The 70937-nt window shown below is 44.3% G+C and overlaps 4 protein-coding genes across 6 annotated transcripts; 3 read left to right on the top strand and 1 right to left on the bottom strand.

The window, feature by feature from the left end:
* Positions 1-3417: 3417 nt before the first annotated feature.
* rsf1a (remodeling and spacing factor 1a) lies at positions 3418-21370 on the top strand. The gene is made up of 17 exons (XM_042296561.1): positions 3418-3655; positions 4768-4859; positions 4972-5064; positions 9568-9773; positions 10645-10831; positions 10932-12505; positions 12828-12954; positions 15068-15280; positions 15498-15602; positions 15677-15756; positions 15877-15925; positions 16021-16127; positions 17895-17962; positions 18441-18615; positions 18777-19006; positions 19186-19359; positions 19743-21370. Exons 1-17 carry the CDS (start codon positions 3502-3504, stop codon positions 20264-20266), a joined length of 4158 nt encoding a protein of 1385 aa, XP_042152495.1. The 5' UTR covers positions 3418-3501; the 3' UTR covers positions 20267-21370.
* A 7576-nt stretch (positions 21371-28946) lies between these two features.
* On the top strand, positions 28947-39883 carry LOC112267002 (methylosome subunit pICln). Of its 3 annotated transcripts, XM_024444991.2 has the most exons (8): positions 28949-29603; positions 32339-32475; positions 32581-32676; positions 32957-33067; positions 33203-33208; positions 33315-33488; positions 39441-39507; positions 39672-39883. In XM_024444991.2, coding segments are annotated over exons 1-8 (711 nt in total). In that variant the 5' UTR covers positions 28949-29484; the 3' UTR covers positions 39673-39883. The 3 variants fall into 3 exon arrangements, with proteins under 3 accessions (XP_042153280.1, XP_042153279.1, XP_024300759.1); XM_042297346.1 differs by lacking the exon at positions 33203-33208 and having other exon boundaries at positions 28947-29603; XM_042297345.1 differs by lacking the exon at positions 39672-39883 and having other exon boundaries at positions 28948-29603; positions 39441-39508.
* A 4558-nt stretch (positions 39884-44441) lies between these two features.
* On the bottom strand, positions 44442-47789 carry LOC112267415 (aquaporin-11-like). Its single transcript, XM_024445684.2, has 4 exons — positions 47223-47789; positions 45439-45749; positions 45230-45346; positions 44442-45113 (listed from the first exon to the last, which is right to left on the bottom strand). The coding sequence occupies exons 1-4, from the start codon at positions 47543-47545 to the stop codon at positions 45025-45027; spliced, it is 840 nt and encodes a 279-aa protein (XP_024301452.2). The 5' UTR covers positions 47546-47789; the 3' UTR covers positions 44442-45024.
* A 668-nt stretch (positions 47790-48457) lies between these two features.
* Positions 48458-67125, top strand: LOC112267001 (serine/threonine-protein kinase PAK 1-like). Its single transcript, XM_042297344.1, is given in 15 exon segments — positions 48458-48642; positions 57763-57975; positions 58140-58234; positions 61482-61629; positions 61908-61945; positions 62716-62826; positions 63518-63584; positions 63587-63733; positions 64625-64688; positions 64800-64961; positions 65233-65350; positions 65473-65572; positions 65761-65957; positions 66051-66188; positions 66340-67125. Coding segments are annotated over 14 exon segments (1659 nt in total). The 5' UTR covers positions 48458-48642; positions 57763-57788; the 3' UTR covers positions 66427-67125.
* The last annotated feature ends 3812 nt before the right edge of the window (positions 67126-70937 follow it).

Below are 70937 nucleotides of genomic sequence, written 5' to 3'. Positions count from 1 at the left end.
CAATTGGTGGCTGACTAAATACTTTTTTTGCCCCACTGTATATAAAAAAGTGCAAATTAATTGTTTTAGAAGCTGCTACTACTAAGCTGCTCTAAACTATTTGAAATACTGTATGAAGGCTTCTTTTAGGCTTTTTAAATGTAATTTAATTTATTTTGGAACAGTGGGTTAACTGCCTTGTTCAAGGCAGAATGACAGATTTGTATCTTGTCAGCTCGGGATTCAATCTAGCAACCTTTTAGTTACTGGCCCAACACTAATCACAAGGCTACCTGCCACCCCAAGTAAAACCAAGCCTTCCAGTCTCCTCAAAATTATTTTCAATGTCTGTTATAAATGTTTATACTGTAGATGTTTTTTTTCTAGCCTATGATATATTGATTGATTTGAGTCAGAATCTATTTGTTTTGAAATGTTTTATTAAATGTTTTTAATGTAGAAGTGTCTGGTAGCAAACATTGTAGCTTACAGTGCCTTCAGAAAGTATTCACACCCTTTGACCTTTTCCACATTTTGTTGTGTTACAGCCTGAATTTAAAATGTATTACATTTCGATTAAATATCCCATCATCTCAAAATGGAATTATGTTTTTTGAAATGTTTACAAATTAATTCAAAATGAAAAGCTGAAATATCTTGAGTCAATAAGTATTCAACCCCTTTGTTACGCCTTACCTAAATAATTTCAGGAGTAACAATTTGCTTAACAAGTCACATACATAGTTGCATGGACTAATAGTGTTTAACATGACCTTGTAATGACTACCTCATCTCTGTACCCCACACATGCAATTATGTGTAAGGTCCCTCAATCGAGGAGTGAATTTCACACACAGATTCAACCACAAAGACCAGGGAGGTTTTCCAATGCCTCGCAAAGAAGGGCACCCATTGGTAGGTAGGTAAAAAAAATTAAAAGCAGACATTGAATATCACTTTGAGCATGGTGAAGTTATGAATTACACTTTGGATGGTATGAATACACCCAGTCACTACAAAGACACAGGCGTCCTTCCTAACTCAGTTGCCGGAGGAAGGAAACCACTCCGGGATTTCACCATGAGGCCAATGGTGACTTTAAAACAGTTAAAGTTTAATGGCTGTGAAATTGACAGAGTAAAATGAAGGATACCTGTACAGAATTAAAAATATTCCAAAACATGCATCCTGTTTGCAACAAGGCACTAAAGTAATACTGCAAAAATGTGGCAATTCACTTTTTTTGTCCTGAATACAAAGTGCAAATCCAATACAACACATTACTGAGTACCACGCTCCATATTTTCAAGCATAGTGGTGGTTGCTTCATGTTATGGGTATGCTTGTCATCGTTAAGGATTGGGGAGTTTTTCGTGATTAAAAATAAATGGAGCTAAGCACAGGCAAAATCCTAGAGGAAAACCTGGTTCTATCTGCTTTGTTCGTTTATAGATGGATCGGACCAAGGTGCAGCGTGGTAGGCGTACATTTTACTTTTATTAAATGACACCGAAAAAACAACAAAATACAAAAATAAACGTAAAGCTACATGCAGTGCAGAAAGCAACTACACACAAATAAGATCCCACAAACTAAAGGTGGAAAAAAGGCTGCCTAAGTATGATCCCCAATCAGAGACAACGCGAGACAGCTGCCTCTGATTGGGAACCATACACCGCCAACAAAGAAATAGAAAAACTAGAATCCAAATCACACCCCGACCTAATGATTAACAATCAATTTGACAGAGCTTGAATAATTTTGAAAAGAATAATAGGCAAATGTTTCACAATCTAGGTGTGGAAAGCTCTTAGAGATGTAATCGCTGCCAAAGCTTCTTCAACAAAGTATTGACTCAGGGTTGTGAATACTTATGTAAATTAGATATTTCTGTATTTGATTTTCAATACATTTGCAAGAATATCTAAAACCATGTTTTCATTCTGTCATTATTGTGTATTGTGTGTAGATGGTCAAGATTTTGTATTTATTAAATACATTTTTTATTCAGGCTAATGTAACAGTATAGCTTCTGTCCCTCTCCTCGCCCCTACCTGGGCTGCACACATAGACAACAGCCACCCTCGAAGCATCGTTATCCATCGCTCCAGAAAAGCGGCGGCCCTTGCAGAGGGGAACAACTTTTCCTTTTTTCCCATTTATTAATCAAAATACAAATCAACAATTTACATTGTTACATCATACAAAATAGAACACAGGTATTAACGAGAAAATACTAAAACATACAAAAAATATCAAGTAATAAGAAAATAAACAATTCTAGTGCAATTCTAATAACTCTTAATATATTGACACGGGGAAATGTTATTCTTATTTAGTTATATTCAAAAAAATTTAAAGTAATTTTGGTATAGAATTTTGGAATTTTTGTTTGTGTATAAAGTATTTGGCCACAAGAATAAAATAATTCACAATCATTTCAATGGTCTTATTATTATTGCAATAGTAACATATTATATCCTTCATTTCAAAAACATGGGCAGTGTTCATAATGGTAAATAAGTATTTTGCAAGGTTTTCTCAAAATACTGACACAAATTTACATTCAAAGAACAAGTGAGACAGATTCTCACATTCTCACTCTAATTTGTGGAACGTTCTAACAGGAATCTGTTCCAAAAACTGCGTAAAGTACAAGGTTGCCAACAAACAACGCATACAAAGTAGCATGTTGACGAATAGGCATCAACTCACCGCGTAGCTTATTCTCAATGTTAGTCCATTGGCCACCAGAGTGAGGACAGACATTTTCCGGAATAAACGTGGTGAGTAAAAACGAAATTAAATATCCCACTCCCTACCTGGTATCTTAATCTGCCGCTATACAACTTTGTATGCGTTGTTTGTTGACATCCTTGTTATTTACGAAGTTTTGGAACAGATTCCTGTTGGATCGTTCCACAAATTATACCCACCCGTATTGACTTGTTGAAGGCACTGTATGTAGAGTTGCCTTCCCTCTAGCGTCTGTACACGCCCCCCTCCGTCAAATATTCTATCCAATCACACGCCGCATTAACACCGGTGGGGTGCGCAAGATCCGCATCCAACCAGTGCTGGTCCTCCTGTCTTTTCCCACAAATAACATGTGTATTTTACATAAACGGGTGACGTTACAGTGTGGACATTGTTGTGAATATTGTATCCACTGACGTAATTCGCCAACTACCGTAGCTATGTGAAATAAAAGGACTAGCTATAATTATGCACGATGGCCGCAACGTTATGACATATAGACTGTAGAGCACCTAAAATATGCCTGCTAGCTATATGACAAATTGTCCTACTAGGTCATGAAATGTTTAATACTCGTATGGGCCTAGATAATAAACCACAACAAGAACATTCTTGATGTTTGAAACTTGCAACCCTGGGGGGGTAGTGGTGGGGGGGACTACCTGGTCACAGAGCCACCCACGATGCGATGTTGGCGCGCTGAATTCTGGGCTCTTTTCTGTCCTCCCTACTCCGTTCATTCTCATCCTACTCCCCGGCTGAAAAATGGCTGCTTTAGCGGCAGCGCAGGGCTCAAACCCCGGTCTCTGCCCCAGTTTCGCAGTGGTCTGCTCGTTCCTGGAGCGCTACGGACAAGCCCTGGACCTCCCCGAACTCACGTTTCCGCAGATGGAGAGGTATCTCCGGGACACATCGACAGGTGGGAAGGGAGAGGAAGAGGGTCTCAGCATCCTCATCACTGACTTGCTAGCTAGCTGGGTGGTCAGGGGGGAGCCAGTACAGCTAGCTGGCTGGGGGGTTCCACACACGCACTGTGACATGTGCCTGGGTATAACTGGCTAACGTTACTGATTGATGTAGTTAGCTAGATGTACCGTTACTTAGCTATTTGATAAGTAGCTAACTTGCCATTCCTGCTTGAATTACCAAACCAGCTAGTTAGCTAGCATAATTTTGTTAGCTAGCTAGCGATCAGGTGTACTTTTCCATGCTTGCCTGCCCATACTAGTGCAAGAAAAGTATCAAACTTAGCCCCAGTGTGTATGAGTAAATAACGTTTGAATAGAATCGATCTCGTATTGTGGAAAATCGTGTCGTAAACAGTTGTCAAAATAGTCCGATAAAAACACGAACGTTACTTGGTACAGGGTGGCTGACTGTCAATTTCGCGCAAGCGCAATGCATGATGTAGCCGAGCTAGCCAACTTCATGCTAAACCAAGCTAACATTAGTTTTGCTGGTGGCTATCAATTCATTCAAATAAAATACCGCTGATTTCAAATTCCTCAGACTGTACATTTGCCACTGTTTCTAACTATTTAAATCCTCTTTAGAGGCAATTGTAGCTACTGAGACTTTCTTGTCACGATTTAGCCAGCTAGCTATCTGGCTAGCAGTGTGTGGCGTACCTAGCTAGCCACTAACGTTACTGTATCTGTGGGAAATGTGTTGTTACTAGCTAGCTAGTTAGTTAACTGTATGTAGACTTCTGTGATAACGTTGTTAGCTTTTTCCACATTTCCTCCCTTGTTCACCAAACACATCGTCGTGTTTTTTATATTCATGCAAAAAATGACAATGAATCACAGTTGTTATTGATCTTACCTCCACCCGTGCCACTGTTAGCTAGATCTTTGAGAATAAGAAAATGTGAATCAATCCGAATAAATGAAGGAGAATGTGGATTTTTTTTGTATTCCCACATCACATTGGGTGTTGTAATAGGTGTTTAGTGTTATACAAGCTGGTGTTATGACAGTGTGTTTAGTTTTATAACAAAATGTATTATCTCTCTGTGTGTATGTCTCTCAGTTCCCAAGCCACTGGTGGAGCTGCATGTCAAGCTCCTGAGGAAGCTTGGCAAGTCTGTGTCTGCAGACAAGTGGGAGAGGTACCTGGCTAAGGTGAGCTGTGCTTGGTGGGTGTGTGTGTGTGTGTGTGTGTGTGTGTGTGTGTGTGTGTGTGTGTGTGTGTGTGTGTGTGCGCACTTGTAATGACTGTATATTTATCACACAGGTATGCCAGGACATCAACAGTAGCTGGGCTTGGGAGCTGGAACACAAGGGCTACCAGGATTTGAGCATGGAGTGCAAAACCAGCATCCTCAAAGTAAGACACACACACCTTGTGCAGACTATCACACTAGTCTACCTCTTTATGTCTGCTGTGACATCTACTCTCTGTATGAACAGTATATTGATAATATACAGTGCCTTCAAAAAGTATTCACACCCCAAAATTTGTTGTGTTACCGCCTGAATTTAAAATGTATTAAATGTAGACTTTGTGTCACTGATCTACACACAATACCCCATAATGTCAAAGTGGAATAATGTTTTTAGAAATATTTGCATATTTAATACAAAATTAAAAGCTGAGTCAATAAGTATTTAACCCCTTTGTATGGCAAGCCTAAATAACTTCAGTAGTACAAATGTGCTTAACAAGTCAGATAATAAGTTGCATGGACTCACTCTGTGTTGAATAATAGTGTTTAACATTATTTTTGAATGACTCATCTCTATACCCCACACATACAATAACCCGTAAGATCCCTCAGCCGAGCAGTGAATTTCAAGCACAGATACAACAACGAAACTGCAAAGAAGATAGGTTAAAAAAAAATAAAAAACAGACATTAAATATCCCTTTGAGCATGGTGAAGTGATTAATTACACTTTGGATGGTGTATAAATACACCCAGTCACTACAAAGCTACATGCGTCCTTCCTAACTCAGTTGACGGAGAGTACGGATACTGCTCAGGGATTTCACCATGAGACCAATGGTGATTTTAAACCAGTTACAGAATTGCTGTGATAGGAGAGAACTGAGGATGGATCAACAACATAGTAAACTCAGCAAAAAATGACACTGCCCTTTTTCAGGACCTCGTCTTTCAAAGGATAATTCGTAAAAATCCAAATAACTTCACAGATCTTCATTGTAAATGGTTTAAACGCGGTTTCCCATGCTTGTTCAATGAACCATAAACAATTAATGAACATGCACCTGTGGAACGGCCTTTAAGACACTAACTAACAGCTTACAGACGGTAGGCAATTAAGGTCACGGTTATGAAAATTTAGGACACTAAAGAGGCCTTTCTACTGACTCTGAAAAACACCAAATGAAAGATGTCCAGGGTCCCTGCTCATCTGCGTGAATGTGTCTTAGGCATGCTGCAAGGAGGCATGAGGACTGCAGATGTGGCCAGGGCAATAAATTGCAATGTCTGTATTGTGAGACGCCTAAGACAGCGCTACAGGGAGACAGGACGGACAGCTGATGGTCCTCGCAGTGGCAGACCACGTGTAATAACACCTGCACAGGATCGGTACATCTGAAAATCACACCTACGGGACAGGTACAGGATAGCAACAACAACTGTCCTCAATAAGTTGAGAGAGGCTGGACTGAGGGCTTGTAGGCCTGTTGTAAGGCAGGTCCTTACCAGACATCACCGGCAACAACGTCGCCTATGGGCACAAACCCACCGTCGCTGGACCAGACAGGACTGTTAAAAAGTGCTCTTCACTGACGAGTCGCGGTTTTGTCTCACCAGGGGTGATGGTCGGATTTGCGTTTATCGTCGAAAGAATGAGCGATACACTGAGGCCTGTACTCTGGAGCGGGATCAATTTGGAGGTGGAGGGTCCGTCATGGTCTGGGGCGGTGTGTCACAGAATCATCAGACTGAGCTTGTTGTTATTGCAGGCAATCTCAATGCTGTGCGTTACAGGGAAGACATCTTCCTCCCTCATGTGGTACCCTGCTCATCCTGACATGACCCTCCAGCGTGACAATGCCACCAGCCATACTGCTCGTTCTGTGCGTGATTTCCTGCAAGACAGGAATGTCAGTGTTCTGCCATGGCCAGCGAAGAGCCCGGATCTCAATCCCATTGAGCACATCTGGGACCTGTTGTATCAGGGGGTGGGGGCTAGGGCCATTCCCCCCAGAAATGTCCAGGAACTTGCAGGTGCCTTGGTGGAAGAGTGGGGTAACATCTCACAGCAAGAACTGGCAAATCTGGTGCAGTCCATGAGGAGGAGATGCACTGCAGTACTTAATACAGGTCGACCGATTATGATTTCTCAACACCAATATCGATTATTGGAGGACCAAAAAAAGCAGATATCGATTAATCTGACGATTTATATATATTTATATAAAAATGGTCATTATTACATATATATATTTGTAATAATGACAATTACAACAATACTGAATGAACAACTATTTTAACTTAATATAATACATCAAAAATCAATTTAGTCTCAAATAAATAATGAAACATGTTCAATTTGGTTTAAATAATGCAAAAACAAAGTGTTGGAGAAGAAAGTAAAAGTGCAATATGTGCCATGTAAAAAAGCTAACGTTTATGTTCCTTGCTCAGAACATATGAAAGCTGGTGGTTCCTTTTAACATGAGTCTTCAATATTCCCAGGTAAGAAGTTTTAGGTTGTAGTTATTATAGGACTATTTCTCTCTATACCATTTTGTATTTCATATACCTTTGACTATTGGATGTTCCAATAGGTACTTTAGTATTGCCAGCCTAATCTCGGGAGTTGATAGGCTTGAAGTCATAAACAGCGCAATGCTTGGAGCAGAGCGAAAAGCTGATGGCAAATGCAGGAAAGTGCTGTTTGAATGAATGCTTACGAGCCTGCTGCTGCCGACCACCGCTCACTCAGACTGCTCTACCAAATCCTAAACATAATTGTAGTATAATCACACACAGAAATACGAGCCTTAGGTCATTAATATGGTCAAATCTGGAAACTATCATTTTGAAAACAAAACGTTTATTCTTTCAGTGAAATATGGAACCGTTCTGTATTTTATCTAACGGGTGGCATCCCTAAGTCTAAATATTGCTGTTACATTGCACAACCATCAATGTTATGTCATAATTATGTACAATTCTGGAAAATTAATTACGGTTTTTGTTAGGAAGAAATGGTCTTCACACAGTTCGCAACGAGCCAGGCGGCCCAAACTGCTGCATATACCCGGACTCTGCTTGCACAGAACACAAGAGAAGTGACACAATTTCTCTAGTTAAAATAAATTCATGTTAGCAGGCAATATTAACTAAATATGCAGGTTTAAAAATATATACTTGTGTATTGATTTTCAGAAAGGCATTGATGTTTATGGTTAGGAACACATTGGTGCAACGGCAGTGCTTTTTTTTCACGAATGCCCCTTTGGCGAAGTAGGCTGTGATTCAATGGTAAATTAACAGGCGCCGCATCGATTATATGCAACACAGGACAAGCTAGATAAACTAGTATATCATCAACCATGTGTAGTTAACTAGTGATTATGTTAAGATAGGTTTAATGCTAGCTAGCACCTTACCGTGGCTCCTTGCTGCACTCGCATAACAGGTAGTCAGCCTGCCACGCAGTCTCCTCGTGGAGTGCAATGTAATCGGCCAAAATCGGTGCACAAAAATGCTGATTACCGATTGTTATGAAAACTTGAAATCGGCCCCGATTAATCGGCCGACCTCTAGTACTTAATGCAGCTGGTGGCCACACCAGATACTGGCTGTTACTTTGGATTTTGACACCCCCCCCCCCTTTGTTCAGGGACACATTATTCCATTTCTGTTAGTCACATGTCTGTGGAACTTGTTCAGTTTATGTCTCAGTTGTTGAATCTTGTTAGGTTCATACAAATATTTACACATGGTAAGTCTGCTGAAAATAAACACAGATGACAGAGAGAGGACGTTTCTTTTTTTGCTGAGTTTAGTTACTCCACAATACTAACCTAAATTACAAATTGAAAAGAAGGAAGCCTGTACAGAATAAAAAAATATTACAAAACATGCATCCTGTTTGCAATAAGGCACTAAAGTAATTCTGAAAAAATATATATTTTTCTCCAGAATACAAAGCATTATGTTTGGGGCAAATCTAACACATCACTGTGTACACCTCTTCATATTTTCAAGCATGGTGGTGGCTGCATCATGTTATGGGTATTCTTGTCACCGGCAAGGACGAGGGAGTTTTCTTTTTAAATAAAAAGAAACGGAATAGGGATAAGCACAGGCAAAATCCTAGAGGGAAATCTGGTTCAGTCTGCTTTCCAACAGACACTAGGAGAGAAATCCACCTTTCAGCAGAACAATAACCTAAAACACAAGGCCAATTATACACTGGAGTTACTTACCAAGATGACATTGAATATTCCTGAGTGGCCTATTAACAGTTGTTACTTAAATCCAGCTTAAAATCTATGGCAAGACTAGAAAATGGCTGTCTAGCAATGATTAACAACCAACTTGACAGAGCTTGGAGAATTTAAAAAAGAAAAAAAATATTATACAATCCAGTTTTACAAAGCTCTTAGAGACTAACCCAGAAAGACCCACAACTGTAATTGCTGCTGAAGGTGATTCTTAACATATATTTGTTTTCCATTAATCATTTTTTTTCCCACTTTGAAATTAGAGTATTTTGTGTAGATCGTTGACAAGAAATGACAATGAAATGTGGAAAAAGTAAAGGGGTGTGAATACTTTCTGAAGGCACTGTACTGTTTTCTTCTCTCTGTCTAACCCTAACCCCCTCGTCTCTCTGACCCCAGTACCTGTGTGAGATCCAGTTTGATGACAACCTGAAGTTCAAGACGTTGGTGAACGAGGAGGAGGCGGAGGCAATGAGGTTGCAGCCCTTGGGCAGAGACAGACAGGGTCTGATGTACTGGCTGCAGACTGACGCCCAACACAACATTCGCCTGTATACAGAGGAACAGGACGACTGGGACGGATCCACCTGGAGATGTATCGTCAGGTAATGATGGATGGATGCATATATTTTTTTGGAGCATCTGAGAAGAGAGAAAGGGTATACTGTATATACAGTGCTGTGAATGAGTATTTTCTCCCTTGCTAATTTTCTCTACTTTTGCATATTTTTGATTCTGAATGTTATCAGATCTTCAACCTAAACCTAATATTAGATAAAGGGAGCTTGAGTGAACAAATAACACAACAATGACATATTTCATTAAAAAAAGTTATGCAGCACCCAGTGCCCCTTTGTAAAAAAAAAAAGTAATTGCGACCTCAATAACTGGTTGTTGCACCTTTAACTGCAATGACTCCAACCAAACGCTTCCTGAAGTTGTTGATCAGTCTACATGAAAAAGGTTGAAAAGCAACCCATTTTAAGTTTTGGAATGGCCTAGTCAAAGTCCAGACCTAATCCCAATTGAGATGTCGTGGAAGGACTTGAAACGAGCAGTTCATGCTTGAAAACCCACAAATGTTGCCGAGTTAAAGCAGTTCTGCATCTAAGAGTGGACCAGAATTCCTCCACAATGATGTGAGAGACTGATCGATCAACAACTACAGGAAAAGCCTTTGGTTGCAGTCATTGCAGCTAAACGTGGCACAACAAGTTATTGAGTGTAAGGGGGCAATTACTTTTTCACACAGTGGAATAGGGTGTTGCATAACTTTTGTCACTTACATAAATAAAATAAGTATACATTTTTTTGGTGGTTATTTGTAAACTCAGGTTCCATTTATTTAATATTAGTTTTTGATTAAATATCTGATAACGCTCATTATCAAAGAATATGCAAAAATAGAGAAAATCAGAAAGGGGGCAAATACTTTTTTACCGCACTGTATGTTCAGAATGTTCTGTTTGTCTTCAGAACCCGGAACGACTTGGCCGATGCTCTGGACCTCCTGAAGACCCAGCTGGACCCAGAACACAAGGAGAAAGAGGAGGGAGAGACGGAGAGAAAGAAAGAGATGGACAGAGAGAAGGAGGGAGGATCCAACTTTGCCAAACCTGTGGAGAGGGGGAGAAGACACACAGAGGAGGGTATGGGTTCTGTTGTTACTAGAAATATGATGGTGTAGTTACTATTATTATGATTGTGTTGTTACTACTGACATATTATAATTGTGTTATTATAAATTAATGTTGGAACCAGAGCTGCAATATAACATGTCAACATCTGTGATGATTTTTCAAGGTGAGGCTGGAGGAGAGGTAAAGGAGGAGGAAGAGGAGGACGAGGAGAAGGCAAGACAGAAGAGGAAGGCTGAGGAAGACAAGAACAAGAGTAAAGAGAGAGAGAAGGAGGAAGAGGAGGATAAGCGAGAAAAGAGTAGATCATCTACCTACCCAGAATCCACTAGTACGGATGACAACATGGCATCGTTAGCAGAGAAGGAAAACCCAACCAAATCTGAACCGTTATTCTCAGTGAAAGAGGAAAACATTGCAGTTGAGATGAAGGAAGAAAAGGAAATGAAAAAATGTGATGAGAAAGAAGAGGGAGAGACACAGAGTGTGAGGAAGGAGGAGAGGTCAGAAGTGATTGACAACAGAGTGAGCACCATCACCGCGCTCGTCAAAGAGGAGACCCAAATGCTTAACAACTCCCCTAGCAACGCTGTCTCTGTCGTCATGGCGCCCGTCTCGGCAACGACAAAACAGGAAGTTCCTCCTGTGAAGGAGGAAGCGGAGCGGGCCCTGAGGACCGACCAGCAGGCCAAGATACCACTGAAAAAGAGAGAGCTCTTTGGCGCTAACCGTCATCATAGCAACACACATCACAACAATGACATGCACAGCAACCAACACAACAACAACAGCCATAGCAGCAGCACTAGCAGTAGCATCATTGTCCGTAACCCTTCAGTAACACATACCAAGGAGGAGCAGCTGGGGAGGCAGTCAGCGCCACCTGGGGGCCTAGCTGTCCCACTGCCAGAGGAGCTGACCAATGGGGGGGCTCCCCTAAATGGGCTTGGAGGGCTCACAGGGGGTATAGGTCATGTGGGGGTCATCTGCAGGTCAGCCTCGCAGCAACAAGATGGTGGATTGTTCTGTACGGACAGAACCAGACCTGGGGCAGAGGAAGGGGCTGAGAGGGCCAGCGCTCCAGACAAGGAGAGGAGCAGGCAGTCAGTCCTGGTGAGGAAGAGTCCTGGCTGGGGAGAGACTGGAGCCCCAACACCCCTAGAGCCTAGAGGACAGGAGAGACAGGCAGGAGGAGAGGAGAGGGAAAGGAAGGAGAAAGGAGAGAGATCCAGGGAGAGATTAGGAGAGGATGGAATTGAGAAAGTGAGGGAGAGGTTAGATGGAGACCTGTCTGGAGAGAGGGATGACAACACAAAAGAGAAAGAAGAGAAAGAGAAAAAGACCACCCTCCATATGGAGAAAAGCGAGGGATGCCATGGAACAGAGGAAGAGGAGAAGAAGAGTACTTCAGGAAAGAAGGAGCAGGAGTCAGAGAGCAGCCAGACTGTAGAAGGACAGAGGGACCAGGGAGAGGCCCTCAGCACAGACACACCAGCCAATGCCAGGGTGAGGGGAGCTGGGCATGGAGCAGCAGACCGGCCGGGTCCCCTTGAGGCCTCCTCTGAGCTGCAGAAAGAAGGGATCAGGCTGAAGATAAAGATCCCTCCCAACCAGAGGATAGAGAACGTGAGAGAAGAGGAGGAGAAGGCGGAGGAGCAGGGAGATGGGAGGTCTCTGCGGAGATCGGCTCGGATCTGCAGGTAAGGTCCATGATTAAATCTCTTCCCATCACAATGTCTCAATGATTATTACCATAACATAACTTCTTTCATCACAACAACTGAGGTGACAATTTATCATGTAGAGCTGAACAATAGATACAATATTCTGCTGTAATATCACGCACTCACTCATCGCCGTCGTGCCTGATAGATTTTAGGGCAGCAACAAAGGCTCTCCACTTCTGACTGTCTTTGGCCATCTTCTCCAACTGTGCCCCAGCTCTGCTGGTGGTGTTTGGAGTGGTCTCTATTGTTCTGTAATTTGATATTTAGATATTTTACTGATCAACCCTACCTACAGACCCAGCCCAAACAAGGTGAAGAGCCAAGACGCACCCCCAGGAGTGAGGAGGGAAGAAGAAGAGGAGAAGACTGCTCAATGGCAAAAGAAGAGAGCAAACCCTGAGGGACAAAGCAGGACTGTAAAGGTAACTACTTTGTTTTAAAAGTCAATTTTCTAATTTATAAGTCAAATCAAATGTATTTATAAAGCCCTTCTTACATCAGCTATCTCAAAGTGCTGTACAGAAACACAGCCTAAAACCCCAAACAGCAAGCAATGCAGGTGTAGAAGCACGGTGGCTAGGAAAACTCCCTAGAAAGGCCAGAACCTAGGGAGAAACCTAGAGAGGAACCAGGCTATGAGGGGTGGCCAGTCCTCCTCTGGTTGGAGATTATAACAGAACATGGCCAAGATGTTCAAATGTTCATAGATGACCAGCAGGGTCAAATAATAATAATCACAGTGGTTGTTGAGGGTGCAACATGTCAGCGCCTCAGGAGTAAATGTCAGTTGGCTTTTCATAGACGATCATTCAGAGTATCTCTACCGCTCCTGCTGTCTCTAGAGAGTTGAAAACAGCAGGTTTGGGACAGGTAGCACGTCCGGTGAACAGGTCAGGGTTCCATAGCCGCAGGCAGAACAGTTGAAACTAGAGCAGCAGCACGGCCAGGTGGACTGGGGACAACAAGGAGTCATCAGGCCAGGTAGTCCTGAGGCATGGTCCTTGGGTGGGGGTGGGGAGAGCTTACATTCACACAGGACACGGGATAAGACAGGAGAAATACTCCAGATATTCTAGACCCTAGCCCCCCGACACATAAATACTAGGGGCTGAGACAGGAGGGGTCGGGAGACACTATGGGCCCATCCGACGATACCCCCGGACAGGGCCAAACAGGCAGGATGTAACCCCACCCACTTTGCCAAAGCACAGCCTCCACACCACTAGAGGGATATCTTCAACCACCAACTTACCATCTTGAGACAAGGCTGAGTATAGCCCACAAAGATCTCCGCCCCGGCACAACCCAAGGGGTGGGGGGGGTGCCAACCCAGACAGGAAGAACATGTCAGTGACTAAAACCCACTCAAGTGACACACCCCTCCTAGGGACGGCATGGAAGAGCACCAGTAAGCCCGTGACTCAGCCCCTGTAATAGGGTTAGAGGCAGAGGATCCCTGTGGAGATAGGGGAGCCGGCCAGGCAGAGACAGCAAGGGCGGTTCGTTGCTCCAGTGCCTTTCCGTTCACCTTCACACTCTTGGGCCAGACAGTCTGCGTCTCTCACATGGGTAGGTAGACCATTCCATAAAGATTGAGCTCTATAGGAGAAAGCCCTGCCTCCAGGGCCTCTTGCGACCGTAGCGTACGTGTAGGTATGTACGGCAGGACCAAATCGAAAAGATAGGTAGGAGTAAGCCCATGTAATGCTTTGTAGGTTAGCAGTAAAACCTTGAAATCAGCCCTTGCCTTAACAGGAAGCCAGTGTATGATCACATTTTTTGGTTATAGTCAAGATTCTATCAGCTGTGTTTCGCACTAACTGATGTTTATTTAGTGCTTTATCCGGGTAGCTGGAAAGTAGAGCATTGCAGTAGTCTAACCTAGAAGTGACAAAAGCATGGATTCATTTTTGGACATAAAGTTTCTGATTTTTGCAATGTTACGTAAATGGAAAAAGCTGTCCTTGAAACAGTCTTGATATGTTAGTCAAAAGAGAGATCAGGGTCCAGAGTAACGCCGAGGTCCTTCACAGTTTTATTTGGGACGACTGCACAACCATCAATATTAATTGTCAGATTCAACAGAAGATCTCTTTTTTTCTTGGGACCTAGAACAAGCATCTCTGTTTTGTCCGAGTTTAAAAGTAGAACATTTGCAGCCATCCACTTCCTTATGTCTGAAACACATGCTTCCAGCGAGGGCAATTTTGGGGCTTCACCATGTTTCATCGAAATGTACAGCTGTGTGTCATCCATATAGCAGTGAAAGATAACATTTGGTGATGTCATTCATAAACATAGAGGTAAAATATATAGTGAAAACAATAGTGGTCCTAAAACGGAACCTTGAGGAACACCGAAATTTACAGTTGATTTGTCAGAGGACAAACCATCCACAGAGACAAATTGATATCTTTCCGACACATAAGATCTAAGTGATGTGTAAGGCTTTGTATGAATATCAAAATGATCATAGTCAAGAAAATGTTGTTTATCAATGTGATTGATTGTAACCGTTTGTGCATGTGTCTACAGAGCAGAAGAAGGCAACGAGGCCCCCGCTGGTCAAACACTCGAGCGAAGAGATGCAAACCGAATGAGGGAGGAGAGGAGGGGGAGGAGAGAGGGAGAAAGGAGGAGAGAGGGAGGGAGGGAAGTATTTGTGACTCAGATGACTCTAGCCAATCAGAGGAGATGCCTAATGAAGATCCCTGCAGCCACTGTGGACTTCCCAACCACCCCGAACTGGTGAGATGTGTGTGTGGAGGAGATGGTTGTTTTCTTTGTTTCTTTACATCTCTGCATCTGAATGACTTATGGTATATTGTGTGTGCTTTACTGTGAAGCCAACTGTTTCCCTTCTGCAGATCACGATCTATTCTTGATTTCATGAGTTTATTTACACCCAGCACCTGAACGTGCGTACACTCCGTTTGAAACCAACCCGTGTGTTTCTCTGCTGCAGATCCTGCTGTGTGATTCATGTGATAGTGGTTACCACACCGCCTGCCTCAGACCCCCTCTCATGGTCATACCTGAGGGAGAATGGTTCTGCCCACCCTGCCAACACGTAAGTGAGAGAGAGAGTGTGTGTGTGTGTTTGTCCGTGCGTGCGTGTTTTAACACTGTCCCTGGTCTATGTAGAAACTGCTGTGTGACAGACTAGAGGAGCAGCTGCAAAATCTGGATTGCGCTCTGAAGAAAAGAGACCGAGCTGAGAGGAGGTAACACACAGTCCACACACAGTCTCACACGTCACACGCAGTCTCACTCACACACTGTCACACACACACACCTAACACACTGAAATGGTTGTGGAATTCCTGTGTGTTTTGTCTCTGTAGGAGGGAGCGTCTGGTGTATGTGGGAATCAGTGTGGAGAACATCATTCCTGTAAGCCTAATTTTGTGTGTGTACTATCAGGCAAAATTAGTCTAGTAGGCCAAATAAATTATCATAATCTGAAATTGTGTGTTATGTGTTTCTAGCAGGAAGGGGAGGAAGAAGAGGAGAAACTGGTGAAGAAGAAAGATGCAAAAAATACCAAAAACCTGGGAAGGAGGTCTACCAGAACCAGGAAGTGTATCAGCTACAGGTGTGTGTGTGTGAAAGAGAAGTGACAGCACATCGGTCGGTCTATAGGTTAATTTGCTAAATTTAGTGAAATTAAATTGGGGAGTGTGTATTTTTGTTAGTCGTCATGTGTTTATTTATCACACAGCATACAGAGCCTATTATGAGCGGCATGTCACTTGTCAAACGTGTTGCTGCTAGAGTGAAACATGTCATTGCGGAACAATTCTAAATGCAGTTGTGTGTTAAAAACAGTTTTGTTGGCCACGATTTATAAAGAGCTACTATTTGTTTTTTTCTCAAATGGTAATTGAAGCGCTGCCTCCCATTCGCCATTCAAGTGCATGGGCTATGGTAGGCAGGCTAAGAGCATGTCACCCACTACTTTGCATTGTGAGCTGGAGGCAGTATGCATTTTGAAAACACATACTTAATTGTTTGAAACCTGAATATTTTACTCTATATTATGAGGCATGCCTTACCTTGCTTCAAAATAGCCTCGGCAAAATCACACTATAGAAACGTGGAGGCATTTATTTTATAAAGACTTCCTCGTATGCCATTGAAACCAGCATTTCTCTGCTGTTCCATTGGTTTTCATATCAACTTTCTTTTGTTGTGCAGATGCCAAAGGCACAATCCTAGTCATTTTAGTGTCCCATCCTAGTTGCGTCTTCAGATTCCCCTTCATTCGAAGTTTCTAACAGAGATGTTCATCTCTGTCACATATGAAACTGCTCGCACCAGGTGCTCTGTATAGAATGGTGTTTTCCTACGAATTGCATTTTGGCAAATGTTTGAAAATGATGTTTTATTAGCTCCTTAATTGAGCACTGTTGGTGGACACCCTAATGGGTTACGCACCCAGAACATATGGGTCTGGTAAATTTCTCAAATGGCCGGTAAATGTAAATCTTCTCGGTCACGTTGTCCCAATGACTGTATATATGAATGGACAAAGCAATCAATCACATGACACCGTTCATTCCTATGTGAAGACTCCATAGCGCATTGAAACCAAGTGAAGTCAGTTAAGATGGCGTCTCATGGAGACATAACATGCTCAGTTTGAGCTAGAGGTCGTCACGGATTCACCTGTACCTGAGACCCAATCTGGGACCTGAGCAAGTCCGGATCCAGAATTATAAATAATATCCTGGGTCTGGGTCGGATCTGATATGATTGTCATGGGTCTCGGGTATGTGTAAGTTAAACTGACTTGTCCGGAAGGGCACGTTCATATCCGACTGCTGCAGTAGAGAGTGAAATTGAATAATTGATGCTGCTGCTCTTGCTTTTCACGAGAGTGGAGCATGGCGTGTGTAGCTTGTTGATGGCCCATCAGAAGTCATCAGAGCGGCAATATACTACAGGCTACAGTCATAGCGCCTCCCTCCGTGTGTGGCAAAAGTTAGGAGAGGTCTAAAATGAATTAAAAGTTCAAGGAGAAGGATAGGCTACCCTGACCAAGAGCCAACAGGCAGGCTGCTACCTAATATTCTTAACCGCTAGGCTACCTGCCACCCGGGTAAAGGCTATGGCTCTGAGGCAACTCAGGGCTGGGGAGGGGGATGACTTCAACTGCTGAGGGCTTACTATAAATACACAATGTACTGTGTATGCTGGATAATATTAACAGTATTAACTGTTTGTTTGTAAATTAAGTGCCCCCTCTCTCTTCAATGAGAGGGGGCAGTCGTTCTCCACTGTGTGTCCGGCTCCTCGTTTCCTAGGACTGACTGGGAAAACGTAAACCCTGGTGTGTGTGTGGTGTCTGCGTGTGTTCCAGGTTTGATGACTTTGATGACGCCATTGATGAAGCGATAGAGGAAGACGTCAGAGATGAGGATGGAGGAGGTGAGAAATAGAGAGGAAGTGAGTGTGTAGACTGAGGACTGAATGGCTGTCTCAAATGGCACCGTATCCTCTATATCAGAGATCATCATCTAGATTCAGCTGTGGGTTGATTTCTTTCTTAAGCGGATGGTCGGAGGGCCGGAACATAATTACTAAAGTTGTAGATTGCAAATTAACCCCAAGAAGCCCAAACAGATATAATATTTGACTAAAACTTAATCATTTCAAACCTTGCTTACATTTGTATACCATCACTTGTCTCTCTATTATGCATGAGAATAATTGGGGTCAGATTTTTTTTGGTGGGGCAAATCAAATTTGGCCCGCAGGATGACAGTTTGGGAACCTAGCCCTAAGGGTCCTCGTCAAATGTAGTGCACTATATTAAGTGAATATGGTGTCATTTTGGATGAGGAACAAGAGGGTTTAGATGACAGAAAAGTGGCCTGCCTGTGTAACCCTTTGGTCCTGTGTGTAGAGGTGGGGCAGGGTAAGGACATTGCCACCATCCTATCAGAGGAGGGGAAGGAGAAACGAGGACCAACCACAGCTCAGGCCCCTCCCACCAGGAGCAGGAAGAGAAGGAGACTCAACGACCTGGAGAGCGACAGCACGGCTGCAGAGAGCGAGGAGGAGTTTCAGCTCAGCGCCAGGTGTGTTTGTGCCTGACTGGCCTTAAGTCAGTCCTAGTAATTCTGTGGATATGTGTATGGGTGGGTGCTACTCTTTGGAGCTACACCCCATATTGTAAAGTCATATTTTGTTTGAGCACTATAAATGCAAACTTTTAACGCGTGTGTGTTTGTGTGTGTAGTACGGAGGAGGAGGAGTTTGTAGCGTCAGGTGATGAGGAAGCAGCCAGTGATGTGGACAGCTTTGCCAGCGACCCGGGCTTCGTAAGCCAGTCCACACGGGCACAGAGACGGGCACCTAAACAGAGAACCTCCAGGACCGCAGCAAAGTGCAAGAAACACCCACGCAGACAGAGGAGAGGATGGGGGGAGGAGGAGGAGGAGAGTGAAGAGGAGGAGGAAGAGGAGATGGGTGAGTAAGGCTTGGAATATGAGTTGGGAAAAGAAGACACACAGAAATCCAGAGGTTTGGTGCTGGATGTTAAAGAACATGTTCAGTTGAAAGTAAAACAACTCTCTCCCTCCTCTCTCTCTCTCTCTCTCTCTCTCTCTCTCTCTCTCTCTCTCTCTCTCTCTCTCTCTCTCTTGTAGAGACCAGTGATTTGAGTGACAGCGATGGGGACAGGAAGAGGTGTGGTTTAAGGAGGGGCCGGAAGCGGGAGGTTAACTACCGCGAGACGTCAGAATCCGAGTGTTCCCAGGCAACCACCAATAAGGATAAGGCTAAACCCCGCCGCCGTCGTCTCTCCAGCTCAAACAGCGATGGTCAGTTACTATGGTTACCATCCCTGCCCCCAATTAGGGAGGTCCATGTGGAACTTGACAGACTGTCATTTAGTCAATGTAAACAACTCATAACCAACCCGCATTCAGACACTAGCGGAAAAAAACGCTTCTTCAAGTGAAAGCGTGCCGATAACGTTCCACCCCTCCCCCTCCTAAATTTAAACCAATCTAAACCGACCACTGTCCCTAAACCAACATTTTCTGGTTGGCTGGATGAAGCGGAAAACACGTCACCAGACGCAGAGAAAATAGAGCCATCGATTCCATTGCACCGGGCAAAGGAACGTTTTTGCCGCTAGTGTCTGAATGCGGGGTTAACTCCTGCTGCTGTATGAATCCGCCGCTCGCTCCCTCTATTTCAGAATCCTCCCATTCGAGAGAGTCTGAGGAGGAAGAGAAGAGAATGAGGGGAAAGAGGCGGAGAGAAGAGGTGGAGGAGAGTAGAACAAGGGGAAAGAAGAGGAGAGGAGAGACGATGGGCCGAGGGAAGCGGAGGAAGGTGTTGATAGAACAGCGGAGGAAACGTCTCGCTCTGCTGAAGAAAAGCAGACCCTCCACTAAAGATGATGAGGATGATAACGATGAAGGGGAATCGGAGTCATCATCCGAGGAAGATCGTCCTATCCGCAAACGACTTAACCGCATCGACTCTGATGAAGAGGAGGAGAAAGAGGGAAAAAATGAGGAGGACGAGGAAGAAGAGGAGAAGAAGCTGAGAAAGCCGTCATCAAAAGACAAGGAATCAAACAGCCCTAATGGACAGCAGGCCTCTAGAGGCTCAACACAGCCTGGGTCTGAGAGTGCAGCCTTACCCAGGGACAGAGCAGCCAGAGCTGGGCAGAACAGGTCTAACAGCCCCCCACCTCCTGACCAGTCAGACGCATGATGACATAGACTTTTAGTTATATTTTGTTTTACTTTCTTGCCTTTCACCAACAACCTTTCAACTGGATCTCTCATTACCTCATCATCCCTCCTTCCCTTTCTCCTTTCCCTCCTCCTCCCTTCCTCTAAACAGGATGAATAACTACTGGACCAAACGCACTAGCGCCATCCAACACACAGACACACAACACAATACACAGCCAAAGGGTGAAGGACTGTCCTGAGCACCAGACAGACACCCTCCTTAGCTGTTCTCCAGCTGTTCTGCTCAGCTGCTGATCCTGTAAAATACTAGATGTTCCCTTCTCTCTTCTGTCTCCCTCTAAAATTGTGTTCTATATACCATGAAGGAGAGAGCAAATGGACTGGAGTGTTTAATAATCCCAGAAAATAGTGAGTTGGATGTTTTAAACCAATGGAAGAGCTGCTCTTGTTGCTCTGCTGTGAACCAGGAAGATAACTACCAGAAAGAGATTCATACAGGCTGATTCATCTCAAATGACACTTTGCAGATTTGACCACAGTTACAACTACAGTGGGGCTGGCAGATGGACACTGGCAAATTATCTAACTAGCTATGTTCAGTAAATCAATTCACTGTTGACTTTTATGTGTTAGTTGAAGTGTTCCTTCTCTCACTCAGTGAGGACTGAATAATTTATCCACAGAAGTCTACTACTCTCCATTCCAGTCTATACATTCTACAACCTACTACTATTTGAGAAGATGGGGTCATATTCATAAGTCCGAAAAAGGACTGAAACAGGGAGGGACTACCTGAACTTGCAAAATGTTTTGCTGCTGTGTGCCCTATTGAATATGGCCCCAGGTGTGAATGCTGTATCTGGTCCTCAGTCCACTGTCTGTTCTGTTTTCATCCTCAGAGTTCCATCTGAACCTCTTTATAGATTCTATCATTCCAGCTCATTGTTCTTATGTTTTCTCCCCCCCCAAAATATCAAATATTTTGAAATGTTCAGTCTGAAAAAAAGAAATCACCCTGTTATTCATCCACAGTGTATGTACAGTATGTTTATAGTTGATGCTGTAACATAGGTGTTTTATAAGTTATTAAAAACCAATATTCAAGCATCTCACAAATGCACCTTGTCATCTGCTTTTGAAATCTTTTACTATACAAATAGTGGTTTTATTTGGCCCCCCAATCAGTTCGAAGTTACTTTAATTTTGGAAATCTGTTCCCAGGTGTCGTATACAAATGTAAGCAAGGTTTGAAATAGTTTTAGTCATTGTTTGAGTCAAATATTATATCTATTTGGGCGGTCTACAAATTATTTGTGATTATGTCCTACTTGATTTTCACATTTGAAGTCATTTAGCAGATGCTCTTATCAAGAGCAACTTAACAGGAGCAAGTGGGGTTAAGTGTCTTGCTCAAGGGAACATCAACAAATATTTCACCTCGTCGGCTTGGGGATTCTAATCAGTGACCTTTCGGTTGCTGGCCCAACGCCTTTAACCACTAGGCTACCTGCCCTATGGTATTGTTTATTTTTTATTTTTTGACTGATAATGCCGTATCAGATAAAGACTACAGTGTAAACAGTGCATTCGGAAAGTTTTCAGACCCCTTGACCTTTTCCACATTTTGTTACGCTACAGCCTTATTCTAGAAGGTATTGTTTTTCTTCATCATTCTACGTGCAATAATACTCAATGACAAAGCAAAAACAGGTTTAGAATATTTAGCAAATTTATAAAACATTCAACTGAAATATCACGTTTACATACGGTGCCTTGCGAAAGTATTCGGCCCCCTTGAACTTTGCGACCTTTTGCCACATTTCAGGCTTCAAACATAAAGATATAAAACTGTATTTTTTTGTGAAGAATCAACAACAAGTGGGACACAATCATGAAGTGGAACGACATTTATTGGATATTTCAAACTTTTTTAACAAATCAAAAACTGAAAAATTGAGCGTGCAAAATTATTCAGCCCCTTTACTTTCAGTGCAGCAAACTCTCCAGAAGTTCAGTGAGGATCTCTGAATGATCCAATGTTGACCTAAATGACTAGTGATGATAAATACAATCCACCTGTGTGTAATCAAGTCTCCGTATAAATGCACCTGCACTGTGATAGTCTCAGAGGTCCGTTAAAAGCGCAGAGAGCATCATGAAGAACAAGGAACACACCAGGCAGGTCCGAGATACTGTTGTGAAGAAGTTTAAAGCCGGATTTGGATACAAAAAGATTTCCCAAGCTTTAAACATCCCAAGGAGCACTGTGCAAGTGATAATATTGAAATGGAAGGAGTATCAGACCACTGCAAATCTGCCAAGACCTGGCTGTCCCTCTAAACTTTCAGCTCATACAAGGAGAAGACTGATCAGAGATGCAGCCAAGAGGCCCATGATCACTCTGGATGAACTGCAGAGATCTACAGCTGAGGTGGGAGACTCTGTCCATAGGGCAACAATCAGTCGTATATTGCACAAATCTGGCCTTTATGGAAGAGTGGCAAGAAGAAAGCCATTTCTTAAAGATATCCATAAAAAGTGTTGTTTAAAGTTTGCCACAAGCCACCTGGGAGACACACCAAACATGTGGAAGAAGGTGCTCTGGTCAGATGAAACCAAAATTGAACTTTTTGGCAACAATGCAAAACGTTATGTTTGGCGTAAAAGCAACACAGCTCATCACCCTGAACACACCATCCTCACTGTCAAACATGGTGGTGGCAGCATCATGGTTTGGACCTGCTTTTCTTCAGCAGGGACAGGGAAGATGGTTAAAATTGATGGGAAGATGGATGGAGCCAAATACAGGACCATTCTGGAAGAAAACCTGATGGAGTCTGCAAAAGACCTGAGACTGGGACGGAGATTTGTCTTCCAACAAGACAATGATCCAAAACATAAAGCAAAATCTACAATGGAATGGTTCAAAAATAAACATATCCAGGTGTTAGAATGGCCAAGTCAAAGTCCAGACCTGAATCCAATCGAGAATCTGTGGAAAGAACTGAAAACTGCTGTTCACAAATGCTCTCCATCCAACCTCACTGAGCTCGAGCTGTTTTGCAAGGAGGAATGGGAAACAATTTCAGTCTCTCGATGTGCAAAACTGACAGAGACATACCCCAAGCGACTTACATCTGTAATCGCAGCAAAAGGTGGCGCTACAAAGTATTAACTTAAGGGGGCTGAATAATTTTGCACGCCCAATTTTTCAGTTTTTGATTTGTTAAAAAAGTTTGAAATTTCCAATAAATGTCGTTCCACTTCATGATTGTGTCCCACTTGTTGTTGATTCTTCACAAAAAAAATACAGTTTTATATCTTTATGTTTGAAGCCTGAAATGTGGCAAAAGGTCGCAAAGTTCAAGGGGGCCGAATACTTTCGCAAGGCACTGTAAGTATTCAGACCCTTGACTCAGTACTTTGTTGAAGCCACTCAAGGACATTGAGACTTGTCCCAAAGCCACTCCTGTGTTGTCTTGGCTATGAGCTTAGTGTCGTTGTCCTGTTGGAAGGTGAACCTTCACCCACAGTCTAAGGTCCTGAACGGCTGGAGCAGGTTTTCATCAAGGATGTCTCTGTACTTTGCTCCCTTAATCTTTCACTCGATCCTGACTAGTCTCCCAGTCCCTGCTGCTGAGAAACATCTCCACAGCCTGATGCTGCCACCACCATGCTTCACTGTAGGAATGGTGCCAGGTTTCCTCCAGATGTGACTCTTGGCATTCAGGCCAAAGAGTTCAAGCTTGGTTTCATCAGACCATAGAATCTTGTTTCTCATGGTCTGAGAGTCCTTTAGTTGCCTTTTGGCCAACTCCAAGTGGGCTGTCATGTGCCTTTTTACTGTGGAGTGGCTTCCATCTGGCCACTGTACTATAAAGGCCTGATTGGTGGAGTGCTGCAGAGATGGTTGTCCTTCTGGAAGGTTCATATTTAAGTTGATATGCACCAGAGCAAAGTATAGAACCCAGTAAACTCAGACAGTACCACTACCTATGGCCATGGTAACCGCAACACAGTCCTGCCAGAACACTGAGACAACCACTCCTCCGCAGGAAAACAACTGTAGATCTGGACACAAAAGAAAGCTGAATAGATCTTAAACCAGGAAGACGAAGGCACTTCTATTCACAATATAGTGCATTACTTTTGACCAGAACCCTAGTATAGGGAATAGGGTGCCATTGTGGGGCGCATACGAAGACTTAGGTTGAGCCGAGGAGATGGCAGCGGGCCTGCTGGACTCCTGATAGCCCATATAAAGTGCCTTCGGAAAGTATTGACTTTCCACATTGTTACGTTATAGCCTTATTCTAAAATGGATTACATACATTTTTTTCCTCAATCTACACACAATACCCGATAACGACAAAGCAAAACCAGGTTTTTAAAAATGTTTGCATAAGTATTCAGACCCTTTGCTATGAGACTCGAAATTGAGCTCCAGTCCTGTTTCCATTGATCATCCTTGATGTTTCTACAACTTGATTGGAGTCCACCTGTGGTAAATTCAATTGATTGGACATGATTTGGAAAGGCCCACACCTGTCTATATAAGGTCCCACATTTGACAGTGCACGTCAGAGGATGGAATTGTGGAGAGGAAGATGGCTGAAGTGGATGCTGAGTTGGAATTAAGCAGCGCGTCGAGTACATTTGGTGAAGACGAATGTTCAGAATGGACAACAGTAATATCGAAACTGGAACAAAAAGGAAATAGTCTAAAATTGGAGTGGAGGATACGTGTGTAAATTATAATGAATGTTGGGAAGCATTTGATGAATAAGGATGCGTATGTGGGGAAACCCGTTTGAAGTGTCAAATCTTGAAGTATGCACTTGAAATAGTGGAGTATGTCAGAGTAACCAGGAGTGGTCTTATTTTGATTAATTGTATTTCTGAAGAGCAGAGGAAGATTGCAGTGGGCCTCAAAAGAATCCAGACCACATAAGTTGTGTTTTGAACTTCTGAGTAGAGCACCCGTCAAAGGAGTTGACGACGGATGTTCAGCTTGAATACCTGAAGAGAATTCTTGGTGTGGTTAGTGCCCGGCGTCTTACCCGCTGGGTGAATAGAGAAAAATAAAGTCTGTCGGTCCTGTTGTTTTTTGATAAAGAGCAATGGTTATGTAAGAAGATGTGCTTTAAGAGCTTTCGTCCCCAAACCACTGCAGTGTAAGAATTCTAAAGGATTTGGCCATGTTTCAAGTGTGTGCAGACAGAGTATACTGAAGAAAGGTGTGTAGAAGGACGACGGTGTTGCAATTGTGGTGGGGATCATGATCCTGAGTTCCTGGAGAGCCCAGTAAGGGTGAAGGAAATTGAGGTGGTAAAAGTTAGAGCGGTCAATCGAATCTCCATGTGGAGGAGATTCAAAGAATTAAGAAAACAAGTGATGCTAGTGAAGAGATGGTCGTGGATACACCGCAACCTGTTGTAAATGTTTGCTTCCAGACAAAAGATGCCCTGTTAAGGTGGATTTCATTGCATTCATTGCCAGTTATAAACTGTACAGCACAAGTCTCAAAGAAGTCGAAGAAACTAGACATTATTGTGGCTGCGGCTGAAAAGTTTTTGGGAGTCAAGAATTTTACATCGAAAGACTTGCAAGGGGTGCTGGCTCTGGAAGACCCACCCTCCCAAGTTGCTGTGATCACATCTGTTTTATTTATTTTTAAAAGAAGTTTGATTTATTTTAATTTCTGAATTACTTTTTTGGTAGTTTGGTTTTGGGGGGGAATCCTGTTTCCATCCTGCATAATAGGTGGCGGTATGCACATTCAATTGTGTGATCGCAAATATACCATAGAAGAAGAAGACGTGCATGTCAGAGCAAAAACCAAGACCTGAGGTCAAAGGAATTGTCCATAGAGCTCAGAGTCAGGACTGTGTCAAGGCACAGATCTGGGGAAGGGTACCAAAAAATGTCTGCAGCATTGAAGGTCCCCAACAACACAGTGGCCTCCATTATTCTTAAATGGAAGAAGTTTGGAACCACCAAGACTCTTCCTAGAGCTGGCTGGCCAGCCAAACTGAGCCATCAGGGGAGAAGGGCCTTGGTCAGAGAGGTGACCAAGAACCAGATGGTCACTCTGGCAGAGCTCCTCTGTAGAGATGGGAGAGCCTTCCAGGACAACAGTCTCTGCAGCACTCCACCAATCAGGCCTTTATAGTAGAGTAGTCAGCGGGAAGCCACTCCTCAGTAAAAGGCACATGACAGCCCACTTAGATAATACCAAGAGGCACCTATAGGACTCTGAACATGAGAAACAAAATTCTCTGGTCTGATGAATGCCAAGCGTCACATCTGGAGGAAACCTGGCACCATGGGGAAGTTTTTCAGTGGCAGGGACTGGGAGACTAGTCAGGAGAGGGAAAAATGAACAGAGCAAAGTACAGAGAAATCCTTGACGAAAACCTGCTCAGGACCTCAGACTGGGGCGAAGGAAAACCTTCCAACAGGACAACGACCCTAAGCACACAGCCAAGACAACGTTATAGTGGCTTCGGGACAAGTCTCTGAATGTCCTTGAGTGGCCCAGCCAGAGACTGGACTTGAAGCCGATCGAACATCTCTGGAGAGACCTCAAAATAGCTGTGCAGCGACGGTCCCCATCCAACCTGACAGAGCTTGAGAGGATCTGCAGAGAGGAATAGGAGAAACTCCCCAAATACAGGTGTGCCAAGCTTGTAGAGTCATACCCAAGACGGTTTAAGGCTGGAATCACTGCCAAAGGTGCTTCAACAAAGTACTGAGTAAAGGGTCTGAGTACTTATGTAAATGTGATATTTCTGTTTATTTTTAATATATTTGCAAAAATGTCTAACCTGTTTTTGCTTTGTCATCATGGGTAGTGTGTACATTGAGGGGGAAAAAAACAATTTAATCCATTTTAGAATAAGGTATTAACGTAACAACGTAGATAAAGTCAAGGGGTCTAAATACTTTCCAAATGCACTGTATGTGGACACTGCTTCAAATTAGTGGATTCAGTTATTTCAGCCACACCCGTTACTGACAGGAGTATAAAATCAAGCACACAGTAATGCAATTTCAATAGACAAACATTATCAGTAGAATGGCCTTACTGAAGAACTCAGATACTTTCAACGTGGCATAATCATAGGATGTCACCTTTCCAAAAAGTCAGTTCGCCAGTGCTGAAGAGCATAAAAATTGTCTGTCCTCGGTTTCAACACTCACTACTGAGTTACAAACTGCCTGTGGAAGCAACAACAGCCCAAGAACTGTTCGTCAAGAGCTTCATGTAATGGGTTTCCATGGACGAGCAGCCACACTGAAGCTTAAGATCACCATGCCCAATGCCAAGCGTCGGTTGGAATGGTGTAAAGCTTGCAGCCATTGTACTCTGGAGCTGTGGAAACATGTTCACTGGAGTGATGAATCACACTTCACCATCTGCCAGTCTGACAGATGAATCGGGGTTTGGTGGATGCCAGAATAACGCTACCTTCTCTATTACATAGTGCCAAATGTAAAGTTTGGTGGAGGAGGAATAATGATCTGGGGCTGTTTTTCATGATTCGGGCTAGGCCCCTTAGTTCCAGTGAAGTGAAGTCTTAACGCTACAGTATACAATGACATTCTAGACAGTGGTGTAAGTACTTAAGTAAAAAATACTTTAAAGTATCTACTTAAGTTGTTTTTTGGGGTATCTGTACTTTACTATTTATATTTTTGACAACTTTTACTTCACTACATTTCTTAACAAAATAATGTACTTTTTACTCCATACATTTTCCCTGACACCTAAAGTACTTGTTATATTTTGAATGCTTGGCAATACAGGAAAATGGTCCAAATCACACAATTATCAAGATAACATCCCTGATCATCTCTATTGCCTCTGATCCTCTGGACTCATTAAACACAGATGATTAATTTGTAAATTATGTACGTATGTTGGAGTGTGCCCCTGGCTTTCTGTAAATTAAAACATGTAAAATGGTTTGCTTAGTATAAGGAATATGAGATTACTTATACTTTTAATTTTGATGCTTAAGTATATTTTAGCAAATACCAAATAAAACCAAATACTGACTTCTACTCAAGTAGTATTTTACTGGGTCTTTCACTTTTACTTGTCATTTTCTATTAATGAATCTTTACTTTTACTCAAGTATGACAATTGGATACCTTTTCCACCACTGATTCTCAACGATTCTGTGCTTCCAGCTTTGTTACAACAGTTTGGGGAAGGACCTTTCCTGTTTCAGCATGACAAAGCGAAGGTCCATACAGAAATGGTTTATGGAGATCAGTGTGGAAGAACTTGACTGGCCTGCACAGAGCCCTGACCTCAACCCCATTGAACACCTTTGGGATCAATTGGAACGGAGACTGCAAGCCAGACCTAATTGCCCATAATCAGCACCCAACCTCACTAATGTTCTTGTGGCTGAAAGGAAACAAGTCCCTGCAGCAATGTTCCAACATCTAGTAGAAAGCCTCCCCAGAACAGTGGAGGCTGTTATATAAGCAAAGGGGAACCAACTCCATAGTAATGCCCATGATTTTGGAATTATATTTTCGACTAGTAGGTGTCCACATACCTTTGGCCAAGTAGTTATGTTGTTTTTAACTTTTCGCGCGGCTAGTAGGAAGAGGAAAATCATCACTTCCTCGTACACCCCCCGACCTGTAGTTGGCGGTAATGTTGTCTTGCCGTCGCTGTTCCTTCTCTGCTCCGTCACTAGTTTCCACAGCGTCATTAACCCTCGCCTATTTCTACAATGTATCTATTTGAAACCCTAACTCTGAGCTATAATAAAGAACCCGAACCTAAAAAATAAGACAAATAAGCGCTTACATTTTTTATTACAAGCCATATTTACTTTGTCGCAACTTATTTTCTTGGCGGGGATGCGTAGTTGTTACAACTGAGCTATAATAAGAACGGTGACGTTAACTACCTGCTAGCTAGCAGTGGGAGCTGGGTCGAGTAAATGCTACCGAGCAAGCTAATGGCACTAACGTTTCAGGGGAATGTCTACTAAATAAATATTCGAACTCGTTAACTCTTCAGGCTATCGATAGCTATATCGTCTTTTATTTTGTCTTGCCTGCACAGACGTCTAGCTATCCGTTTCTGTTCAGACAGAGTTAAATAGGCAGTTTTGGGAAACGAAGTTAGCCAGCCAGGTCACAGAAGTGCAGTGTTGTGGACCGACCCAAAAGAGAGTTTTCTCTGCCGTCCCCCATCGGTTTCCGAGGATGGTTCTGCTAAGGAGTGTGCCCCCACCAACCGAGGGAGTTCGGCATGAACAAGGCGAGACGACGGCGGTGTTGGACGGGAAGGGTCTCGGCACAGGGACTCTCTACGTTGCTGAAACGTATGTGACGCTTTGGTGTTGTCCAGTTGACATTTGTTAGTTGGCATGCTAGCTAATTTCTAAAGTCCTAAAATCAGGAAGTTTCAAGACTTACATGTTTCCTTAGTGTTTTTGCTTTGAAAATATACACTTAACATTTTTTTATTTTTATAAACTTCAACTTGAGCACCTTGAACTTGAATTTTGCATCATGTTAGCTAACTAGTCAATTACTTGACGTGGATCTCAATTATATTTAATTGATGAATCACTTCTCCTTGCCTCACATCCTTCCTCCTTGTCTCCTTCTCAAAGCACATTGGCCGGGAAGATCTGAGGTTCCTCCGTTTTGAGGAGGCAAGGAGGGAGGACAAGATGAATCAAGGAAATACAATGAGTGTCCACCATATAATAGTCATCCAATTTTATTGGTCACATGCATGTGTTTAGAAGATGTTATTTCAGGTGTAGTGAAATGCGTGTGTTTCTAGCTCTGACAGTGCAGTAATATCTAACAATTTCACAACATATACCCAATACACACACATCTAAGTAAAATAATGATATTAAGAATGTATAAGTATATGGACGAGTAATGTCAGAGCAGCATAGACTAAGATTAAGTAGAATAGTATAGAGTATATCCATATGAGATGAGTTATGCAAGATATGTAACATTGTTTAAGTGATTAGTGTTCCATTGACGTGGCCAGTGATTTCAAGTCTGTATATAGGCAGCAGCCTCTGTGCTAGTGATGGCCATTTAACAGGCTGATGGCCTTGAGAGAGACGCTGTTTTTCTGTCTCTCGGTCCCAGCTTTGATGCACCTGTACTGACCTCACCTTCTGGAAGGTAGTGGGGTGAACAGGCAGTGGCTCAGGTGGTTGTTGTCCTTGATAATCTTTTTTTGGCCTTCTTGTGACATTGGGTGCTGTAGGTGTCCTGGAGGGCGGGTAGTTTGCAACCGGTGATGCGTTGGGCAGACCGCACCACCCTCTGGGCAGGTAGTTTCAAATCAAATCAAATTTTATTTGTCACATACACATGGTTAGCAGATGTTAATGCGAGTGTAGCGAAATGCTTGTGCTTCTAGTTCCGACAATGCAGTAATAACGAGCAAGTAATCTAACTAACAATTCCAAAAAAAACTACTGTCTTATACACAGTGTAAGGGGATAAAGAATATGTACATAAGGATATATGAATGAGTGATGGTACAGAGCAGCATAGGCACGATACAGTAGATGATATCGAGTACAGTATATACATATGAGATAAGTATGTAAACCAAGTGGCATAGTTAAAGTGGCTAGTGATACATGTATTACATAAGGATGCAGTCGATGATATAGAGTACAGTATCAACGTATGCATATGAGATGAACAATGTAGGGTAAGTAACATTATATAAGGTAGCATTGTTTAAAGTGGCTAGTGATATATTTACATCATTTCCCATCAATTCCCATGATTAAAGTGGCTGGAGTAGAGTCAGTGTCATTGACAGTGTGTTGGCAGTAGCCACTCAATGTTAGTGGTGGCTGTTTAACAGTCTGATGGCCTTGAGATAGAAGCTGTTTTTCAGTCTCTCGGTCCCAGCTTTGATGCACCTGTACTGACCTCGCCTTCTGGATGACAGCGGGGTGAACAGGCAGTGGCTCGGGTGGTTGATGTCCTTGATGATCTTTATGGCCTTCCTGTAGCATCGGGTGGTGTAGGTGTCCTGGAGGGCAGGTAGTTTGCCCCCGGTGATGCGTTGTGCAGACCTCACTACCCTCTGGAGAGCCTTACGGTTGAGGGCGGTGCAGTTGCCATACCAGGCGGTGATACAGCCCGCCAGGATGCTCTCGATTGTGCATCTGTAGAAGTTTGTGAGTGCTTTTGGTGACAAGCCGAATTTCTTCAGCCTCCTGAGGTTGAAGAGGCGCTGCTGCGCCTTCCTCACGATGCTGTCTGTGTGAGTGGACCAATTCAGTTTGTCTGTGATGTGTATGCCGAGGAACTTAAAACTTGCTACCCTCTCCACTACTGTTCCATCGATGTGGATGGGGGTGTTCCCTCTGCTGTTTCCTGAAGTCCACAATCATCTCCTTAGTTTTGTTGACGTTGAGTGTGAGGTTATTTTCCTGACACCACACTCCGAGGGCCCTCACCTCCTCCCTGTAGGCCGTCTCGTCGTTGTTGGTAATCAAGCCTACCACTGTTGTGTCGTCCGCAAACTTGATGATTGAGTTGGAGGCGTGCATGGCCACGCAGTCGTGGGTGAACAGGGAGTACAGGAGGGGGCTCAGAACGCACCCTTGTGGGGCCCCAGTGTTGAGGATCAGCGGGGAGGAGATGTTGTTGCCTACCCTCACCACCTGGGGGCGGCCCGTCAGGAAGTCCAGTACCCAGTTGCACAGGGCGGGGTCGAGACCCAGGGTCTCGAGCTTGATGACGAGCTTGGAGGGTACTATGGTGTTGAATGCCGAGCTGTAGTCGATGAACAGCATTCTGTTTGAAGGTTTTAGGTGCCAAGCCAAATTTCTTCAGCCTCCTGAGGTTGAAGAGGTGCTGTTGCGCTTTCTTCACCACACTATCTGTGTGGGTGGACCATTTCAGTTTGTCAGTGATGTGTATGCCGAGGAACTTGAAGCTTTCCACCTCCCCTGCGGTCCTGTTAATGTGGATAGGGGAGGGTGCTGTTTCCTGAAGTCCACGATCATCTCCTTTTTGTTGATGCTGAGTGAGAATGTTGCTTTCCTGTGTTTTCCAGGCGGTTGTCGTGGTTTGACGGGTCAGGGATGGGTTTCTCTCTGGAGTACCCCACTATCAGCCTTCACGCCATCTCACGAGACCTCAGCGCCTACCCACAGGAACATCTATACGTCATGGTCAATGCAAAACTCAACGGTGAGAGACACACCTGTCCATCAGTGTCAATATCAAACTCGCAGTGAAACGCAAACTTGTGATCGAGTAAGAAGATCCTAAAGTGTGTGTCTGTGTGTTCCCCAGATGAGATGCAGGAGAATGCCCATGATGATGAAGATGAGGAAGATGAGTGTGAGGGGATCACAGAGATCCGCTTCGTCCCTAGCGACAAGGCAGCATGTAAGTGTGAGGGGAGAGGGATGTCTAGTTGTGCAGGGCTAAATTTAAGTCAATGCATCTTTATTAAGCAGGTCACAGATAATAACATCTTCCACATATAATGTAACCAGTGCTGTACAATAGCCAATAACAAGTTCAAACATCTCTATACACACATGCATTAGGGATGTCTAAAGCTTTTGTCTCTCCAGTTTTTTTGACATGCAGCTCTAGTTTAGAATCGCTATGCCAGCTAGGATTTCCCTAATGTATGTATGTGTGTGTGTGTGTGTGTGTCCAGTGGAGTCTATGTTTTCAGCGATGTGTGAGTGTCAGGCCCTGCACCCAGACCCAGATGACGAAGACTCCAACGGGGATTTTGACGGAGATGAGTACGATGTGGAGGAGGCAGGTGTGTAAACTCATTCATTTATACAAGCATACAGACACACTTTAACATACAGTTCATGAACTCACATAGATGGAGTAATCAAGAAGATAATATTAACATTGTATCTCCACCTTCTTTCTCCCTTCAACGGAAAAGAGGCAGGTAAGAAGCCTAACAACTAGGCACTCACCCTACCAGCTGCTGCTACTACTACTACACACACAGGTACACACGCACTCACTGGTGGTATTCTCTCTCTGTCCCCCAGAGCATGGTCAGGGTGATATCCCGTCATTCTGTACATATGAGGAGGGTGTGTCGGGGCTGAGGGCTGAAGGCCAGGCCACTCTACAGAGACTGGAGGGCATGTTAGCTCAGTCTGTCGCAAACACCTTTCACATGGCTGGGGTCCGCACTGATGAGACCAATGGAGAGTTTGACGGTGGGTCACACACACGTACAAGAATAGGTCACACACATAGTCAAACACAGGATAAAAGGGTAGGTCACACACACACTGAAATAGTATAACCCCACAGGCAAAGTTTCATGAACGGGATGTAAATAATACACAGCGGAGGTTCTTGAAACTGACTTTCTCGGCTCTGCTTGTTAGATGTGGTGTGTATTGTAATAACCGCAAGATTTATTTAACTAGGCAAGTCCGTTACGAACAAATTCTTATTTACAATGACGGCCTACACCGGCCAAACCCGGACGACGCTGGGCCAATTGAGCGCCGCCCTATGGAACTCCCAATCACGGCCAGTTGTGATACAGCCTGGATGGCACTTGAGGACAGAGTGACAATGATCCCGCTCTACATAGTCACTACATAACAGCAAGTACATAACAAAGAGAACATAACATAATATAATAAAAGATGCATGCAAAAACATTGATATAGGTTACAAAAATATTACCAGGCTAGCTACTTGGTCTTAGAATATCCTGACTGGCTTGAATGGAACAAGCATCTGTCAGATGAGGGAGCTTAGCCATGGAGTCCTCTAGAAGTTAAAATAAGAGCATTGAAGTCAGCCTGATACTGGCAACTAATAAGCCAGTACAGTTAGTCCTTCTCTTGAGCACCGGATGGTTCTCCAACTCCAGCCTGTCGCTGACTTATCACTACAAAAGAGTGAAAACACTCAATTTCTGTGGCTGTGTTTCTCTGAGAAGGATACATCTGCTAGAATCTCTTCCCTCTGTCACACACTCTTCTTACACTTCTATCTTTTCTCTCTTGTACCATCTCTCTCCCTCCATCTCTTCCCTATTTGGTACCTACTTTTGGATTTTCTGTGGTAGCTCTTTCTCCTTGTTGTTGACATGGTACCTGTTCCCACGTTTCTCTAAGAGCCATCTGAGCTCTGACCTGGCCGACTGAATGTGTTCTTCTATAGTGGTCCCCCTACCGGCTAGCCATTCTCCTCTGGAGAACAGAACCATGGTGCGACTCCACTCCTCCTCCCAGCACTCTAGGTGCTTCTCCCCAGCCACTTTGTGTCTCCTGACGAAGGGCAACCCCAGAGGGTAGACCAATGGGAAGGCAAGGGGTCCAACCCCCCTCGGCCAGGGTCACACGCCCCTTCAGTTGACCTTTAACCTTGTCTGAGGTGTCCTCAGCAGGGACACGCATCCAGCTCTGCATGCTGATCACATTCACCAGAGTACCGTATTAGTTTATTTCATGATACATGAACCCCCCTAGTAGTGCTGTCTAGTCTCAGGAGGCTGTTGCCACTGGAGCTCTTCTCCCCTGATTGCTCAGTTTAACCAGGCGGCCAGCTCTAGGAAAAGTTTTGGTGGTTCCAAACTTCTTCAATGCTGCAGAAATATTTTGGTACCCTTCCCCAGATTTGTGTCTCGGTGCTCTACAGACGATTGCTTCAACCTCATGGCTTGGTTTTTGCTCTGACATGCACTGTCAACTGTGGGACCTTATATAGACCGGTCTGTGCCTTTCCAAATCATGTCCAATCAGTTGAAGTTACCACAGGTGGACTCCCAAGTTGTAGAAACATCTCCATGATGATCAATGGAAACAGGATGCTATTTCGAGTCTCATAGCAAAGGGTCTGAATTCTTATGTAAATAAGTTATTTTTAACCTGTTTTTGTTTTGTGTATTGTGTGTAGATTGACATAATCAATTTTAGAACAAAAATTGTGCCGAATACAACAGGAGTAGACCTTATCGTGAAATGCTTACTTACAAGCCTTTAACCAACAATCCAGTTTTAAGAAAACGAAGAGTTAAAAAATAGTAGCCAGTCTATGACTAGGGTGGCTGGAGTCTGGCAATTTTTATGGCCTTCCTCTGATACAACCTGGTATAAAGGTTGTATCCCTTTTCCTGGGTGGCAGGAAGCTTGTCCCCAGTGATGTACTGGTCCGTATGCACTACCCACTGTAGCGCCATGCGGTCAGAGGCCGAGCAGTTGCAATACCAGGCGGTGATGCAACCAGTCAGGATGCTCTCGGTGGTGCAGCTGTAGGACTTTTTGACAATCTGAGGACCCATGCCAGAACTTTTCAGTCTCCTGAGGGGGAATAGGCATTTTTGTAACCTCTTCACGATTGTCTTGGTGTGTTTGGACCATGTTAGCTTGTTGGTGATGTGGACACCAAGGAACTTGAAGCGTTCAACCTGCTCCACTACAGCCCTGTCGATGAGAATGGAGGCGTGCTCGGCCCTCCTTTTCCTGTAGTCCACAATCATCTCCTTTGTCTTGATCAAGTTAAGGGAGAGGTTGTCCTGGCACTACAGTTCCAGGTCTCTGACCTCCCTATAGGCTGTCTCATCGTTGTCGGTGATCAGGCCTATCGCGTTGTGTTGTTGGCAAACTTAATAATGGTGTTGGAATCGTGCTTGGCCATGCAGTCATGGAGGGGACAAAGCACGCACCCCTGAGAGGCCCCTGTGTTGAGGATCATCATGGCAGATATATTGTTGCCTAGCCTTACCAGTACACGTTCTGGTAATCCGTCTGTCCCTGCGGCCTTGTGATTGTTGACCTGTTTAAATGTCTTACTCACATCGGCTACGGTGAGCGTGATCACACAGTAGTCCAGACCAACTGGTGCTGTCATGCATGCTTCAGTGTTGCTTGTTTCAAAGTCCTTTAGCTCGTCTGGTAGGCTTGTATCACTGGGCAGCTCGCGGTTAAGCTTCCCTTTGTAGTCCGTAATAGTTTGCAAGCCTTGCCACATCCGAACAGTGCCCGGAGCCGGTCTTGTAGGATTCAATCTTAGTCCTGTATTTACGCTTTGCCTGTTTGATTGTTCGTCTGAGGGTGTAGCTGGATTTCTTATAAGCATCTGGGTTAGATTCGCTTTCCTTGAAAGCGGCAGCTCTATCGTTTAGCTCAGTGCAGATGTTGCCTGTAATCCATGGCTTCTGGTTGGGGTATGTAGGGACGGTCACTGTGGGTTTTTGCTTATGAGTGGGAATCAGAAGAATATAATTATGGTAAGATTTGCCAAATGGAGGGAGAGCTTTGTACACGTCTCTGTGTGGAGTAAAGATGGTCTAGAGGTTTAAAAAATATATATACACTGCTCAGAAAAATAAAGGGAACACTAAAATAACACATCCTAGATCTGAATTAATGAAATATTCTTATTAAATACTTTTTTCTTTACATAGTTGAATGTGCTGACAACAAAATCACACAAATTATCAATGGAAATCAAATGTATCAACCCATAGAGGTCTGGATTTGGAATCACACTCAAAATTAAAGTGGAAAACCACACTACAGGCTGATCCAACTTTGATGTAATGTCCTTAAAACAAGTCAAAATGAGGCTCAGTAGTGTGTGTGGCCTCCACGTGCCTGTATGACCTCCCTACAACGCCTTGGCATGCTCCTGATGAGGTGGTGGATGGTCTCCTGAGGGATCTCCTTCCAGACCTGGACTAAAGCATCCGCCAACTCCTGGACAGTCTGTGGTGCAACGTGGCGTTGGTGGATGGAGCGAGACATGATGTCCCAGATGTGCTCAATTGGATTCAGGTCTGGGGAACGGGCGGGCCTGTCCATAGCATCAATGCCTTCCTCTTGCAGGAACTGCTGACACACTCCAGCCACATGAGGTCTAGCATTGTCTTGCATTAGGAGGAACCCAGGGCCAAACGCAGCAGCATATGGTCTCACAAGGGGTCTGAGGATCTCATCTTGGTACCTAATGGCAGTCAGGCTACCTCTGGCGAGCACATGGAGGGCTGTGCGGCCCCCCAAAGAAATGCCACCCCACACCATGACTGACCCACCGCCAAACCGGTCATGCTGGAGGATGTTGCAGGCAGCAGAACGTTCTCCACGGCGTCTCCAGACACTGTCACGTGCTCAGTGTGAACCTGCTTTCATCTGTGAAGAGCACAGGGCGCCAGTGGCGAATTTGCCAATCTTGGTGTTCTCTGGCAAATGCCAAACGTCCTTCACGGTTTTGGGCTGTAAGCACAGCCCCCACCTGTGGACGTCGGGCCCTCATACCACCCTCATGGAGTCTGTTTCTGACCGTTTGAGCAGACACATGCACATTTGTGGCCTGCTGGAGGTCATTTTGCAGGGCTCTGGCAGTGCTCCTCCTTGTACAAAAGCGGAGGTAGCGGTCCTGCTGGTGAGTTGTTGCCCTCCTACGGCCTCCTCCACGTCTCCTGATGTACTGGCCTGTCTCTTGGTAGCGCCTCCATGCTCTGGACACTACGCTGACAGACACAGCAAACCTTCTTGACACAGCTCGCATTGATGTGTCATCCTGGATGAGCTGCACTACCTGAGCCACTTGTGTGGGTTGTAGACTCTGTCTCATGCTACCACTAGAGTGAAAGCACCGCCAGCATTCAAAAGTGACCAAAACATCAGCCAGGAAGCATAGGAACTGAGAAGTGGTCTGTGGTCACCACCTGCAGAACCACTCCTTTATTGGGGGTGTCTTGCTAATTGCCTATAATTTCCACCTGTTGTCTATTCCATTTGCACAACAGCATGTGAAATGTATTGTCAATCAGTGTTGCTTCCTAAGTGGACAGTTTGGTTTCACAGAAGTGTGATTGACTTGGAGTTACATTGTGTTGTTTAAGTGTTCCCTTTATTTTTTGAGCAGGGTATATGTGTGTGTGTGTGTGTGTGTGTGTGTATATGTTTTTTTTATTCTCTACTTGTTGCACATGTAACATGCTGGTAGAAATTAGGTAAAACAGATTTAAGTTTGCCAGCATTAAAGTCCCTGACCACTAGGAGTGCCGCCTCTGTATGAGCATTTTTTTGTTTGCTTATGGCAATATACAGCTCGTTGGGTGCGGTCTTCGTTCCAGCATCGGTTTGTGGTGGTAACTCTACAGCTATGATAAATATAGATCAACTCTCTTGGTAAATAGTGTGGTCTACAGCTTATCATGATACAAAGCCTCAAGACTTCCTTAATATTTAATTTCTCACACCAGCTGTTATTGACAGTATATATAGACCGCACCCCTTGTCTTAATGGACCCAGCTGTTCGGTCTTGCCGATGCACAGACAAACCAGCCAACGGTATTTTATCCATGTTGTCGTTCAGCCACGACTCTGTGAAACATAAGATATTACAGTTTTTAATGTCCCGTTGGTAGGGTGGTCTTGAACGGAGCTCATCCAGTTTATTCTCCAATGATTGCACGTTGGCCGGTAGGACGGATGGTAGAGGCGGGTTACCCACTCGCCGACGAATTATCACAAGAGACATGGACCTGTGTACCCTGTACTGGCGTCTTCTCTTCTTTGAGCCTGGTCGAGTATCTGGAGTAAATTCTTCGTGTCCGACTCATTAAAGAAACAATCTTTGTCCAGTTCAAGGTGCGTAATCGTTGTTCTGATATCCAGAAGCTATTTTCAGTCATAAGAGGTGGCAGAAACATATGTACAAAATAAGTTACAAACAATGCAAAGAACATTCAAAATAGCACAATTGGTTAGGATTGTGAAAACGGCTACCATCTCCTCTGGCGCTAAAGCTGTAACTTAACAATGTAGAAAAAGTCAAGGGGTCTGAATACTTTATGAATGCGCTGTAACTTAACGTAGTAAGTAAATATAACTCAGTATAGTAAATCAATCTGGCCAGGTTTGTTTGACACACACTGCTGGAATTTCCAGTATGAATGTTTTTTTCCTGTGACTTTGTCACATGTACTTTGTCTTCCAAGGCATTCAGAGCCCCTATCTTGAAAGAGAAAAAAACAAAAACACTTTCACTTTCTTTTTCTCACTCTGACCAGCGGGTATATAGTTCAGAGCATAGCCCACACCCGTTATGAACACATGAGCATGAAGAAAGCTGCATGTGTTTCATGATAATCAGTATATTGGCTGTTCTAGTCATTGTATTTCTATGTCTGTCTTTGCAGATGCGGTGGAGGTGGATGCAGGGTCGACGGTGGCTGGACAGTTTGAAGATGCAGACATAGACCACTAGTAAAAACATATCATAATACTACGTTATAATTATCAGTATGTTAGTGTGATGTTTTGTGTGATCACCTTTAAATCCACATCCTGCTGTCAACTTTATGGACCTGCTTTACCATACTGTAGCTAAGTCTCTCACTGTCTTTTTTTGCTCCCTCTTCTTCTTTCAGATGGATCGCAGCCAGTCAAAGCACTTGTGGTACATTGTGGGATAGGAGAATACAACCTCTCCACTTCCTGTCCCCAAGGCATCATTTTCCACACACATATTCCTCTCGTGTTTTGTACCTGAAGACCAGTTGTACTGAGTTTTCCCCAACAGGGAGCAGTGTTGTCTTTGTATGAAATCTCTTCAATAAATAAATAGTTTTTGTATGAATAACAGTGTGTTTGTGTTATGTGCACATTCCAGAGGAGTAACATAGGAGCTACGCTGAGATGTCAGCAAATGTTTTAATATTGAAGTCTGTTTTATTATGCTGAACAAAAATATAAACGCAACATGCAAAGTGTTGGTCCATGTTTCAGGAGCTGAAATAAAAGATCCCAGAAATGTTCCATATGCACAAATTTGTTAACATCCCTGTTAGTGATCATTTGTCAAGATAACCCATCTACCTGACAGGTGTGGCATATCAAGAAGCTGATTAAACAGCATGATCATTACACAGATGCACCTTGTGATGGGGACAAAGGCCACTCTAAAATGTGATGTTTTGTCACAAAGCAGGCCCAAACCATGATGCTGCCACCACCATGTTTGACAGTGGGGATGGTGTGTTCAGGGTGATGAGCTGTGTTGCTTTTACGCCAAACATAACGTTTTGCATTGTTGCCAAAAAGTTCCATTTTGGTTTCATCTGACCAGAGCACCTTCTTCCACATGTTTGGTGTGTCTCCCAGGTGGCTTGTGGCAAACTTTAAACGACACTTTTTATGGATATCTTTAAGAAATGGCTTTCTTCTTGCCACTCTTCCATAAAGGCCAGATTTGTGCAATATACGACTGATTGTTGTCCTGTAGACAGAGTCTCCCACCTCAGCTGTAGATCTCTGCAGTTCATCCAGAGTGATCATGGGCCTCTTGGCTGCATCTCTGATCAGTCTTCTCCTTGTATGAGCTGAAAGTTTAGAGGGACGGCCAGGTCTTGGTAGATTTGCAGTGGTCTGATACTCCTTCCATTTCAATATTATCGCTTGCACAGTGCTCCTTGGGATGTTTAAAGCTTGGGAAATCTTTTTGTATCCAAATCCGGCTTTAAACTTCTTCACAACAGTATCTCGGACCTGCCTGGTGTGTTCCTTGTTCTTCATGATGCTCTCTGCGCTTTTAACGGACCTCTGAGACTATCACAGTGCAGGTGCATTTATACGGAGACTTGATTACACACAGGTGGATTGTATTTATCAACACTAGTCATTTAGGTCAACATTGGATCATTCAGAGATCCTCACTGAACTTCTGGAGAGAGTTTGCTGCACTGAAAGTAAAGGGGCTGAATAATTTTGCACGCCCAATTTTTCAGTTTTTGATTTGTTAAGAAAGTTTGAAATATCCAATAAATGTCGTTCCACTTCATGATTGTGTCCCACTTGTTGTTGATTCTTCACAAAAAAATACAGTTTTATATCTTTATGCTTGAAGCCTGAAATGTGGCAAAAGGTCGCAAAGTTCAAGGGGGCCGAATACTTTCGCAAGGCACTGTAGATAGGAGAGTGTGCTGAAATTGCTTTGGGCTGGATTCGAAAAGGTAAGCTGTAAATGAGCACCAGAGACAGTAGCCTAGACCGCTAGACCAGTGGTTCCCAAACTGTGGGGCGAGGGGTCTCAGTCTGGCTTTAAACTTACTCTTGAAATGTATAATAGAATGCACATGGAGCAATTTCAAAAATGGGTAGTGTATCAGTTCAGGGGCAGCATATGTGTGGGAAAAGTTAGGACGATTCTATGGGCCTGTGACTGACAGGGGCCCTAAACAAGTATTATAACATTAGGTACATTTTTTTTCAACATTAAATTATTAACCTATCATCATTAATATATTTTTTATTTACAATGTACTAATAAAACTAACGGTTTCTTTTCTTGTTTTTGGCAAAAAAGTAAAAATCCATAGAGCCTCTGCCCCCAAACCAGGCGCGAACGGTACTTGGTAGCAGTGAATTGCGAGTGAGGAGTGCCAGTGGAGCATAATGTTTCAGCTTCCTAAAGAAAAATCTGGTTTCCATAAACGAAAAAGACTGGAGAGAGAAAAGGAAGGGCGACAGTATGTCACCCAATTGTTCACAAAGGAAGGTGGGTGTGGTCCGTGAGTGGTGGAAATTAACCTGGTAGCGTAGTCCGTAGTGAAATAGGCTACTTTTGATCCCCTAACATTAGTGAGTTAATATCTTCACAGAAAATTCTGAGTGTTTACATTTCGAGCCTCTCTTTCAGCCGAGATTTAATCAATGCAGGCAAACTTTTAGCAAGCTATTCATACTAAATCAGTTCTCCCTGCCCCTGCCTGGTGCCAGGCCCAACAGATGCAGCTTCAGGCTCAGTAGCCCTGTCACCCCATCCCCATACCCTTGAACCAGCCCTGTCTCCTCATCCCCATACCCCTGAACCAGCCCTACTCCCAACTGAAGGAGGTGAGCAGCATTGTGTTGAATGACATGTCAGTTAGCATAATTGCAGGTACTGCAATTCATTGAGGACAGGAATGTGATTCTCCAGTCAGGAAACATCTCACTTGACACAGAGACAGCCAATATCAGAGCCTTAAAGGAAGAGATGCAGGCTCTTAGAGATGGATGAGTCTCTCCTGTCTGAGGCGACACTGATTGCTACGCAAATGGATGTTGCACCTCAATTGAGCAAGGAACACAGCCGCCAGAGGAGATTCCACGATGAGACCTCTCAAGAGGAGACGGCTCAGGACAGTGCAGCAGTTTTGGAACACAGTGTTTTTACTGCTATGGACAACATAAGTGACTTGGACACTTGGTTCCACACCACTGCAAAAATTGTAGAATCATTTTCTGCTGTTCTGAAAGTTGGACAGATTCGTGAGGATAAAGTCCCTTCTGTGTGCCAACCACTGATCATGAAGTATTCCAGAGATCTTACACCTGAGTTTCAACATGAAGTAAGACACCTGAACACTGTATATGCTGCCACTTTCCCCCCTAACTTGTCCCCTTGTCTCCTGAATGCAATTTGTAAGATGCAGCTGCAAAGCATTTTTGGAGAAGTGTGCATCTCTTTACGTATATTTTGCACACTGCCTATTACTATTGCTGGTGGAGAGAGAGCTTTCAGTAAGCTAAAAACTATTTGAGGTCCACTATGTCCCAGGACAGGCTTTGCCACTCTGTCCATTGAAAGTCAATTAGCTAGAAAGCTGGATATCAAAGACTTGATCAGTGACTTTGCCAGCAAAAAGGCTCGGCGCTGGGCTCTTGGTGAGTAACGCTGAGCAAGGCCCAGTGATAACTCTTAAATGGCATGGCTATGGATATTGGATCACTACACACATGATGCCCACAGGCTGAGAACAGACTGAGAACAGACTGAAAACAGTTCAAAAATATGCTTCTGATTTTATTATTTTGTTTGTTATATCATTCTATAGATGATGATGTTAATTTATTTTAATTGAAGAGGTTAATGTATATTTAAGTTATATTTATTTTAAGTTATTCATTAATGTTAAGAGAATTCTCCATTCAAGAATTTTACCATTAAAATTACATTTTGACTGTAAAGGATGATGGCCTTTAGCACATTTCTTATAGAGGGGATCAGTCTTGCATCAAATAGTGAATTCCACTGTATGCAGAATGTTGCATGCATATCTGCACAGTGTTATATTTTCACAGCTCACTGTCAGTAAATATTGGACTACAAGAGAGTTGCAAGCCTGCAAAGCTAGAGTTATTTAAAGCTTTGAATGGGTCGATTGGGTTCTGGAGGTGTGTGGTTACAGCAATTGCGCAGGGATGGTGTGGTGTGGCCCAATGTGATATCTTTTCATGGGGCCCAAAATTACTGGCGGCACCTCTGCATCAGTTCCTTTTTTAAATGTAGATTTTTTTAGCCCATAGATATTGTTGTAATTGTTGTGAAAAGTTTGGGACCACTGCACTAGACCACCTGTGGCCACAGAAACCAAGGTTTCTTATTTGCTATGCTTAGCTTTTAGGCAGCGCGAGCAGAGCGAGAGCCAATTAAAACTATTAGCCTTGGGAGCAAGCTGTGTCAATCATAAAAATTGAGCCAGAGCGTAATTTTACAGTTAAAGTTATGTGTCTGGTGTAGCAGGCCACCGGAGCTACACTCACTCACAGCTTAAGGATTGGAAAAGCAACTCAACTCTGACCATTTTAACTGTTAATTTCACCAACTTAAATCATCAAAACTATTGTCAGAGCACCTTTTTTTATCATTCACCTAGGTCTGACCCAGTTTGCGTACATTTAAATTACATTTTTGTCATTTAGCAGACTCTAATCCAGAGTGACTTATAGTGCATTAATTTTAAGATGACTAGGTGAGACAACCACATATCACAGTAATAGCAAGCATGTTTTTACTCAAAGTAGCTTTCAGCCAAGTCACAGCTAGTAACGGGAGAAAGTAAAGTGCGAGTGTTAGTTCACAAAAGGCAAAGAGATGGATACTGTGGACTTATTTAAGATACTCTTTGAAGAGGTAGGTTTTCAGATGTTTTTGGAGATGGGCAGGGACTCTGCTGTTCTAGCTGGTTCCACCATTGGGGTGCCAGGACAGAGGAGAGCTGGGACTGGGCTGAGCGGGAGCTTCCCTCCCATAGGGGTGGGGGAAGGTCAAGAGACCAGAGGTGGCAGAACAGAGTGCTCGGGTTGGGGTGTAAGGATTTGTGCATAGCCTGAAGGTAGATTGGAGGGGCAGTTCCTCTTGCTATTCCGTAGGCAAGTACCATGGTCTTGTAGTAGATGTGAGTTTTGACTGGAAGCCAGTGGAGTGTGTGGACTGCGGAGGAGCGGGGTGACTTGGAAAGGTTGACAATACTCCTCAAGTTGACCATAGGCATATCTATTGAAGAACTGTACATAAAATACTATCTCAAATAGTTTTAAATATGCTACTAACACTACTAACTACAGAAATCTTTTTTTTTTTTTACATCAATCCAGAGGAAGACAGCTCATAAAAATGTCTGGATTAGAGTAAATGAAATGGTATCATTACGTTCCAGACCAATTTTTAAGTGCCACCAGCCACCACTGTACAAATCATACTAGATTAAAAAACATCTCAATATATAGTCTTTTTTTTGTTTGAATGTGCTTAGTTTTAAAGAGGTCACTATGCATCAGGGTCTTCGGTTCGTAGGGATTGATGGTGGGTCCAGGGCAGTAGACACCAAACAGAAGAAAACTAACCGAAAAGGGGAGGAACTACCTGAACTTGTCTAAAAAAAACCTTGTTTTTTTAGTGAAATGTATTCTGTTACAAAACGGTTTTGCTACATGTGCACTAATGAAAATGACCCAGGGTCATTTCCTCTTGTTAGCCAGAAGGGGGCGGTAGGGAGCAGCTCTACCAGACAACATCTGATCAAACAACAGGACTGAACACATCATACCTGCAGGGTGGGGGGTTAGAAAAGAGGAGGAAAGAAGAGAGTGGGAGTAATGTCAGAAAAACAGAAAAGAAAGTGGACCCCATAGTTCACCTGTGTGTGTGTGTGTGTGTGCGTACCTAATAGAGGAGCCAGCCAGTAGACCAGGCAGTAATCCAGAAAGGAGTGCCCACTGCAGGAGAACTGGGTGGAGAGGGCCAACGCAGGGTTAAACACAGCCCCTGTCATCTTGCCACCTGCAACACAAACACACAAAGGCTTAAACACTGCTCCTATCACTGACACCTACAACAATAACACACACACAGGATTAAACACGGTAACCCACCTGCATAGGTCAAGGTAGCGGTGAGTGCTGCTATGGCATGTACCCGGTACCTCCGGTCCATAGTGTGTGTGTGTGTGAAGGCGGTTTGCATGGCAAAGGCCCCTGCCAGCTCCACAGCTGCAGCGGTGACCAGAGGGCCGGGGAGCACCAGGCTGGTGTGTGTGTCTGTGTGGATGGGGCTAATGCATTGGAAGCCCTGGAGTGTGTGTCTCAGGTGCAGGTCAGAGAGACCGAGGGCCCACAGCCCCTGTAGCATGGTACGAGCCACGCTTGCTGCCATGAACTGGCACACCATCCTCAGCACGCCGCTCCTGAATACAATAGAGTAGAATAGAATATGTATCCATATAATACATATCCATTATAGAAAGACGGCAATAGAATGTCATTATGCATAGAATAGAATATGTACCCGTAGAATTTAACAGAATATACACTACCGTTCAGCTAACACAACGTGCCATTGGAACACAGGAGTGATGGTTGCTGATAATGGGCCTCTGTTTCCTATTTAGATATTCCATTAAAAATCTGCCGTTTCCAGCTACAATAGTCATTTACAACATTAACAATGTCTACACTGTATTTCTGATCAATTTGATGTTATTTTAATGGACAAAAAATAAATATTTCAAAACAAGGACATTTTTAAGTGACACCAAACTTTTGAACGGTAGTGTACATTTTACTTAGAATATAATAGATTTTTCATCCAATACTATCTATTATAAAGAATATACTAAAGTAGGTATCCATTACATATAATCAACAATAGAATATATAATGTATCCATTACATAGAGACAACAATACAATAGATAATGTATCCACTAGAAGGCCAGCATCCCGGAGTCGCCTCTTCACTGTTGACGTTGAGACTGGTGTTTTGCTGGTACTATTTAATGAAGCTGCCAGTTGAGGACTTGTGAGGCATCTGTTTCTCAAACTAGACACTCTAATGTACTTGTCTCCTTGCTCAGTTGTGCACCGGGGCCTCCCACTCCTCTTTCTATTCTGGTTTGAGACAGTTTGCGCTGTTCTGTGAAGGGAGTAGTACACAGCGTTGTACGAGATCTTCAGTTTCTTGGCAATTTCTCGCCTGGTATAGCCTTCATTTCTCAGAACAAGAATAGTCTGACGAGTTTCAGAAGAAAGTCCTTTGTTTCTGGCCATTTTGAGCCTGTAATCGAACCCACAAATGCTGATTCTCCAGATACTCAACTAATCTAAAGAAGGCCAGTTATATTGCTTCTTTAATCAGGACAACAGTTTTCAGCTGTGCTAACGTAATTGCAAAAGGGTTTTCTAATGATCAATTAGCCTTTTAAAATGCTAAACTTGGATTAGCTAACACAACGTGCCATTGGAACACAGGAGTGTTGGTTGCTGATAATGGGCCTAGATAATGTCTACACTGTATTTCTGATCAATTTTATGTTATTTTAATGGACAAAAATATTGCTTTTCTTTCAAAAACAAGGACATTTCTAAGTGACACCAAACTTTTGAATGGTAGTGTACATTTTACATAGAATATAATAGATTTTTCATACAAAAATCTCTATTATAAGGAATAGACTAAAATAGGTATCCATTACATATAATTAACAATAGAATAGATCATGTATCCATTACATAGAGACAACAATATAATAGATAATGTGTCCATTACATAGAATCAACAATAGAGTAGATAATGTATCCATTACATGGAGACAATTATAGAATAGATCATGTATCCATTAGATAGAGACAACAATAGAATACAGTAGAATAGAATAGAACCTGGCAGTGAGGCGTCCCCGGTAGGTGTATTCCAGCGTGCTACAGGGGTTCCCCAGGGCTCCATGGAAGGTGAGGCCATGGACCACAGATGCCAGATATGTGAGGCTGAGACAGAACTGAGGCTGCAGCCGGCCCACCTCCCCCAATAGACGCAGCTCTAGGTTGCAGATACACAGCTGCAGCGTAGAGACCAGCTCCACTGCGTAAACAGCAGACAGACACAGCCCTCTGGGAGCTAGTAGCTTGGTTAAGATTCTCCTGCTCAGCTCACAAAGCAGCACAAAGACCGCTAGCAGACACAGAGACACCACAACGCCTGACATCTCTATCTGCAGATATCTGCCTCTCTCCTCAGTCTCGGTCTCTCCGCCTCTCTCTCTTTATGTGTCTTCTCGCGTGCTCCTCTGGATCTGTTTTCTTACGGCTGCAGCAGGCTACCGTGTGCGCGCGTGTGTAGATGATGATGAGCTTGAGCTCATTTGGTGCGCAAGTGGCTACCTCCCTCCCTCCTCTTTCGTCTCTCTGGCTCCCTGCTCTCCTCCATGTCTCTCTCTACACTGCGCTGCTACCTCCATGCCCATTGCTGCTATAACATGGCCAGGCTGTGTGGTGTGATCCCCCCACCCACCACCAGAGAGAACAGTAGCTATACAGATTCAATGATGTCATACCATATACATGTAATGTATGGCCCAAATGGCCCCCTATTCCCTAGGTCCCTATATAGTGCACTTATTTTGACCAGAGCCCTATGGGCCCTGGTTAAAAGTAGTGCACTACAAAGAGAATAGAATGCTTTTTGAGACAGGCCTATGTCTATGCCCATCACCCTCACTCAATTACGCACACGTGTTCTCTCATGCTTTCCTTATATCCTCTCCTTCAGAAGATTCAGTGATTAGTCTGATGATAAATGATGCTGATAAATCTAAATAAGGCTAATGTAAAATCCAGCCCAGTGATTGACCTTTGCACCTGTCAAGTCTGTAGCCTACAGATAAATAAAGTGGGCACAAGGAGAGAAGGACACAAGGGGAGAACACAAGGATAGGAAGCGATATACATATACTGTTGAGATGCAGCCCCGAAAAGTAATCGGGAAACTCATGGTGAGACCCACCTCACCTCCCAGTGAAACAAACAGCCAGACAGACCAATAAGCACACGACTGAGCTTCAGCCTGACCGCTGGCATTCTATAAACGAGTATAGTGGGCGGGCGTTGCTATGTAGCAGGGTGGTGTGTATCTAACAATAGCCAGGGATTGGCAGAGCCTGGGCAGAGCGATAGAAGAAGGGTTTGGCAAATTGGGCAGAAAGAAAAAACTGAAGCGACTTGAGCGAATGTATGTGTGTGGTGTGTGAGTGCTGGCAAAGAGATCGGATCGCCATCAGGAATTTTTCAAAAGACACGACGAGAGGTGAGTTTCTCCTATTCCTTTATCCACAGACAGAACCGGGCATGACAGTCTTTTTAGTTTTACCTTCCTTTACCGGTACATTACAGGACTGTTACCACCAGGCAGACAGGAGGAGCGTGCTCACCGCGCTACAGTCTAACGGAAAGGGAACGTACATACAGTAGCTATATCAGTGGATGGACTTGGGGCCGCGACACAGATTTATCGTTACACTGATGTTGCCCCTGGGAGAAAGGAACGGGGTGCTTTATGTGTGTGGCGGTGGAGCTCCTGTGTATATGTGCGTGTATATATATGTGTGTGTGTGTGTGTGTGTGCGCGCGGACCAGTTGTCTGTAGCTTCAGGGCCGACCGGTATGAATGAAACATTTGGGAATATACAGTTATCATTTGAATGAAATAAACTCCGTGTGTTGATCGCCTGGATGAAAATTGGCAAAAAATGTCATGGTTAACCTGTTCTGATCTCATGTATAGTCTAGGCTAGATATTACAGAGTGTATCCATTTTAATGCAGACATTTTCATTTATTTAATGTCTTTAGGAGAAAGATGTGAAACGAATCATTATGCGTCATGGGGGAACCTTCCGATCCTTCCGGTGTCCCTACCCCATTGAAGTTGACATTTCAAATGGTTAGGTTTGGGTATGGTAAAGCTAGGGGTTAAGATTAGAGTTTAGGGTAGGGACGTCCCAAGGATCCCGTATAGCACTTACGGGGGAGAGAGACAGACAGACACACACATACACACAGACAGAGAATAGAGAGACAGAGAGGGGAGAAAAGAGCGAAAGAGGGAGGGAGAGACCGACAGGCTGAAAGAGAAAAAGACTGGAAGAAACAGAAAGAGAGGGTAGGCTAGATAAGTGTAGCTGTAGCTGCATGATTAGTGACAGTGCTCCACAGCCTTCACTCAGTTTGACCTGGCACTTTGAATAAATGACACATCAGGAATAACAGGCTAACCAAGAAGACTAGGCTAATCTGGGTTGGGGAAACAACACAGTTTGCATCCCAAATGGCACCCTTTTTCCTATATGGGGGTCTCTGGTCAAAAGTAGTGCACAATATAGGGAATAGTGTTTTTATTTGGGATGTAGCCCCATCTTAGTGTCGTCTCTCTCACCATTGGTCTTGTCTCAATTCTGTTAATGTGCCTGAGTCAACATTGACCTTCGTGCCCCATAAAGGTTTAATGGCATCAATATGTAGAGGAATAAGTGAGATGTGATTGGCTGGCTGGAGGAAAGTGGGATGGGTGCATGTTATGTACAAGTGTAAAACAGTGTAATAATATTATTATTAGCCTCATCAATGTGATATGAAGAGATGCTGGAGGATGTGGGGGTGTAAAGGGGGTAAGAACGTGGGTGTGGTCTCCTGGCTGCATTGTCTCTCACCTGTCAGGTATTTATACCCGACAGACTGTTTAGGGTTGGACACTTTAGCCAGGCCAAGGTTTAATTGTGTGTGTGTGTGTGTGTTCTCTCTCTGACACACACAGAGGGAGGGAGTATTTCCATCATTTGTTTCTACCCTGAGCTCTCTCCTTCTAGTGTAGTACTGTAGAGAACAGAATACTGGCATCAGAGCTAACCTGTCCACTGAAGCAACAATAATACTATCAACTATAAATATCTCTCTCTCTCTCTCTCTCTCTCTCTCTCTCTCTCTCTCTCTCCTCTCCCCCTCTTCTTTTGTAAGTGTTATCCTTTTCTCTCACTTTACTCATCCTACACCTTCTCCCTTCTCTCTCTTTCCCTCTCCACACACACACACACACACACACACACACACACACACACACACACACACACACACACACAGTGACAGGTAGTGCTGCATTAGCATTTAAATAACCTTTAAATTCCCATCCTGCTGCTGACCTTATGGACCTGTAGTTAAGTCCTCTTTCTCTCTTTTTGTCTTGCTTAGAGTGTGAATGTGTGAACAGCTGCAGTAGGAATCTCACCTCCTCTCTATATTAATTTAGCTGTTTTCTCTACCTCAGATGACCTCCATTGATAACCATTATCCTCTCAAATACACACACACACACCCTGCTGTTTTGCCATCTGGTCGGCTGGCGGTGTGGTGAAATGTCTGAGGAGTCTGATAGTTTGGTGTTAAAGGGAAAGTTTGGGTGTTAGATAGGTTGTGTTCTGGATAGGTATGGATAGGCATTTTACGTATCAGCTAACCACATATGTTATAGTCTATCTGATATAGTCTGTCTGAGCAGCGGAACACAAACTGTCTGGGGTAGGATAATTTGGGTGTGATTTTAGTGTTAAAGGAATAGTGTTTTGTTAAACCAAATCAAATTTTATTTGTCACATGCGCCGAATACAGCAGGTTTCACCTTACAGTGAAATGCTTACTTACAAGCCCTTAACCCACAATGCAATTTTTAGAAAACTAGATAAGTAAAAAATAAAATTAACAAATAATTAAAGAGCAGCAGTAAAATAACAGTAGCGAGGCTATATACAGGGGGTACTGGTACAGAGCTAATGTGCGGGGGCACCGGGTAGGATAGAGTTAAAGTGACTATGTCCCCTAACCTATGGGATAGTTTGGGTGTTAGTTTAGTGTTAAAGGGATAGTGTTTTGTTCAATGGATAGTTTTGTTGGCAAAAATGTAGTTTGCTATAGTCAGAATATGGAAGAAGTCCTTATTTGATCTCTCTTTGGCTATCATGCTAACTGGTTAGCTGGCTACACCTATGTATTGAAAGACTAACCAGCAGGTCAGTAGCAGGGTAAAGTGTCTCTGAGAGTTGCTGGCTATTTTACACCTCTCTCTCTCTCTCTCTCTCTCTCTCTCTCTCTCTCTCTCTCTCAGGAGATCTGCTAACAATCACAGACAGCTCTGCAGCTAGCAATACTCAATGTGCATACAATGCATTTATAAAACCATAACAGTGGTTGGAGTTTAAATATTTACCATTTGAATAGTTAAGGGCCTCCTGCTACCATGCTGAACTTTTGTTCTCTAGTTAGGCTAGATACGTTTTTGCACACACACACACACACACACACACACACACACACACACACACACACACACACACACACACACACACACACACACACACACACACACACACACACACACACACACACACACACACACACTTGTCTAGTTATATCATTCCTTTTCTTGGGGGTGGAGCAGCTCTGGGCTCCCAGCAGGCTTTGCAACATGCATTATTTATGGTGATTGGGTTGGTGGGCAGGGCCAGACAGCTGGTGGGCAGAGACCCTCATACCTGTATGGTTGTGTGTGTGTGTGTGTGTCTGTTCCAGTTCTGTGTTTAATAGTTATCATATGAGGAGTGAGTAGTTCAGTGGTGAGGTCACTGACCAGCCCTCTCCCTGTAGTTTACTCTGGACAGGCACAGAGAGGGGGAGAAGGAGAGAGAGATTATGTGTTGGGTACTTAGACTAGTCAGTGGCTCACAGCTCTCATTCAATTCTCTCTCTCTCACACACCCTTCCCTTTTTTCTCAGAGAAATAGGGTGAGAGAGGGCAAGGGGTAGAGGGGGTAAAATAGAGGGATCAGCTTCAAACACTTTTTAGTGAATAATGGAGCTCCTAGTATTCCTCAGGACTGGCATTGTTCTCTTTCTCTCTGCTTCGCTCCCTTGCTTTCTACTCCTCTATCCATCTCACCCCCTTCCCTCCTCAATGCGTGCACGCGCACACACACACACACACACACACATCTTCAGAGGTAAAGGAGAACGCAGTCAGTGTGAGCGTCTCTCTAGGCACGGTTAAACGAACAGACAGCAGATGTAAAGAGAGCAATGCAAAGGGAGACAGAGAGAAAGAAGATGGATCTTTTTCTTCTTTGTGATTCAAAACAATCGCCTGGTGGAACTCATGATGATGTCATGGTGATGGAGTGTCAAGGAGGAGAGGAAAAGGGGGAGCCACAGTAGAATGTTGGGATGCACCCCACCCTAAGAATCTGCTGGCGACTAGATTCCTGTGATATCTCTAGGCACCCATGGAGAGCCGCGACACACACATACACACACAGTGCATTGATGAAAGGTGAGGAAGGCTAGTCGTACATTTGAACACACACACACGCACTAGGATACGCCCTATGAGCACACTGGGAATCTTGACTGTTGTCATCATCAATTCTGAAACACACACACACAGCCAGAGTAGAGTGTATGTTAAAGTGTATTTGAAAGCCTTCTCAGGTTGACATTTTTAAGACGCCAACATACACTGATTTATCAACACTGGCTGCTGTGTGTGTGTTTTTCTCTTAAGCTGACATTAAGCTCACTTAGAGTTATTAGGAGGACAGACCTCTCACAGTGCCGGGCTGCAAAGCATCTTTGGATTGTAAGCACTTAATGTCCTCCAGTGAAAGAAAGAATGAAGAAAATATACACTACCGTTCAAAAGTTTGGGGTCACTTAGAAATTTCCTTGTTTTTGAACACACACTGGACAGACAAACTCTGCCTAGAAGGCCAGCATCCTGGAGTCGCCTCTTCACTGTTGACGTTGAGACTGGTGTTTTGCAGGTAATGTTTAATGAAGCTGCCGGTTGAGGACTTGTGAGGCATCTGTTTCTCAAACTAGACACTCTAATGCACTTGTCCTCTTGCTCAGTTGTGCACCGGGGCCTCCCACTCCTCTTTCTATTCTGGTTAGTGCCAGTTTGTGCTGTTATGTGAAGGGAGTTGTACACAGCGTTGTACGAGATCTTCAGTTTCTTGTCAATTTCTTGCATGGAATAGCCTTCATTTCTCAGAATAAGAATAGACTGACGAGTTTCAGAAGAAAGTTGTTTTTTTCTGGACAGATGCATATCTTCATTCCCGGTTATGTGAAATCCATAGATTAGGGCCTAATTAACTTTAATTTACTGATTTCCTCATATGAACTGTAACTCTGTAAAATCTTTTAAATTGTTGCATTTTTATTTTTGTTCAGTATAGTTTGTTGGTCATGGTGATGTAGTAGGTCGTCATGGTGATATTGGTGATGTCATCAGTCGGTCATGGATGAGAGAGTGTTGTTGATTTTCTCTGTTTGGCTTCATTTCCTGCTCTTAGGCGTGAGAGAACACTGCAGTATCATAGACCAGCTGGTACACACACACACAGGGGGTATGTCTCTTGGAATCAATTGTCATCCGTTCTGCATGGTGGAGTGCCTGTAGTGAGACGAGGTGATGTGTGTGTGTGTGTGTGTGTGTGTGTGTGAGAGAGAGAGAGAGGGGGATGGAAATAGAAGGAGCGAGAGCAGGAGCTCTCAGGTTTTGGTCTGTGTGAGTTTGGTCATTTGAATTGTGTGTGAATAGAGTGAGAGTCTTCCTGTCACTGTCCATCCATCAACACCGTAACCCCAGGCAACCAGAGGGGGCAGGACAGTGCGCCAGGGCAGTACCACAACCTCTTTTTTTTCTCTTTACCTTCTCTCTCACTGTCTCTCTCTCAATATCTCGCTGTCTCTCACTGCATGTCCAGTTCAGGCTTGGCTTGTTCCTCACTCATGCAAAAATGTACCCCCCCCCTCCCCCTCCACAGCCAGCCAGCAGGCGCTATGCTATGCTGCTCTCTCTCTCTCTAATTGTGTGTTTGGCCATGTCCTCTCTGCCATCTGCTCGGGCCTGTTGTGGGACTCCTGGGAGTGGGACACACACACACCTTCAAGTTCTCTTTATGAACCCATCTATTTTCAAATAATAAGCATTCTGTCCTCATACATAATATTCATACAGTCATTATTATAATAATCATGTATTTGTATAGTGCTTTTCAATACAAGTAACAAAGTGCTTTACATCATAAAATTATCAAATGAAAGTACTAACAAATAAACAAAGACACAAGGAAGGACAATAGAAAAAAAATGGCAAATTTAAGCATATATTGAAGTCCTACATTAAGATCATCTTTATAAAAGTGTGTCTTCAGCAGGGATTAAAAAAGAGGCAGTGATTCTGCATGCCTGAAATCCTCTGGCAGACCATTCCAAAGTCTAGGGGCCCTAATGGCAAATGATCAGTCTCCTTTAGTTTTCAACCTAGACTTTAGAATGATCAACAGTATCCTGCCAGAGGATCTCAGGCTGATATATAGGAAGGGGGCTAAACCGAGTCTAGCCTTAAACATGATTAATAGTGTTAAAATCTATTCTAAAAGTGACTGGTAGCCAGAGAAGCTGACATGGTTACATTTTCTGGTGCCAGTTGAAAGCCGAGCGAGCATTTTGAAATAACTGTAGACAATGGAGTGATTGATTGACAAAGAGTGTATACAAAGAGTTACAATAAAAGCAACTATAACTTTCTCCAGATCAGTGACCTAGCTATATTTCCTAGATGATAAAAGCATGATTATGTTGTGATTACGTTGATATCTTTTCATGACAATGATGATAATTCTGATCTTTGTTTGGGAATTTAAATAAACTAAGAAGCTAATGTATCAGAGAGAACAGTCTGCTCTCATCTACTTGAAAGACTGAAACCTGGTGTGTGTGTGTGTTTAAAATATGGTAAAATATGCATTGGAAGCCTCTCTCTCTCTCTGCCCTAGGGACTGTCTCATTAACAGGGTGGGACAGGAATACTATTTGATCTTTTTCTTGCTTTCTTGCTTCCTTTCTTAATTTTTTTCTCTTGATATTGTTCTTTCTTTTGTTGAAAAAAATGTCATCTCACACAAACACACACAAAACGATGAGCGTAGTCTCGATCTGTCTAGTCATTAGCTCCACCATGGGGGGGGGTCTCTGTCTCCTCAACTCCCCAGGGATAGTGAGGTCTTCTGGGCTTGGTGTATTGAGGCCTCCCCTCTCTTCCCCTGCTGGCTGTGGAGGTTTAGCTAATTCAGCTGATCAGCAGGGAGGTACACCAACAGGCTAACCCACTGTCTCTGTCAGACAACAAAACAATATGTGTGTGTTTTGTACTTTTTAAAATTGGTCACAAAAAGAAAAAAAAAATTCAGACAGGGGTGAGACAGGGTTGTAATCTGAGTCCAACCCTGTTTGATATCTATAGCGTCAGCACAGTCAGTGGAAAGCACCAGAGATACATCTCAAATGGCACCCTATTCCCTACATAGCATACTACTTTTGACTAGAGCTCTATGGGCCCTGGTCAAAAGTTGTGCACTGTAAAGGGAATAGGGTGCCATTTGGGACGTAGATCAAGATGTACCTTCTTATTAGTCTTCTGCTCAGTGTGTGTGTGTGTGTGTGTGTGTGTGTGTGTGTGTGTGTGTGTGTGTGTGTGTGTGTGTGTGTGTGTGTGTGTGTGTGTGTGTGTGTGTGTGTGTGTGTGTGTGTGTGTGTGTGTGTGTGTTAGTAGGGTGATATGTGATGACAGGGTTGTGTGTATGAACTAAAATGTGAGACCTCCCTTGTGTCTGCTCGCCAGAGGAGGATTTGGATGGGGAGAAGGGGGAAGGTGAGACGGGGGAGGATGTGTTTGATGTCTGAAGGAGGGAGGGAAGATGGAAAGAAGGGAGGAGGTGACAAAGGTGCTCTAGAATTACAGAACCATATCAAGTACAGTATGTGTGTGTGATCCACCTTGTGGCCATCTGCTCTCTTAGTCACCAGAGCTGTGAATGTGAAGAGGTGTGTGATTGTAGACTGTGTGCATTTGTTTATACATCTGTTTAGTGTTTGTGTGAGAAATATACTGTAGCTCCACACTGTCATGACGTGTGTGTGTGTGTGTGTGTGTGTGTGTGTGTGTGTGTGTGTGTGTGTGAGCCACAAACCCCACCCCCTACCCCATGACTCGTTCTGACATCACAGACTGTGACCTCATTATGACTGGAAGGCAGCAGAACAGAACTCAAGTCCAAACACACACACTCTCACATTCTTTCACACATACAACCCCCCTGCAGTTAAAGGAGGACTGAGGAGACAGAAGCTGAAGCCAAGATCAGAGTTCCAGCCTGATAGACAGACAGACCTGGGTAAGGCCAGACAGAACCTAGCCACTGCTAATGTAACACAGGCGTCACTGTGTCTGTATAGAAGTGTACTGTAGCTTCCTTCACTGTCCCAGTCCTCTTACTGCGCTCTAACAAGTGGTTCGCAAACGAGAGACCGCCCGCTTGACAACTGCTTAGCCAGCTACACCACCGAAGAGCTAGCAATTCAGCGACAGGAAGGGAGCCATTTCAAGCTGTGGCATTGCGGTATACGATATTAACTCTGTTACACTAACCCTGAGGTATGATGAGGTCAGTGTACCAGATGATTACAAATCAGATGTAAATGTCACATTATTTACCATGTGGAAGTTGGTTCATTCCTGCATTGAGACGACATGAACTCTGTTATTCTCCTGTACAGTGGATTAAAGTGAGCTAAAATAAATCAATCTGCTTTTTTCTTTTAATGCTCCAACTTTCTACCTCAAATTAGTCCTTTTGGACGTTTTTCTTGGTAAGCTCTTCTCTTGACATGAACTCTGTAAAACTGTCCTGTGTGTGTGTATCTGACCCAGATAGTTGTTCCCTTTGGTAGACTGTGTCCACCAGAGCATTCACTATAGCAGGTTAGCTTACATCCCCTATGTGAATGACTTTGTGTGTGTGAGAATCTGTGTGTGTGTGTGCCATTTTTAGATGTTTGTGGTACAACCAGTCATTAGCTTGTTCCTTTCTCTCCTCAGTTCAATGGCTCGTAGAATTAGTTTGTGAGCAGAGGCAACAGGGTTGTGTGTGTCTTTCTCTTCCTGGATTGTGACTCGGTGGTCAGTGTTTGCAGCGTGCACGCACACACTCTGTTTCCGGGAAACTGGCCTGTAAATGATATGTGTGTTTCCGGATCAAACAGAATACCAGCTTGTCAACTATGGACTGGTAGCTCTACTATTTGTGTCATGTTAGCTGATAGGCTAGTTGACTAATGCTCTCTCAGCTGATGGCTAGTGGAATAATGTTCTGTCAGCTAATTGGCTAGAGTACTAATGTTCTGTCAGCTGACAGGCTAGTGGACTGGTGTTGTCAGCTGATTGGCTAAATATTTTGTCAGTTGATTGGCTAGTGGACTAATGTCATGTTAGTTGATAGGCTGGTAATGTTCTGTGACCTAATGTTGATTGGTTGTTCCAGGAGCAGCCGGCGTGTAATTGGTGAAGATGTCTGATAATGGGGACATTGAGGACAAGCCCCCAGCCCCGCCCATGAGGAACACCAGCACTCTGATTGGCTCTTGCAGCAAAGATCCCGCCCCCCATGGCTCCAAGCCCCTCCCCCCCAACCCAGAGGACAGGAAGAAGAAAGATCGCTCCATCAGGTCCATCCTGACAGGAGGAGGAGACAAGAGTGAGTCCTGTGTGCGCGCACAATGAAGGGAGGTAACCAGGGGGAGGACAGACATCCAAATCCCCCAGGATCCCTTGCGGTAGCTTGCATGGTTAGCCTTCCCATGAGCCTCTCCTCTCTCCCTTTCTCTCCTAATTTTATCTCTCTCTTTATCTCTCTCATAGCCAACAAGAAGAAGGAGCGTCCAGAGATCTCTCTGCCTTCTGATTTTGAACACACCATCCATGTGGGCTTCGATGCGGTCACTGGAGAGTTCACAGTGAGTCCATGTACTCTACATCTATGCTCTACTAGGGTCTGTCTACATGCTCGAGATCTAGGGTCTGTATCTAGTAGGGTGTTTAACAATGATTCAGCTGATCAACTATGGCCTGTGTAGAATAGTGGAGGATCCTCAGAGGAGGATGGTGAGAACCATCCTCCTCCGTGAATGTCATAATTTTTTAATTTTTTGATTTTTTAACACACCTGCTCCCCATTCACACCTGAGACCTTGTAACACTAACGAGTCACATGACACCGGGGAGGGAAAATGGCTAATTGGGCCCAATTTGGACATTTTCACTTAGGGGTGTACTCACTTTTGTTGACAGCGGTTTAGACATTAATGCCTGTGTGTTGAGTTATTTTGAGGGGACAGCAGATTTACACTGTTATACAAGCTGTACACTCACTACTTTACATTGTAGCAAAGTGTCATTTCTTCAGTGTTGTCACATGAAAAGATATACTCAAATATTTACAAAAATGTGAGGGGTGTACTCACTTTTGTGATATACTATATACACTGCTCAAAAAAATAAAGGGAACACTAAAATAACACATCCTAGATCTGAATGAATTAAATATTCTTATTAAATACTTTTTTCTTTACATAGTTGAATGTGCTGACAACAAAATCACACAAAAATTATCAATGGAAATCAAATGTATCAATCCGTGGAGGTCTGGATTTGGAGTCACACTCAAAATTAAAGTGGAAAACCACACTACAGGCTGATCCAACTTTGATGTAATGTCCTTAAAACAAGTCAAAATTAGGCTCAGTAGAGTGTGTGGCCTCCACGTGCCTGTATGACCTCCCTACAACGCCTGGGCATGCTCCTGATGAGGTGGCGGATGGTCTCCTGAGGGATCTCCTCCCAGACCTGGACTAAAGCATCCGTCAACTCCTGGACAGTCTGTGGTGCAACGTGGCATTGGTGGATGGAGCGAGACATGATGTCCCAGATGTGCTCAATTGGATTCAGGTCTGGAGAACGGGCGGGCCAGTCCAGTTGGCGGAGTTGGCGGATGCTTTAGTCCAGGTCTGGGAGGAGATCCCTCAGGAGACCATCCGCCACCTCCAGGAGCATGCCCAGGCGTTGTAGGGAGGTCATACAGGCACGTGGAGGCCACACACACTACTGAGCCTAATTTTGACTTGTTTTAAGGACATTACATCAAAGTTGGATCAGCCTGTAGTGTGGTTTTCCACTTTAATTTTGAGTGTGACTCCAAATCCAGACCTCCTCTGGGATGATAAATTTGATTTCCATTGATAATTTTTGTGTGATTTTGTTGTCAGCACATTCAACTATGTAAAGAAAAAAGTAATTAATAAGAATATTTCATTCATTCAGATCTAGGATGTGTTATTTTAGTGTTCCCTTTATTTTTTTGAGCAGTGTATATACACAGTGAGGGAAAAAAGTATTTGATCCCCTGCTGATTTTGTACGTTTGCCCACTGACAAAGAAATTATCAGTCTATAATTTTAATGCTATGTTTATTTGAACAGTGAGAGACAGAATAACAACAAAAAAATCCAGAAAAACGCATGTCAAAAATGTTATAAATTGATTTGCATTTTAATGAGGGAAATAAGTATTTGACCCCCCCTCAATCAGAAAGAGTTCTGGCTCCCAGGTGTCTTTTATGCAGGTAACGAGCTGAGATTAGGAGAACACTCTTAAAGGGAGTGCTCCTAATATCAGTTTGTTACCTGTATAAAATACACCTGTCCACAGGAGCAATCAATCAATCAGATTCCAAACTCTCCACCATGGCCAAGACCAAAGAGCTCTCCAAGGATGTCAGGGACAAGATTGTAGGCCTACACAAGGCTGGAATGGGCTACAAGACCATCACCAAGCAGCTTGGTGAGAAGGTGACAACAGTTGGTGTGATTATTCGCAAATGGAAGAAACACAAAAGAACTGTCAATCTCCCTCGGCCTGGGGCTCCATGCAAGATCTCACCTTGTGGAGTTGCAATGATCATGAGAATGGTGAGGAATCAGCCCAGAACTACACAGGAGGATCTTGTCAATGATCTCAAGGCAGCTGAGACCATGGTCACCAAGAAAACGATTGGTAACACACTACGCCGTGAAGGACTGAAATCCTGCAGCGCCCGCAAGGTCCCCCTGCTCAAGAAAGCACATATACATGGAGCTCTTTGGCATCAACTCAACTCGCCGTGTTTGGAGGAGGAGGAATGCTGCCTATGACCCCAAGAACACCATCCCCACCGTCAAACATGGAGGTGGAAACATTATGCTTTGGGGGTGTTTTTCTGCTAAGGGGACAGGACAACTTCACCGCATCAAAGGGACGATGGATGGGGCCATGTACTGTCAAATCTTGGGTGAGAACCTCCTTCCCTCAGCCAGGGCATTGAAAATGGGTCGTGGATGGGTATTCCAGCATGACAATGACACAAAACACACGGCCAAGGCAACAAAGGAGTGGCTCAAGAAGAAGCACATTAAGGTCCTGGAGTGGCCTAGCCAGTCTTCAGACCTTAATCCCATAGAAAATCTTTGGAGGGAGCTGAAGGTTCGAGTTGCCAAACGTCACCCTCGAAACCTTAATGACTTGGAGAAGATCTGCAAAGAGGAGTGGGACAAAATCCCTCCTGAGATGTGTGCAAACCTGGTGGCCAACTACAAGAAACGTCTGACCTCTGTGATTGCCAACAAGGGTTTTGCCACCAAGTACTAAGTCATGTTTTGCATAGGGGTCAAATACTTATTTCCCTCATTAAAATGCTAATCAATGTATAACATTTTTAACATGCGTTTTTCTGGATTTTTGTTGTTGTTATTCTGTCTCTCACTGTTCAAATAAACCTACCATTAAAATTATAGACTGATCATATCTTTGTCAGTGGGCAAACGTACAAAATCAGCAGGGGATCAAATACTTTTTTCCCTCACTGTGTATATATTAATATATTAATGCACTACTTTTGACTAGAGTCCTATGGGCCCTTGTCAAAATGTGTGCACTTTATAGGGAATATGGAACTATTTCAGACGCATCCTCTCTATTTCACTATTACCCTCAATGCCTCTTGCTCCCTCTCTGTCTGTCATAGGGGGAGATCTTAGGAGGAATGGAGCGAGTGAGTAGAGGGAGAGGGAAGCAGAGTGGGGGATGATACTGTAGGATGGAGATATGACCCAGTTCTCTGACCACTGCAGACACGACATCTCTCTCTTGTTACTAACATTGTGTGTGTAGGGCATGCCGGAGCAATGGGCTCGGTTGCTCCAGACCTCTAACATCACTAAGCTGGAACAGAAGAAGAATCCTCAGGCTGTCCTTGATGTTCTCAAATTCTATGACTCCAAGGAGACCAACAACAGCCAGAAATACATGAGCTTTACAGGTACACACACACTAGCATGTATACACACACACACACACACACACACACACACACACACACACACACACACACACACACACACACACACACACACACACACACACACACACACACACACACACACACACACACACACACACACACACACACACACACACACACACACACACACACACACACACACACACACATTCAGATGTTAACACACACTATTTGTCAGAACACACACACTATTTGTCTTGTTTTCTCCTCTATCCTGTTTTCCTTCTCCTCTACAGACAAGAGTTCAGACAACTACAGCTGTTCCAACACTGCCGTAAGTCTCCTGACACACCCTATTTAATTTCACATTTTTTATTTAACCTTTATTTAACTAGGCAAGTCAGTTAAGAACAAATTCTTATTTACAATGGTGGCCTACCCCGGCCAAACCCGGACGACGCTGGGCCAATTCTGTGCTGCCCTATGGGACTCCCAATCATGGCCGGATGTGATACAGCCTGGATTCGAACCAGGGACTGTTGTGACAGCACTGAGATACAGTGCCTTAGACTGCTGCGCCACCTGGGTGCCCCTTATCATATATAGTGCACAACTTTTGATCAGGGCCCATCACCACAATTCTGTCCAGAGCCCTATCAGCCATGGTAGGGCACTATATAAGGAATGGGGTGCATTTTGATAGGAACATATCTCAACTATCAATGTGTGTTTAGAGCATCTGCCATAGATGAAGAATGGCAAAAAGGATTGGAGGGATAGAGAAAAACGGGATAAACAGAGAGAATGAGAGGATAAGAGATGGTGGAAGAGAGAGCAGAGGACAAAATGGAGAGGTGTGCCAATCAACAGTCCTTGAGATGCATTCCCTGGCTCTACTTCTCCCTCTCTCTTTACCTCTCCATCCCTCATTCTCTCCCTTTGTCTGCACTGTCTGTGAATCCGTATATTTTCTCCATTCACCTTCTCTATCTGCCTGGCTGTCAGTCAGTCAGAAGGAGAAGAAAGGGGAGATGGAGAAGGAGTGAGTATTAACAACAGGAAAAGAAAGTGAGCTAACTGAAAGTGATGTCACATCCTCTTCAGAGCTCCAAGGCTGTGTCAGAGACGCCTGCCATAGCAACCGTATCTGAGGACGAGGAAGATGAGGCCACGCCCCCTCCTGTTGTCGCTCCCCGACCAGAACACACCAAATCAGTAAGACACATGCCACACACATACACTCAGCCCCCTGGCTCCAGACAAGGTAAATAAAGTCACACTATCCTTGTGCTGCTCCTCACTAACAGACTCAGCATTGTGTGTGTGTGTGTGTGTGTGTGTGTGTGTGTGTGTGTGTGTGTGTGTGTGTGTGTGTGTGTGTGTGTGTGTGTGTGACGATCATGGGCGGCAGCAGGGGGCTGAATTTAGATACTAAACTCACACTGCCTCTCTGTTCACTCTGTTGTCACAGAAAACACACACACACACCAGAGAAATCCCCTAGAGAAGTCTGTTCTCTGATTGGCTGAGAGGGGTCTTTTCTTTCGGTCCGAACTGAAGTGGCGTCTCAGACAGGGCTACTGCCATGGCGCCACTGTTGCCATGGTGATTTAGCAGCTTAGCGCACCTGACTGGGACACACAGACACAGTAAAATAAGGAAGAGTAACTGTAACTGAGTTGGTTTGGTGGACCACCAATTGCATAAGCTATAGCTCAGAAGTCTAACGTTGTCCTTCTCTCTCCCTTCACTCACACTCTCCCTCCCTCCCTCCCTCCCTCCCTCCCTCCCTCCCTCCCTCCCTCCCTCCCTCCCTCCCTCCCTCCCTCCCTCCCTCCCTCCCTCCCTCCCTCCCTCCCTCCCTCCCTCCTCCTCTCTCCTTCCCACCTCCTCTCTTTCTCCTCAGATATACACTCGTTCTGTGATAGATCCCCTCCCAGCTCCTCCCACCAGAGACGTTGCCACGTCGCCTATCTCCCCCCACCTCCGGAGGGCGCCACCTCCGCCATCACACCCCCCACTAGCCCCACCCCTAGTCCTGCTCCTGGCCCCTCCCTGCCACGCCCCGCAGACAAAACACGCAAGAAGAAGATGTCTGATGAAGAGATACTGGAGAAACTGCGTAAGTAACGCGTGCACAGACACACACAGCTAGTCTGAAAGTTGCAATAGAAGTAAACTGCACTGGCTGCTGGTTTCAGATCCCTTGTACTATCTCCTGTCATTGTTCCGTAAGATACTCTGTAGTGATGAATGGTGTGTGTACTCTGTAATCCATTGGGTGAGGTGTGTGTGTGTGTGTGTATGTGTGTGTATAACTAGTTCAACTATATCATCCTATGATGCTCCATGCCTCAGATGTACTCAGGTCTCCCTCTACTGGTAAGAAACAATACTGTCACTCAGACAACATCCTACCTTCCTACCCTCCCGTCCAACCCTGGCATCTGATTGGTCCTCTTCTCTCTCTACTGTCCAATCTCCTGGAGTTACTGAGTGATTCTGTTAAATTGAGCATCTGACAGTCTCACCTCCAACTGTGGACCTAACAAGATGTTCTGTCTGTTACTGTCTCTTTTTCTCTCTCTCCTCCTCTCCCTCTCTCACCATCTGTCTGAGTCCGACCAGCATGTCTTTGACCTGACCCTGACAGCCGTGGTCCTACAGTGGTTTTAAAGTGCAATCTCTGAGAGTCTCTGTACTGTAATGGTCCCACTTCTGCCTCTATGCCTCTTCTCTGTTTCCCTGTCTGTCTGTCTCTCTCTGACTCTTCACTCTGTCTTTCTGTTTCATTTATCAAATCAAATGTATTTATATAGCCCTTCGTACATCAGCTGATATCTGAAAGTGCTGTACAGAAACCCAGCCTAAAACCCCAAACAGCAAGCAATGCAGGTGTAGAAGCACGGTGGCTAAGAAAAACTCCCTAGAAAGGCCAAAACCTAGGAAGAAACCTAGAGAGGAACCAGGCTCTTTATTAACCTCACTTCTTTCCTTTCCTCCCTCCTCTCAGGGAGTATAGTCAGTGTGGGAGACCCCAAGAAGAAATACACGCGCTTCGAGAAGATCGGACAGGGGTGAGTCTACACTACACACACACACACACACACACACACACACACACTTCACTTCTTCACTTTGAAATGAAAGAAGTCTCTCTCCCCTCCTCTCTTTCCTTCTCCCTCCAGTGCGTCAGGTACGGTATATACAGCCATAGACATCGCTACAGGCCAGGAGGTGGCCATTAAACAGATGAACCTGCAGCAGCAGCCCAAGAAGGAGCTCATCATCAACGAGATCCTGGTCATGAGGGAAAACAAGAACCCCAACATTGTTAACTACCTGGACAGGTGAGACACACACACACATCGTTTACTAGACAGGTGAGACACGCTTACAAACACACACACTCCTAAACGCACACATTGACATGTAAACACACATATTAGTTGTGAGGACTAGATATCTTCATCTTGTCTTTCGGCTTCTTCTTTTTCACACACAGACTCACCCTGACTGTCCCTCACATCCTCTATCTTCCCCTTACCATTGACGAACTGGTACAGTGGTGATATTTGATGTTACCATGGTAACATGGGTGTGGTTGTTGTGTTTCTGTAGTTACCTGGTAGGGGAGGAACTATGGGTAGTGATGGAGTATCTGGCTGGAGGTTCTCTGACTGACGTTGTCACGGAAACATGTATGGACGAGGCTCAGATCGCTGCTGTGTGTCGGGAGGTCAGTGCTGCTGTGTGTGTGTGTACATGGCTTGTCGGCCTGCTTTCTAATTCAGAAAGTGATGCTTTAAGCACTTTTGTACATCTCTCTCTCTCTCTCTCTCTCTCTCTCTCTCTCTCCAGTGTCTGCAGGCCTTGGAGTTCCTCCATTCTAACCAGGTGATCCATCGCGACATCAAGAGTGACAACATCCTTCTGGGAATAGACGGATCAGTGAAACTCAGTATGTAACACACTTAGGGTTGGAGATGGGGGCATTAATGTGCAGTGTCTCCATTTGACCAGCAGAGGGAGCTCATAGTCTGTGTTCTAATGCTGCACGACCACTGTGCCATTGCATATTTAGTCTTATATAGTGCATTAGAGTGCAATGTCCTATTCTAACATGTGTGTTCTCTCTCTCCTCTCTAGCTGACTTTGGGTTCTGTGCCCAGATCACTCCAGAGCAGAGTAAGAGGAGCACCATGGTGGGGACTCCCTATTGGATGGCTCCAGAGGTGGTGACCAGGAAGGCTTACGGTCCTAAAGTTGACATCTGGTCTCTAGGCATCATGGCTATAGAGATGGTGGAGGGAGAACCCCCTTACCTCAATGAGAACCCACTCAGGGTAAGAGGTAGAGAGAGAGCGAATGTGTGTGTGTGTGTCTCTCTGTCTTTGTGTGTCTATAACGGCCCCTGTCTGTCCTATCCTATCTCCTAGGCGTTGTATCTGATTGCGACCAACGGGACTCCAGAGCTTCAGAACCCAGAGAAACTGTCCTCAGTCTTCAGAGACTTCCTCACCTGTTGCCTGGAGATGGATGTGGAGAAGAGAGGGAGCGCTAATGACCTACTACAGGTAGAGAGAGAGAGAGAGAGCGAGAGAGAGAGAGAGAGAGAAGCATAAGGTTGGTTTCTGCATCAAACCACATGACTAGTTTTACCACTAATAAAACTAAACCTATCTTTCCTCTCCTCGTTTTCCTCTCTTCTCTCCTCCTCCTCCACAGCACCAGTTCCTGAAGGTGGCCAAGCCTTTATCCAGTCTGACTCCTCTCATCCTGGCAGCCAAAGAAGCAGCCAAGGCTAACCGCTAACCTGCTAGATGCTAGCACAATGGACCCCCCCCCCCCTCTCGCCTATGGACCCAGACAGGGGGTGTTTCAGGGTGTCCCATCCCCCTCAAACCCTTGACCTATCATGGTGACTGTGGGAAGGACACTCTTACTGATGTCATTGCTGGTACAAATACACTGATCGGATTGGAGAAAAGTTCCAGGCCCAAAGACTCATTAGAATTGTAGTTTCAGCAGGAAAGTGTCTGAACTCTCAACAGACAGTGGCTCTGGACTGGATCTGATCTGACCTTTGAACTGTTTGTTTGTTTATGTCTGACTGTTATTTTCATGTGTATAGGTGTTTTGTTTTGGGGAGAAGTGATTGGTTGATTACAGTGTAATGAAGAGATGCAAAGTGGTACTGTTATTGTCTAAGTCCCAAACGGCACCATAGACCCTAAATAGTGCACTACTTTTGTCAAAAATAGGGTGCCATTTGGGACAGTCTTTCGGTCTGATCAAACGTTGGAATGTCAAACGTATCTCCTTATCTCTTCTCCTCTCTCGCTCTCCCTCTTTCTCTCTCTGTCTGGCTGACTGAGATGACACGCATGACACCTTTTTTATGGAATGTCTCAAATCATAATAATAATAATACAAATGGTGATGATAATGATGGTACATGAAGGATGCCTGTGTATGATACAGTATAGAAGAACATATCTAAATCCTATTTTTCCAGTACAATCGGTATGGTACAATGTTGGACTGGTACTAGTCCCAAACTTCTGAAGAGAGTATGTACATTACATGTGAAAAAACTGCATAAAAACCCAACTAAAACAACCAGAAAAATATTGTCTGCTTTCTTTGTTTAGCAACGTGTTTTTCTTTATTCAGATGGAGTTGAAGAATACCAAGGTACCAATAAGAAGTATACTTTCTACCAGGAGGTTTGTTCTGTTTTTAAAATGTAGCGTTAACTACCCTCGGCCTTAAACTGTCTCACCGGTGGAAGAGTTCTAGCAGACAGTTGGACAACCTCTAGTCTCTAGTGCTCTGTACGCTCCTCTAGTGCTCTACACGCTCCTCTAGTGCTCTACACGCTCCTCTAGTGCTCTGTATGCTCCTCTAGTGCTCTACACGCTCCTCTAGTGCTCTACACGCTCCTCTAGTGCTCTACACGCTCCTCTAGAGCTCTACACGCTCCTCTAGTGCTCTGTACGCTCCTCTAGTGCTCTACACGCTCCTCTAGTGCTCTACACGCTCCTCTAGTGCTCTACACGCTCCTCTAGAGCTCTACACGCTCCTCTGGTGCTCTACACGCTCCTCTGGTGCTCTACACGCTCCTCTAGTGCTCTACACGCTCCTCTGGTGCTCTACACATTTCTCTAGTGCTCTGCACGCTCCTCTAGTGCTCTACACGCTCCTCTGGTGCTCTGCACGCTCCTCTGGTGTTCTGCACGCTCCTCTAGTACTCTGCACGCTCCTCTAGTGCTCTACATGCTCCTCTAGTGCTCTACACGCTCCTCTAGTGCTCTGCACGCTCCTCTGATGCTTTACAAGCTCCTCTAGTGCTCTACACGCTCCTCTAGTGCTCTACACGCTCCTCTAGAGCTCTACACGCTCTTCTGGTGCTCTGCACGCTCCTCTAGTGCTCTGCACGCTCCTCTAGTGCTCTACATGCTCCTCTAGAGCTCTACACGCTCTTCTGGTGCTCTACACGCTCCTCTAGTGCTCTGCACGCTCCTCTGGTGCTCTACACGCTCCTCTAGTGCTTTACAAGCTCCTCTAGTGCTCTGCACGCTCCTCTAGAGCTCTACACGCTCCTCTGGTGTTCTGCACGCTCCTCTAGTGCTCTACACGCTCCTCTAGTTCTCTACACGCTCCTCTAGTGCTCTACACGCTCCTCTAGTGCTCTGCACGCTCCTCTAGTGCTCTACACGCTCCTCTAGTGCTCTACACGCTCCTCTAGTGCTCCTCACGCTCCTCTAGAGCTCTACACGCTCCTCTAGTGTTCTGCACGCTCCTCTGATGCTTTACAAGCTCCTCTAGTGCTCTACACACTCCTCTAGTGCTTTACAAGCTCCTCTAGTGCTCTACATGCTCCTCTAGTGCTCTACACGCTCCTCTAGTGCTCTGCACGCTCCTCTAGAGCTCTACACGCTCCTCTAGTGCTCTACACGCTCCTCTAGTGCTCTGCACGCTCCTCTAGAGCTCTACACGCTCCTCTGGTGTTCTGCACGCTCCTCTGGTGCTCTGCACGCTCCTCTAGTGCTCTGTACGCTCCTCTGGTGTTCTGCACGCTCCTCTGGTGCTCTGCACGCTCCTCTAGTGCTCTGTACGCTCCTCTAGTGCTCTGCACGCTCCTCTGGTGCTCTGCACGCTCGTCTAGTGCTCTGCACACTCCTCTGGTGCTCTACACGCTCCTCTAGTGCTCTGCACGCTCCTCTAGTGCTCTGCACGCTCCTCTAGTGCTCTACACGCTCCTCTAGTGCTCTGCACGCTCCTCTAGTGCTCTACACGCTCCTCTAGTGCTCTGCACGCTCCTCTGGTGCTCTACACGCTCCTCTAGTGCTCTGCACGCTCCTCTAGTGCTCTGCATGCTCCTCTAGAGCTCTGCACGCTCCTCTAGAGCTCTGCACGCTCCTGCGGCTGTGAGAAGAGGCTAGACAACCTTCAAATCTTTTCAATTCCCCAGAATACTATAGTCCACCTGAGGTTAGACCGGTTTAGAACTGGGATAGACAGTGTTGAACTGGTTCAGACCAGTTCAGATAAGGGTGGCGATAGTTATTGAAGTCTTCTCTTCCTGTGTATTATAGACATAATTATGATGCTTATAAAAGTCTTATTTTGACTGAGACAAATCTCTATTATGGAGAGAGTCTGTCTGTCTCGGTCTGTTGGGTGTACCCCTGGTTAGGTCTGTGTATATAAAGTGTTATTGTACGTGTTTCTCCTCCTCTGGGTGGGGTTCTTATCTGAATGGGAAATAAGACTCTAGACACTGATTCAACTGGTAATTACTGTTGCCACAGTCTTAATCTGCCTGGCTAGACAAAGGGTATGTGTGCGTCTGTGTCGCAACCCACCAGCTCTTTATTTCTACCCCTTTTTTCCCCTCTCACTGCCTCGTTTATCTGTCTCTGTCTATTCCTCAATCTCTGGGAGAATCTCAATTGCATACTCCTTGCATCCTCACTCATTGCCTCCTACTCAAAATCCATTGGATGAAAAAGCCAGAGGTTTAACCCCTCTGGCCTTCTCCATCACCCATGTACTATTGTCATTACATGAATGTGTTACAGATTACAAAGAGCTTCACTGCCCAAGATTAGAGGTGCACCCACACACTTTAGCCTAGGCTACTAAATAATGATAAACTAGACTATAACACTTTAAAATCGGTGTGGTTAAATTCGTTATGTTGCATCCCTCTAGTCTGAGCTTCAAACAACAACCTTTTCATTCGCTGCCAAAGAACGAGCGTAATAGTTTCAGCCTATTTGGATCATTAGTCCTTACTGTGTAATTATAGATGCATGTGCTGTTAGCAACAGGTGGGAGTGGCCGTCTCTCTCTCTCTCTCTCTCTCTCTCTCTCTCTCTCTCTCTCTCTCTCTCTCTCTCTCTCTCTCTCTCTCTCTCTCTCTCTCTCTCTCTCTCTCTCTCTCTCGTGCTAAGGTTCTTTCTCTGGAGCGAGACAGACGCGGCTGTTATTATACCACCACCAGACTGCAGGAGGCTGCGGCAAGGCAGATCGCGTGCTTTAAAAAAAAACGGATAAACAGACAGATAAAATAATAACATAATAACAACGGACGAGTAGCTGTTATAATCACCGTCCGGTAAGTCTGGAATATATTCTTGCCTGGTGGTAATAGGATTATTGTTTTTTCTTGTTTTGTTATTAGTTAACGAGTCCCATGTATTTAAAGGCAGATCATCCTCTCTTGCGCTAGAGACAACCCACTGCAACACTGTCACGGTAAAACAGTAGTTTACTAGGCTATTCTACAAATAGATCAATAAAACGATGACTGACTATTTGTTAGTATTCATGAATAGGCTGTAGGTTGACCATTGAACACTCTGATCATAACAGTTGATTGAATGAAGATTGATAGATTGCGTCTGCTGCTGTGTAGAGCCGTCATTGTCTCCGGAGTGACCGACACACGGAGGGAATGACCAGACCGTTAAATTGACCGGGAGATTTCTAGATTTACCAGATCTATCTAACGGTCTGTTTGTTTCAGGGTCCGCTCTTTTTTGATTCTGTTGGGTATGTGACAGCCCGGGAATATGTGGGTACATAGCATAGCCTACATATATCTCTCTCGCGCTCTCTCTCGTCCCTCCCTCGGTCCACGAATAGCATGGTTGCTGTATTAGGTTAGATATTGCATTGGTGCTGTGATAGGTCTTGGTGCTGGGGTAGGTCAACTGATTCTGGGATTGGTGCTGGTGTATTGGGTTGAAGATTTGTATCGGTGCCTGGTGTATTGGTGCTCAGCTTGGATGGGAGGCCTATTGGTGCTGGTGTAT

The sequence above is a fragment of the Oncorhynchus tshawytscha genome, linkage group LG14 (genome assembly GCF_018296145.1).
Source record: "Oncorhynchus tshawytscha isolate Ot180627B linkage group LG14, Otsh_v2.0, whole genome shotgun sequence".
NCBI lineage: Eukaryota > Metazoa > Chordata > Actinopteri > Salmoniformes > Salmonidae > Oncorhynchus > Oncorhynchus tshawytscha.
The sequence above is the reverse complement of the archived record's forward strand: the minus strand, read 5'-3'. Positions and strand labels throughout refer to the sequence as shown.

Bases quoted from the DNA above. Each gene is read 5' to 3' on its own strand.
- rsf1a (XM_042296561.1), top strand. From the start codon at position 3,502: ATGGCTGCTTTAGCGGCAGCGCAGGGCTCAAACCCCGGTCTCTGCCCC. The intron at 3,656-4,767 runs GTGGGAAGGGAG...TATGTCTCTCAG, and splicing joins TCTCCGGGACACATCGACAG to TTCCCAAGCCACTGGTGGAG. The intron at 16,128-17,894 runs GTGTGTGTGTGT...CGTGTGTTCCAG, and splicing joins AGGAAGTGTATCAGCTACAG to GTTTGATGACTTTGATGACG.
- LOC112267002 (XM_024444991.2), top strand. From the start codon at position 29,485: ATGGTTCTGCTAAGGAGTGTGCCCCCACCAACCGAGGGAGTTCGGCAT. The intron at 29,604-32,338 runs GTATGTGACGCT...TGTGTTTTCCAG, and splicing joins ACTCTCTACGTTGCTGAAAC to GCGGTTGTCGTGGTTTGACG. The intron at 33,489-39,440 runs GTGGGTCACACA...CTGTCTTTGCAG, and splicing joins GACCAATGGAGAGTTTGACG to ATGCGGTGGAGGTGGATGCA.
- LOC112267415 (XM_024445684.2), bottom strand. From the start codon at position 47,545: ATGTCAGGCGTTGTGGTGTCTCTGTGTCTGCTAGCGGTCTTTGTGCTG. The intron at 45,347-45,438 runs GTGGGTTACCGT...TTTGTGTTGCAG, and splicing joins CGCTACCTTGACCTATGCAG to GTGGCAAGATGACAGGGGCT. The intron at 45,114-45,229 runs GTACGCACACAC...CCCACCCTGCAG, and splicing joins CTGGCTGGCTCCTCTATTAG to GTATGATGTGTTCAGTCCTG.